General features: G+C 39.9%; 2 long non-coding RNA genes across 5 annotated transcripts; one reads left to right on the top strand and one right to left on the bottom strand.

Moving 5' to 3' along the window:
- The first annotated feature begins 14843 nt into the window (after positions 1 to 14843).
- LOC140697685 (uncharacterized) lies at positions 14844 to 50208 on the top strand. 2 transcript variants are annotated; one of them, XR_012074899.1, is made up of 3 exons: positions 14844 to 15057; positions 37951 to 38020; positions 49899 to 50208. It is a non-coding gene; the product is annotated as an uncharacterized lncRNA (long non-coding RNA). The 2 variants fall into 2 exon arrangements; XR_012074898.1 differs by lacking the exon at positions 14844 to 15057 and adding an exon at positions 34102 to 34215.
- Positions 50209 to 60029: 9821 nt separating this feature from the next.
- Positions 60030 to 65740, bottom strand: LOC140697858 (uncharacterized). Of its 3 annotated transcripts, none has more exons than XR_012075232.1 (5): positions 65602 to 65740; positions 65294 to 65391; positions 64832 to 64952; positions 63205 to 63329; positions 60030 to 60237 (listed from the first exon to the last, which is right to left on the bottom strand). It is a non-coding gene; the product is annotated as an uncharacterized lncRNA (long non-coding RNA). The 3 variants fall into 3 exon arrangements; XR_012075231.1 differs by having other exon boundaries at positions 65522 to 65611; XR_012075233.1 differs by lacking the exon at positions 60030 to 60237 and adding an exon at positions 62479 to 63062 and having other exon boundaries at positions 65522 to 65611.
- Between the last annotated feature and the right edge of the window lie 6349 nt (positions 65741 to 72089).

The raw sequence follows: 72089 nt of genomic DNA, 5'->3' as shown, positions 1-72089 counted from the left end.
TGCCCTAGGTGGAGCTGAGCCCAGGTCTGCCTGGCCTCACAATGTGTAGCCATGGCTTTGTTTGGCCTCCCCGTTGGTCCACCTATATCTGCCTACCCAGAGAGACACCCCCACCTCCCCCAGCTTGTCCTCTCTGCAGTCTTAGAACACTTTCTGCTTGTAGAATTCTCTTGGAAGTTGGCCATGGACAGCTTCACAAGAGCTGCCATCTCTTTCAATCTGTTATTGAATTGTTTTATTTGTATTTAGCCTAATTAAAAGCTTGATCATGATTGAAATGTTTCTTCCCAACTTTACTATAAACTCCTTGAGGGTCAGAAATATTTAACAGATTTTTATCCTTTATGGCCCTGGAGGTACTCACATCATGCCTTGTTCACGGTGGGTGTGTAATATGGAGTTGACTTATTTGAGTCTGTAGAGGACGTGGTCCTGGCAATTCCTTGAAGGAGCTTCATCGTTATCTCAAGTCATAGATGAGATTCTTGTTCTTAATTTCTCCTCTCAGGGTATCTAGGGCTAAAACTTAGACCATTTCTTCTTTTAAATGTGTAGTCTGCCTTATAATACCTCCTTGGAGGGCAAATAAACTGGTCCAAAGTGTTTCATCATAGCTGGCACATTCAGGTCCTCTGTATCCTAAAACAGTCACACTTATGGAAAAGAATTGAATTGCTAGACTTACTATTTAAGCTGGGAATTAAAAAATAAAATACAATAAAACATGCAAAACAAAACAGGACTGGGAATAAATGATTTGCCTTTATAAAATCTTCTTAATGGGGGAAACAGCCCTCCAAACATGAGGCTCAGTGTCCACTGCAAATCTTGCTAACGAGCATCTGGAGGAGCAGGTCATCCTGGGTCTACTTGCATCCGGTCAAGGCTGCTCTTCTACAAGAGGACTCATCTTGCATCCTTACTCACATAAAATATCATTCCATTTCAACACATTTCTTAAGCAAGAACGCAGAGTCAGGCAGCAACTAAGTATATATTTTTAAAAGTATAGCCTTTATGGGTGTGTAAATACTCTGCCTTGCTCTTGTCTACTCAAAACTCACTGGAGCCCAGGAGTTTGAGCAGAGTGATTCTGAAAGGAAATGTTTTCAAAGTTCAATCGTGTCTTATTGCCATGAATGTGATCTTTCTGAGTTGTTATACAGAGGTATCCCGTAATTTGAAGTCTATATTTATATAGAGAGACATAAGAGAGTTTTATTGGAGTTAGTTCAGGATGTGAGGCATCTCCCAAATCTCTGCTGAGCTGACTCCCCACCCTTTTTGACATTTACTTGGTCACTGTATGAGCCACCTCTTATCTCATTTAAATCGCTTGAGAACTGGCAATTAGAAGACATTCTTCTTAGGAGCAATTTCAGCCTCCTTGAGATTGAAGTGCTAGCCTGGCTCTAGAAAAGGGGCATGTATACCATGATTTTGCTGTTTGTACTCATATAACTTGGTGTCTTTGTGCTGGGCATATTGCGGTGATGAGAAAACACAGCGCTCAACTTCTGTGGGTATGCCCAGTGCAGAAGGAGTGGTTCCGGTTCCAGATGTGGCTAATGTCCTGTATGACGTCTCTGAAAACTCAAAATAAATTTGTTGGTGTTGAAGCCTTGGGTGCAAAACAGTCACGTGTTCAAACCATTAGAATTAGGGTGGTAGTGGATGAATGAAAATAGTGAGGGAAATGAGAGAGCAAGTGATTAGATGCTCATGATCAAATTTCAGAGTCAGGAAGATGCGTCGCTCATTCCACAAACATATTTTTTACATATGCCAGGCAATCTGCTAACTTCTTTGAATGGAGAGGTGAAAGACAGTCCCTTTTTAGGGTATTGACAGAGAAGGACAGACAGATAAGGCAACAATCTGTTGACTAGTGTATTAGTTTCCTAGGAATGCTGTAAGAAAACAGCACAAACTGGACAGCTTAAACAACAGAAATTTATTCACAGATCTGGAGGTCAGAAGTCCAAGGTCAAGGTGTCAGCAGGTTTGGTTTCTCCCAAGGCCCCTCTCCTTGGCTGGCAGATGCTGCCATCCTCACACGGTCCTTCTGTGTACTTGTGTCCCTGGTGTCTCTTCTCCTCTTATAAGTACGCCAATCGTGTGGGATAAGGATCCTAACTTAAAGGCCTCATTTTAACTTTATCACCTCTTTAAAGACCTTACCTTCAAATGTGGTTCCATTGTGGGGTACGGAAGGTTGGAACTTCAACACGTAAATATTGAGGATGACACAATTTAGCCCGTAACAGTCTATTAAAAGTGATGATAGAGGTTGCCCGGGATGCTTGGGAAGCACCAAGGAGGGGGGCTGTTAGAGAGACTTCACAGAGCATGAGAAATACCCAGGCATTGTGGGGTATAGAGCAAACCGCCTGGGTACAAACAGTGGGCTCCTCCCACAGCTGGAACAAGGTATGAATTAAGAACTCATGAGTACACGGTGACATTAGGTACTTTCAGAACCACACCTGACATCCAGTCTAAAAGTTCTGCAATAGTGTATGTCCTTACAAAACCAAGGCACAAAACAGGAATATGTACAGGTAGGAAAGATATCTAGAAACAGTCATGGGTGTTAGCGTAGGACGGAAGCAGAGCTTGAATAAATGCAAGGATAGAATGTGTGGGCGTTCCCACCAACCACTTGTTAGGGACCATGCCAGGGCACTGTGGGAGGGCTCCTGGGACCAGCAGCAATTCCGTATTCCAGTCTTTTCTTTTAGGCTTCTGCCACCAGGGACCTCTCTCTGAGGCTCAAACCAATGGGATCCAAACTCCGTTCCTCTGTATGATCTTTCTTGTTTAGCAGATAGATATTTTTCTCCTTAAAAGAGGCTTCTAGAAGCCAAAGCTTTCTGGATTTGCACCATCTGTGGAACCACACTGAAATTTCAGTGAATTAACAAAGTTATAGATTGTGGTAGAAAATTAAAGAACTGAGGACCTTCCTGGCTTGTACTGGTGTGATATCTCTATGAGGCATCACACCAAAACAAAACAAAACAAAACAAAACAAAAAAAACCCTCCATTTTCCCTGCTCAGAATCAGTGACAGTAATAATGGTTAGAATTTAAAACCAAAGTAGGATAATTTGGGGTTTGTGGAATATGAGGAAATTAGAGATTGAATCAAAGAGTTTCTATTCCTCACAATAAGCTGCAGGTGGGTAAAACAATTTATTTGAGTTGGGTTTTGAAGTTTAAAAGCAGGAATTCTCTTTTCGGAGACAGTGAAAGATGTAAGCAGTGTATGATTCAAAGATGTCCACCATATGGATTTGAATGGATCGGTTTTCAGAGAACAGTGACATCAGAGAACATTTCTCAACTTCTGAAGCCCTGTGAGCCCAGGAAGCAGGGGGAGCTTAAAATGCCTTGAAATTAATTTTCTTGCTTTTATGATTTTAGCCAGTGTTTTCATTTTAATATTGATACCCAAAAGCAGTTTCTCAAAGGACACTTAAAATAAAAAACATCAAATAAGCCAATGACACTATTCATTTACTTGAATAACTAGAATACAAATTTCAAATATTGCTGAATTGTATCAAATTCAAATGACTAGAATCAAATTTGCATAAATTCAAGTCAACAAGGGGCTTTATTCAAAAATATTATAACTTTGAAATGTGTGTCTAAAGCTGGAGGAGGAAATGGTGGTAAAATCTGGAATTAAAAATCTGTAAATGTTTTACTTTTTGCCATTTTTGTCTTTGAACTTCTCTGTTCTTTTTGATAATTCTCTGTTTGACTTAGTTTATCCATTTTACCTATTATTATTATATTTATAAGCTTTTTCCACATTCAGCATAATGCCACAATAGTGCAAAGTTCAATTAATTTTTATTTATATGTGAGTTTCAATCACAGTCCCAACAGAAAATTTTTACACTGTCTAGTCCATTTATCTTAGCAAGAAGAAGAAACCTCAAGCATGAAAAGGAAAAAAACATTTCCCAATGACAAAAAATGATATAGTAGCTGAGATAAGCCTCCAGTATGACTCCTGGGTCCTCCATTCCAGCATCTTCTCTCACCCTGCTCTTCGTTCGTCTCTCTGGATGTCTGGGACTTTGTCCTGACCCCTCCTCCAGCTTGGACCTGATCAGCTCAGCAGAGGTTGGAGTTAAGGATGGATGGAAAAGGATCATAGCCACTACTGAGGTGTGGGGTTTGCCACAAATCAAGGCCAAAGTCAGATGAGTTTTGTTTGAATTTTAAGTTGTTTTTCAATTATTCACAGTCCTCCTTCCTTTCACTAAAACAGAAAATGAACAATAAAAACCAGCCATCAGTCTAGATGTTCATACTAGACTATGGAATGAGGACTACCCTCAATGCTTCTCCATCACATTTACAGGTATTATGGGCCTTTTCTTGGTCAAAGTTCTATATGAAAAAGGCTTTTAATTGGCGAGGGCAGGGGAAGGGAGGGGGTGGGGGGTGGAGCAAGTTCCTTCACTTAAAAAATATCCTTATTCATCTCCAATTATATGCATGAAAAATACTGGATGTGGTGAGGATGCAACGTGGTATGGCATGGTTTGTGCCTTCATGAAGCTTATAGTAAAATTTTTAAGATTAAAAAAATACAACTTTTCAACTTAAAAAAATTCCTAGGCTGCCAGTTAGTAATGGTTGCGTGTTCTTCTCTTTGTATTTACTGGAAGGAGAAATTCTAATAGTTTAATGGGAAAAGGCATCCTTGGGGTTTTCCGCTGGCATTCTAGAAGGAAGCATGCACTGTTTCAGACAATACAATAACGTCCTTCCAGCAAGAATGAACTAGCCCAGCGCCTAAAAGTGGTTCAAGGCAAAAGCTCCTGAGAGAAAGTAATTTGGGTGAGCCTTACACAGATTCCTAAGGGACCAGCCTCCCTCGTCATCATAATGCTGATAAGCAAGGAAAGAAAAACAACAAAAGCGTTTCCCCTCTCACTCTTCTCTGGAATGCCCTTGCCAGGTGCCTGTGACTGACAGCTGAAGCACCATTTTCTCTTTGACTCTACCCAAGCTTCTCTTATTTTGGGGAGTGAGGTGACTTCTGCCTCTAGGATTCCTTTAGGTATAATGAAATTATTTGCTGAAAATTTCACTTATGAATATGAGACTCTTTTCGTAACGATAAATGAAATTTTTATTCATGACTATAAGTGTTGACTTATGAATATGTAATACATCATTTTCCACAAACGCCCACCTTCATTTCTTGCTGGTTGTCCACACCCCACCTCCATCCCCCCATCCTCACCACGCGTCCCCCATCTCCTGTCCACCTGTCCCCTTCCCTTTGGGAGACTGGATGCTTTGGTCTCTCTCAACAAAATCATGCCAACAGGAGCCCATTTCCTTCAGGAGTTAGCAACCACCAGACTCCCCTTGGCCAAGCAGAAATCTGGTTTTCAGCCAACTCACCATATTATAAAGGAATAGGAGAGCTAGTGAGGGAGCCTAGGGAGATGCGAGGCTCACTGTTCCTTTCAATAATGAAGAAACATACTCATGAAAATGAGCACAAAATTGAGGACGTTCAAGAGTAGAGTAGCTTTAAATTAAAGAAGGGCTCAAGGGTGTCAATATATTTGTTAAGCTTTGTGGCAACTTTGTGCATAGTTCAAGTTATCTGTACCCCTGGAGTTTTTGCTTGATATCGGATAAGCGTAGTTATTTTTAAATGAAAGGGTTCGTTGGAATGCTTTGGTTCTCTCATGGTGATGTAGCACGTATGTCTCTTTTAGAAAGAAAAGTTTTGATATGTGCCCCTAACAAAGCCTTCCTTTCACACACACAAAATGTAAACAGAACCACTTAACTACAATATAGCCGAGAACCAGCCTTACAAGGGTTTTCAGTGTTTGAAGAGCCTGTTTTTGCTCTGTGCTATGGTCACGATGAGTGGAGAGGGGGCTTTCCTGGAAGCTATGTTGTCAAGAAGTGCCCTGGAGCTGGCCTTCCCCACTCAGAGCGTGTGAGGGCCCCCGGGACGTCCCCATCGCCCAGCTCGGGCGGCAGCAGAAAGCAGCGTCCACGTCAAAATAGTCAAGTCCCGCCCGGAGAAGCTGTCCTGAGGGTGACGGTCACCAGAGTCAGAGGCAGACTTGTGCGTGTCTCTCCTTTCCTTTCCAGGGTCGATCCCTCTTGTTTAAAGTAGGAGAGTCTCAAAGTCAGGAAACTAGTCAGACGTCTGAACTATGCGGTGACGCTGAGGCCCCTGTGAACCGGAAACAGACATTTACAGTATCCCTTTCCAGCTCAGTCAGTTCCAAATATCAACCTCTGATGCTAAGGGGGGCCGGCTGTTGACCCCAAGTCTAACCTGGACAGAGTCAAAGGACAGGTCACCAAGGTCATTTTTATTTTTCATTTTTACTGTTTAAAGAGAGAATTGGGTGTATGATGTTGGCACTTTTACAAGAGGCTGGTAAAGGGAGAGGAAAGAGGAAAAAGTAAGACTGTTTTTAATTCATCAAACTGCTGCTGATTTCGGAATAATAAACACAAGTCTGTTTCCTTGATTATTTTATAAATAGCAAATATTTGGGTAAAGGAATTTGATAAGTGCGCAGACTATAGGAATTGTTTACCAAAACGATGCGTCAGTTAAAAAAAAAAAAAACAAACAACGGGCCCCCAAAAAACTCTTGAGTATGTCTGTGAGATTCTTCCGTCTGGTTCCCAAGGTCCTTAGTCATCATTTCCCTCATCTTTTGAACTTGATCAAAGCAAAAGGGGGGCCTTGGAGGGGAAAGACTGCTTTCATTATGCAAAAGGCAATAAGGTAGTCCCTTCCCAGCAGTTAATAGACAGGAATGCTGTAAAATACTGTGTGGTTTTCAAATACCAAGGCGGAAGTTTTCTGGTTTATAACCTTCCTACTCATCTTGCCTGGCCTCCTGGCTTTCTCATGCATTAGTGACCGATTCCATGCTAAACCAAGCTGGTAGGCTGTGGACCTGCTGTCCCGAGCAGGCCGGCCATCTGCCTGGTGCTAACTAGCATGGCCCCCAGAACCACCAGTCCTGGGCTTCTCCTTCAGACCCCAGCCGAAGTTCTGGGATTTCCACAGTGCTCAGTTACTGTAAGAGCCTCCCAACTTAAATCACTGACCCAAACATGCAGCAAATTGCATTTAAATGAGCAACGCAGGCCCTGAGGAAAATAGGAGGGAAAATATAAACTGTGGTCACTGCATTCTTCTGATATTTAAAAATTAAAATGGAAATATTTTGTCCACTTGGATTTCTGGGAACTTTAGGATGGGAAAATTCTTCTAAAGTTCTTGTAAGTGGGGTATCCACTTTTTGATTGAATAATTACCAAGGGAAGAATAAGGAAACAATATTTTATTTGTTGGTTGGTTGGTTGCACAAATATTTTTTTGAGCATCTATCATGGTCAAGGTCCAGGACAGATGATGATGAGCAGGAAGGGTCTTGCTCATATTCTCATCAAGAATGGAAAACACCCACCATTGGATCATGGTTCTCTCAAGGTGAAGACCTTTCTTACTGTGGAAAGGAACACACAAAGAAACCATGCACCTCCAGGCAGCATAACAAGTCTCCCATTTTGGGGGTCAGGTTTTCAATTTAGAACCTCTGGAAGTTAGAGGTCATCAAAGCCCACCCCACAGCCTTGCTCTATCTGGTAGTTCCAAAGTCCCTGTGCCCCCAAGAGCCCAGCACAGCACTATTTGTAGGTCAGAGGGCGGATTCTCTCTGCTTCTGAAGCATAGCATTCCTGGTGAGGGATCCCGTAGCCCTTCCAGACAGGATTAGGTGGTTTTGGTGTGGTCAGCTTTCTCAGAATATCTCCTTAATCAAGCTTGTGAAGTTTGTCCCCAGTCCTAAATCGAAAAAAATCTGCTTTTAACCACATTGGTCTCAGGGTCTTTGAGTTACCTGATACATCCTTAATCCAAATCATAGGTTGTTCTAGGAGACTCAAGGACTCAGACAACTTAAATGTAGCACTGGAAGGCAAAAGACTCTATCTGTCCTGTTAATAACCAGCCAAAGAGAAGCAGGAGTCGCAGGCAGCCCAGAGGAGGACATGTAATGACAGACGGGATATAAACAGAATGGAAGAGGCTCCCAGGCAATAGTCTTGTTTTCATAATGGAGTCTTTTAACATGATAGGGTCACGTTAAACACAAACTTAACTCATTTGCCCAAGAAAGTAGATTGGATTTAGAAAACATTTTTCTTTTGAGCAGCTCAGAGAAAACATACTACAGCATCTAGGACTAATTATATTGGAGACTCTCTTGATGTGAACCTGACATCATGCTGACTATTTAAGTGGAGGTCAGAACAGCCTTCAAACTTTGTAAACCACGTTATACTTATACAATACCTTTCATTTGAACATTTGTTCTCCCAGTACTTCTACAAGGGTGGAGATAATTTATGGCTTATTTTATGAGTAGAGAAACCAAAATGACTAACCATTAACAGGTTGTATTTTCCCAGTTACCCTGTAGGTAATGAGTAGGTTTAAGAAAACAATCCAAGACAGCAAATTCCCAGTTTCTTGGCCTTTACCCTTAGACCTTTACACCTTAGATGCTCCTAAATGCAATATTATAAGAGCATAAAAAACCTTGTATTAAGGATCCCAGTTGACTATTATCTCATTATCATCATAGGACATTTTGATAGGGACTAAGATAGTTAACTATGTATGAATTCTTTCAAATTTAGTACTGCTTTTAAACTGAGGCAAGAGGGACTCTTACCCTGGTTCCTTAGCTTTACAGGACACCACGTATCACAGACACAACACCTTTATAGACCAGCATGTGGGTTCTCGGTGTGGCACGACACAGACCGTATCCCTGAACATCTGCCCTGATGATTAACCCCGCTCAGGCCCCAGGGAAACACTCTTGGGCTTCTCTCGCTCTGTGTCCTCAGGATGAAAGGACTGTGACCAAATACCGTGAAGGCTTGTGGGCTGTGCCACTGTTGACAACAGAGGTGGGCATGGCTTTGGAATGTGGGGACTATTCAGTAGCAGGAACACTGAGGTATAGAAAACAACAAAGACAAATGAATTAACTTATCAAGTCCTTCCTTTCAGATCACAAAATAGTAGTTCCTAGAAGTGCTGAGCAGCCATTTTCTTGCTCCTCTTCAAGTTCCAGTGGGTGGTTCTCGGGTGTGCAGGAGCTGTTGTGACACTCACCACGGCTGCAGAGGGTGGCTGAGGAAAAGGTTGCAATAGGGGACACTTCATCTTTCTCTTAAGTTTATGCATCTATAGGGCTAAATGTACCATCTGTGAATCGTGATACTGATTTCCAACTTGGACATAAATATTGAAGCATATTATACAGACCTCAATTCATACAGTAGACAAACGCTATATGTGGACCTGTTTAGAGGTCATTGTCGCCTTACTGTGGGGCCTTGGACAGGTCGTAACTTCCCCGGGTCTCTGTTGTTAGAGTGGATATTCTCTAAAGTCTCTTTTAGCTCTAAGAAATTAAGTAATTCTACTTACAAAGTCAAATATTCATAAGCAAATAAAGTTATCCATTTATTTATAGATTTATAAAATGTAACAATGTAAAGTATAATAATATTACATTATTAAATATGATTAATATAAATATGGTAAATGTTAGATTATTTATAAATTAATATACTTATAAATAAGTACTTCTTATAAAACCACATATAACTTTATATAAAACGTACTATAAACCTTTTATAACTCTTACATCCTTCTCATCCTCATTTTGCCTCTCCAGCCTCATTCATTCATTTCTCAGGCATTTATAGGGTCTCAGGTACATGACAGACATGGCGCTCTACTTAGCATAAGAACACTACAATGACTAAGTCACACTTTATGTGCTTCAGCATCAAGAAGACATGTAATTAGATGAACAGGCTACAATAAGGTCAGTGCAATGAGGGCTGGGCCTGCAGAGGGAAGCAGCCCACGGGGCACTGGGACCCTTACCTGCCCTGAGGTCTGGTGGGCTACAGGAGGATCTTCAGAGAAGGTAGTGTGTGAGCTGAACTTGAAGGACGGGCAGCAGTTAGCCCGGCTGAGAGAAGGGTGAGCACAGCTCAGGCAGAGAGGGCAGCACAGCGAAGGCACAGAGGTGGGGAGGAGCGTGGAGCTGGAGGAAGGCAAGCACGTTGGCAGAGTATCCAGCGTGAGCTGGAGTCTGGAGAAGAAGACAGGCACTGAGAGTCTTAGATGGACCTTCAGTGACGGGAAACTCCAAAAGGTTATAAACAGGAGGATGACATAATAGATTTAGGTGGTAGATGGATCACCCCTTGGCAATGGTCTGCAGGGATAAATTAGCCGAGGCCAGATTAGAATCAGAGGAACAAGTTGGAGACAGCAGGCAAAATTCAGAGGAGAGACCCTGAAGGCCCAGGGTGGGGGCAATGATAGGACTGATGGAGAAAAGGGGCGGGATTACAGTCATATTTTGAAGAATGATGTGGAGCTATTTAGATGACAACCAATTCAGAGCATCCATTCCTGTATTGGTCCATTTGATTCTCCCAGCACGAACTGCAGGATGAAAACATTACCTGCTCTGTGTTCACAGATTTGCATCATTAAGATAGTACTTGCCCCTCATTTTACAGGATGATGTGCAAGTTGAAAGAGGGACACTGGCGCCCCACATTCCAAGAGGCTCATTCACTGATACTCATCAGCTTTGGAAGCTCTGAGTAAATTCTTTCCAGTCTCACTCTGTCATCCCTTATGCATTCTAAAAGTGCTTTTGTGGAGAAGTGTGTGCCACCGAACAGAACTCATGCCATTGGCCGCATAGATTTTCAGTTTTCAACAGAAAGAGCTGATTCACAGCCAGGGACAGCAAGCAATCACTTCAGTGCAGGCATCTGCAACTCTCTTGCAAATGAGTCAGAAACCGAGGGCTGAATTTTCCCTTATGAAAGGCAGATGCCTTTCAAGTTCAGAGGGCACATTCATGGCACAGTGAGATTGCCCCCAGTTCTCTGGAACTGAAGGCAGTTGGTAAGATTTGGCCTGCCACGACAGCAAGGGTTCCACCAGAGGACCAGCACTTGCCCTCAGGAATCTCCAGAGAAGCGTGAGGCTGCTGTCCCAGCTAAAGCTCTGAGGTCCGAATGGCATTTACAGGGGTCTGTGATTTATACAGATTTACGTAAGATTGAAAGCACTCTATGAAAACTGCTCCTATAATTACATTTCCTAAGAATTACTAGGGATTAGAATGTCACTATTCTCAGACACTCGGGCACACAGTTTTCTATAAACAGTTTATACAGAAATAAAGGAGCAGGAATGATCAGTTGCCAATTTGTGTTCGCTTTTTCATACAGAGGCTCACTCTGGCCAATTCCGTCTGATTTATGTACCAACTGCCTGTAGCCAGCTGGCCGACAGTCATCCTGACTCCTTAGCACTTTTAGAGCATTTTAAAAGTAAGCCCTAATAAAAGGCTTCCTTTCTGTTATCCCCGTCCTTTGGGATGACGAAAATTCCCCACAGAAATTGTGCACATTTCACAAAATCCATAAATCCTAGGGGTGACGTTTTAATGTCCTGAAGTCAGTGCATGATAAATGTCTCTTGTTGTAAGTTAAAGCCTTTCTGGGATGTGTTGACCTTTGAAGTGTCTCCAACAGATAGGTTTTCTCTCTTATTCAAGAATACTATACATTGGTTTTAATTCTGTTAACCCCAAATTTATGATCAAAATTCTTCTGAAATGTTTGGCTTATTTAATAGCCTGAGATGATGCTCAAATTTAGTGACGTGAATCACTTTTTTCCCCTAACACTGAAGAATTAAAAACCAAATATCACTTTGAGGAGGGGAGTATATTAAAGTGAATACGTTAGAGAAATTATAATGGGCATAAGAATTAAATAACGCACATTGTTTAATATCGATACTTGGCTGTGACAGCCTATACACACACATACTTCTGAGTACTGACACTGGGCAAAGTTTGTACAGCAGTGAGCCCAACAGGTGCGGTCTCTGCCCTGTTTGGGTTTTTGTACTTTCAGGTTAAACACCCTTTAGTCCAACTGAAAGATATTCTTGTACCAAAATTTAAAACGGAGACACGGAACTATGCAGTGCAATTCCACCTATGCAAAAAATATATGCATGAGCGTAAACCAGTGTAGAGAAAAGGGAACCTCCTACATTGTTGGTGGGAATGTAGTTTGGTGCAGCCACTATGGGGAACAGTATAGAGATTCCTTAAAAAACTAAAAATAGACTTAACATATGATCCAACAATCTCACTACTGGGCATATATCCTGAGGGAACCCTAATTCAAAAAGTTACATCCACCCCAATGTTCATAGCAGCACTATATACAATAGCCAAGACGTGGAAGCAACCTAAAAGTCCATCGAGAGATGACTGGGTAAAAAAGTTGTGGTCTGTTTATACAATGGAATACTACTTAGCCATAGAGAAAGCATAAAATAATGCCATTTGCAGCAACATGGATGGACCTGGAGATCATCATTCTAAGTGAAGTAAGCCAGAAAGAGAAAGAAAAATACCATATGAGATCGCTTATATGAGGAATCTAAAAAAAAAAGACACAACTGAACTTATCTACAAAACAGAAACAGACTCACAGACATAGAAAACAAACTTATAGCTACCAGGGGGGAAATGGGATGGGAAGGGATAAATTGGGAGTTCAAGATTTGCAGATACTAACTACTATATATAAAATAGATGAACAAGTTTCTACTGTACAGCACAGGGAACTATATTCAATATCTTATAGTACCCTATAACAAAAAAAAGAATACAAAAAGGAACATATGTATGTATATGTATGACTGAAACATTATGCTATACACCAGAAATTGATACAATATTGTAAACTGACTACACTCCAACTAAAAGAAAAAGTAAACCAGTACACATATGCACACACTTGTATGTGCTTTAAAGACATTCGAAAGACCAGAGGAATACTGTAGGATGAGGAGAGAAGGAAAACATTTTTATTTTCAATGTATATATCTCTGTATTCTGTGCTTTAACTTTACATTTTGTACATCTGTGTACAACTTATCATTTTAAAGAAATCTAGGCTTAAGAACCAAACAAGGAGTCAAGGTATATCTTTATAAACAAACGTGAAAAGGTATATTATTGAATAGAATGAAAAGCAATTTATAAGTGTATCAGGGAAGATTCCATCCTTGGAAAAAACAGATAAATAGAGGATAGATAGAGGGGAAATTGAGGGTATAAAACAAACTGCTATCAAAAGTTGTCGTCCCTCTGGGGATGTGCTGAAAGAGAAGGACTCTCATTTCCTCTGAGACACATTTCTGTGACATTTGACTGTTTTTTCGGTGAGCATGAATTGATAGAAAAATAATTTTTTAATAAGAAAAACATTGTGATATGCCTTATGCCAAGCAACTTCAGGAAATTCTTCATTTAAGTGATAAAAATAACTTAGAGAATATTAAAGCAAAGGAAAAAAGCATACGCGCGCACACACACACACACACACACACCACACACACACACACACACTTTTTTCCCTTTCCAGTAAAGGACTGTAAGCACAAACCTTCACCCAGTACTAGATTTTCCAAACCCTTGTAATTCTCTTTTGCCCTTTAAAGTCCTAAATCAGAGAGGCCTTCCTACAACAATCCAGGTTTGGCCCCTCTGTGGGGGAGTCACAGGGAAAGGCCTGGATGAGATGCTGTTCAGCAGTGCAAATTTAGATTCCTCAGTGCCACCTTTCCACAGCCACGCCACCAGGAAAGGATATTTGGTTTGTCCGAGGGGCAAATTCCTTTCTGTCCTTAACCCTTCAGCTTGACCTTGAGCCCCAAGCCTTTGCTATCAAATGGGCTCATTGAGATGCAGCAAGCTGATTCAGTTTTCGTTTTACTTTCGGGCACTCATTTGAAGGTTTTCATTTTGAATTGGCCCGAATCTGCGTCTCAGACCCACACACAGCCAGCGGCAAGCTCTCGCACGGTGGAGACGGTCTAGGCAGGCCTGTCTGTACTTTCACTTCCCACCCAGATTCCTGAGTACAAACCGATGGGCGATTGCGTCAGCTTCGCCAAGGCAGACCAATTAGACAATCCTGAAATCCCCTTGATGACACAGCACACATGAAAGCCTGTTTGTACCATATCACATGGCTAAATTTAGATGTAGTCTGGCTGTTTCACAGAAAAAGCTCTTGAAAACAGGCAAAGAGATCGATCCAAGGACACAAAAAACCCTGCCTGGGCTGGTTCATCTTCACTTACTTTGTAATGCAGACAGAGGAGGAGCTCATTCCAACCTCAGCCAGCTGCAAAGTAGTCCTTGTTTCTGTGAAGTTACTCTGGAGAAGGAAGTGCCTTCTAGGTGCTGGGAAGCTGGTGTCTGCCAAGCCCACACAAGATGTAATTGGCATCCTGAAAAACAAGGAGTCAGTTACCCAGCACCGAGTTACTGACAGTATCCTGTGCGTGCTGATAACAGGGCAGATAACGAGCACAGGAATAAAATCAGTTATCGCCAAAGGGAGACGAATCCATAGCCAAAGTATTAGTAATACCAAGGGCATCATTCACGTTATTCATTAAGTACTTGGAACACATGCATCATAGGCCTTTTAATCCATGTGAAAACTGGACTTTTAGGACATGCTGTGGCCTGTAAACTGTGGCATTGCCAATGTTTTTAGTCGTTGAAACCAGCAAGAGCAACATTATCCATCTGAGACTACTTGGTGTTTTGGAGGCTGTCATAGGTTCTCTTTTCCACGGAGAGATGCAACAAACTATCTGGGCATGTTAACCAGTGTTAACATGTGTTTTCTTTTAGAAGAGCTTATCTTCTCTAGAGTCTTTTGAAATCTTTTAATTTACAGAATAGAGTCTTTCCACTCCTTCCAAACTATGGGGCTAGAGAGCTACAATCTAAGATGGACTGAAAACTCTTCACGACAGCGCCTTGCAGCTCTTCACCCAGTGATGAGTTGATGGATAAAATCTCGAAGGGGTGAAGAGAAATACAGGTAAGGCTGAGGATAAAGGGGGCAGAGTGGAACACAGGATGGAAATCCAAACAGCTTTGGAAGACAAGGAAGTCCAAGTTGTTCCAAGAGATGACTGGTGACCAGAAATGTATACAAGAAAAAAACCAACAGCAGCAAAAAGAATCCCCCAGTGCTTTGCTGAGGGTGTCGGTTACTGAGGTCCTCTTTCCCGCCCATCATTCAGGAAGGCGCTGGAGCCAGCTGAATTCATGTGCACCGAAACAGAGATTTTGCATTCCAAATCCATAAATTCACTTCAAATTTAGTCTCAAAGCACTGAAGTGAATTACATAAATGGGGGGGGGGGGGGAAATGGAGTCCAAAGAGAAGAAAAAGAAATGAATTAAATAAGGAAGTAAAAAATAGTCATAGAGAAAATTATCATGAAAAATTGGATATAATTATATAGCTTTATGTGTGTGTTATTTTATGTTAATAATAATATTTATGTTGGTTAAACACGGCACTTTTTATCAATATCTCAATTTTCAATACATGACTCTTTTAAAGATCAGTTTATCCCGAAGTCCTGACTTTCAGACCTATCCCGTCTGCGTTGTTCAGATTTGTCTTGTCTACCCTGAAGTTTCTAACAATCAAACTTTCGGGTTCCATTCATAGGTCTGTTGCTTCAGCCATATCTCTAAAATGAGAAGAAACCAGGGAATGGGTGAAAACAATTTGAAAATGAATTTGCCAGTTTAAAATAAAAATGCCATAATTCAAAATACGAGATGAATCAAAGGGAGGCATTGCTCAGAAAGAAAACGCACACACACACACACACACACACTGAAAAGAAAACTGTATAATTAGGCAAGTTTGTTCACTTTCCAACAACAAATGACTCATTCATCAGTTCATATGCCACATATAGTACACAACTTGAATATAAAATGGTATTTACCTTTCAACAACAGCAACAAAAGCCCCTGAGGTCTCGCATTACCTCAGTTTTCCCTTAAGTTTCTCAACGTGCTAAACCAGTCTGTTGCTCATCAGAATAGCTGATCTGCAGCACGTGAATAGACGAGGAAAAGCAACCAATTATTTTTCTGCTTTGCACAAATGACAGCTACAGTCACTCTTCTCGCCCAAGGCACTTCCCCCTGTCCCTTTCACTGGGAGCTGATAGACAGACAGACAGACAGACAGACAAATAGTTCTAAAGAAATAATTATTCAAAAGCTTCCTGCAGAGCTGAGTATGGACCAAGTGTCGACTGAAATTTTAGAAGGAAGGTTCTAGAAGAATGTGGCAAATAATGACTCAACGGTTACTTCAGGAAGAGACCTGCTGCCTCATGTTTGGGGTCTGCTGGTTGGGTCTTATTCTGAGGGGAGAGGCTTGATGATAATTTAAGCTTTTTTTGTCAGAGCTCTTCCCATAGGAGTAGGGGAAGGACTTTGTGTCTCCGGATGGTCTCTGTGACCTCACACTCTCTGGCTTCTGGGTCAAAAATGTCTGGCTTTTATGTTATTAAAGTGCACAAAAGATGAATAAGTGAGGAGATTTCTCAGCTTCATATTTATGCACGAAGCAAAACCAGAACATGTCAATATTGCTCAATGCTATGTTGTGAGTATACTCGTATTTGTTACATTTCTTACTATACCTTTCCATATTTTTTAACTTTTAAAACAAAGACAAATAAATTCATAAAATAAGCTTCATATTTCTACAAAAAAATATTTTACTTCATGAGTCAATGAAATAAACATCCTAATGTTTTTTCATGAGGAAAAGTTTGCCACGAGTATTCCATTTCTAGAACTAAGGCAGAAGTTTCTTGTGTAGAGTAGCTGCCAAACATTTGCTGTTTGAGATCAGGAAATATTAAAGTGTATTTAAAAGTACATAAATAAAATCATACAGGAGGATTAAGAACTTAAATGAAAACTCTCAACCTGAAAAAATGAAAGAAATCTGGATTTTTAGTCTAAGTTCTGCTGCTAACTTACTATTTGAACTTGGCAAATGTCTTAGCTTCAGCTAGGTCTCAGTTTTCTAATTTTAAAAGTGGAGGTGAGGTGATAATGCCTTTTGAACTAACGCACTTGGGTTTTGTGAAGGAGGGATGTGTAAAACTGCTTTTGAAGAACAAAACACTATTTGAATGTTAGGTAGTCTTATGAAAAAAGAGAGTGCTTTCTTCTGATTTCTTTCTCTCACAAATGCCATTAGTAAAAATTGTGGTTAGAGTGAAACTGGCGTTAAAAGAACATTCGTGATCTATGCACTGCCAATTACAGTGTGGCTTCTGGGCATTTAATGAGTTTTATGTGATGGTCATGATCCACCTTGATACACAAAGAGATTCATTCTCTCAAGCCTTGATTGTAGAGTGACTTCCTCTTTCCATGGTGGAATTTTACTGGACCTGACATCCAGATGGAAAAAGGACAAATGTTCCAGAAGTGTTGGATAGATCCGCTCTAACTGTGATTTAAATGTGTGGTGATTAATGTCCCCGATGCACATACTATCTGATTTGTAGTCTTTTGAACTGAAGGTTGCCCTAACCACATTCCACTGGTTTCCCTCTTACGACAAACTCACTCATACTGTTGGGCAAAACCGTTGTTCAAGGGGCATTTTCCGTCACAGATGTGGCAGAGTATCCTCGTTCTCAGCCGAGAACAGCAGCCGGTTCTAACGTCCTGGGAAAATAGTCAACTTAGCCTGTGATTCATGTTGGAATCATGCATTGCTTTCTAGTAAGAGATTCCTTGGAGTTGTGTCTACAGTTTAATAGCAGATGACTTTTACAAGAACATTTTGCTGAACAAAAATTCCCTTTGTAACTTTTAGAAATTGAGTTTGCACAAGAGTGCCTGCATAGCACAGACATTACTGAAGAGTGGCCAAATCCAAGTGCAGTCCTCTCTCATAATTTTCCAACTCTTGAATAATACTATTTGAAACTGAGGTTGAGATGCCACTACTCTCAAATGTGGTTTTTTGTTCTGAGGTGATTTATTTTCCTCCCTGCAGTCTATCACATTTTACATCCTGGGAAGAGAACCACTGACCTCCACTCAGAGAACATTTTTAATGATCTGGGTAGTTCTTGAGATGCTTTATGTCTTATGACTAAGCAACAGACTTGAAAACACAGGCATTGTGGAGATTCCCAGAACTTCCCTTAAGCTGTTACGAAAGTCTCAGTTTTCTCGTGCTGTCCTTACACCTCAGTTTTCTCACCTGGAAAACTGGAGAACAGTGCTCATCAGCAGCACAGAGCTATCCTCTAGCTTTAGGTGGGGAATGTCTACCAGGAGAAAGTGCTACCAGAGAATTCATCAAAGTATTTGATTTTGTGGGGTCAAATATTTGTGTGGTTAGTCCTAGCATTTTGGCAGTTTTATTTAGGAGAAGGTATTTAAGAATGGGAAAATGTGTTCTTTAAAAATTTGTAGAGAAGAAAAGCAAGCCTTTCGGCTGTGTTGAGGTAACCAGTAACTCTGTCGGATGAGGGACCAACCTCCCTGTAGGAAATGGCTGACTCTGGAGACATGTCCACAGGGGCTTGCACCTCACATCACTAACACGGTTTCAGTAGCACATAGATACTTTTGGTGACCTTGGTACCTACAAAATTAAGGCTTGTGGAGGTTTGGGGCTGTGTCTTAGTAGATGGGAAACAGGATAGGAAATAGAATCAGGACCAAGTTTCCATTTTCCTGTGTCTCAGGCTTGTATGGGTATTTCATATCAGGGCTCCAGAAAGCATCTTTTGTAAACCTTGAAAAGAAAGCGTAAGTATTTCCTCAGACACATGTAGTGTGGTCCAGCTCCCTCGTGTCACCATGTCACCATGCAAGGTGGTTGAATTTCTATGGGATGATATACAACCTGGAGTCATTGTAGCTTGTCTCATATGAAATTCTGAAACACTGCTAAACGATCGATGTACAAGAGGCAGGCAAAGCAGACGTGAGAGGAGATCTGGTAGAAGTGAGGCGTGGATTCTTCCCTGACTCTCCTCCTTCATAAGGCTGAGTTAGGAGCCTTTCCTCTGGACGCCGCAGCCCCCTGCACTCCCCTCCGTCCTCTGTACTCACTGCCCTGCTCGGTAGACTTGTTTCCTTTACTAAACCGAGAGAATCTTACCATAAAGCCAGCACACAGTGGAGCGGCAACAACTAGAAGGTCTCCTTTTTCTTCCTTTGTCCTCCTCTCTTATTACTTTAATTCATTCATTCTTTTATCCAACAAATATTTTTGAGCACCTACTGTGTGCCAGCCACATGAATGTATTATCATATTTAATCTTTACAACTCCACCATCACTCCCCTGTTCAAGATAAGGGAATAAGAAGCGAGATCACTTGCTCCAGTTCAGAGAGGAGAAAAAAAAAAAAAAGGAGGAAACCAGGATTTAAAATTAGATCTCTCTGGCATCAAAGTCAGTGCTTTTTCTCTTCCATCAGGCTATTTCCCAGGCCTAAGTGGTTACATAAAAGGCAACGGAAATGGAAGTAATGCTTAAGGAAGAGTATGGATGGGTTCTTTATCTGAAAGGATCTGGGTGGTAATCCAGAGATACCGGACAAGGTGACTGACAAACACAAAATGACATATGTCACAGCACTTCCTAAAGTATTTTGCAAACTTGTAAATAACCAGCATCGCAGTCAGTTCTGTAAAGTGGAGACTAAATACGGCGTAAGGCTTTCAAGGAGACAACACGACAAGGCAGAGCCTGGGGAGGGGACTTCAGTCAGGGCTGGAAACCAGAACACAGTTTCGGGGAAAAGATTTCTAAGTAAAAAAGGCTGATCTCTCCAGCTGGGAGAGGAGAATTCAAGACTCAGAGGAACAGGTACCAATTAACATTTGGCAGGAAGGCAAAAAAAGCCTCAGGAAAATGCCAAGGATTTCATCAGGATCAACTTGTACAAGAATGTTAAGTTCAAGATCACCAGATGGCATTTTCTGAGGTACCTGGTATTATAAACAGAGATTTCCGATACAGGCATTTCCTCAGAGACAAAGGAAAAGTCACAGATTTTTATTTGAGGACTGACAAGTGGCACCGGAGGAGGCCACACACACGTGACCATGCCTTGAGGACATGGAGACATCCAGAGGTAAACCAGACAAGGAGGCGGATTCCCTTCTTCTGCCTGGATTTGTTTTCTTTGGTCTCCTTGAGGCTTACTGGTAATAGCCAAGCTCGAAAAAATAAACTTTTGGTATCTGTTTTAGGAAACACACTTTTCATGTTTCTTTCCAGAAACCATCCTTTTATGAGACTGGAAACGCTGCTATCATTTTGCCTATCAGAGGAGAGAAGATTAAGATTTTCTCTTGGCTAATGTACGGGATAAGCAGAAAGCTTTTGAAGCTCTTTGAGTCATTTGGAAGAAAGCACGAGGGAAATTTATTTTCATTCTTGTTCACAAGCAGGCAACATTTTTCAGGATGCTAAAAGTAGGGCATTTGTTGCTCTGCTGTATACACAAAAGTCTCCTGTATCTGTGTCCCTTCCCTACGCATTTCCTTTGCCGTCCGCCTCCCCAGCCTACCCCCTCAGCCTGCACCAGCCTGGAACATCTTCTTATATCTTCTTTGTTCCCTTTCTAGCTCCCACCGCTCTGCATTCTTCCATATGGCTCCATATGCTTCAAATAAAAGCCCATTGTCCATCTGACAAGTCACTTTTCTCTGTCTTTCATATTCCTCCTTATGAGTCACATCCCCTGGAAGTCCATCTTCCTTTCAGAGTGTCTTTCTTTCTGAACCACTTCCGATCCTGAAATGATGAAGAAAATCACAACAATACGTATTTTCCTGACTTCTTGTCACGTAAACATTCTCAGAAGACTTCCTCTCAGAGATTTTCCATCCTTTTCCTTTTATGATGTCTTTGGAGGGGCTGTAATATGTCCAAGGGGCAGGGAAGCTTCGGGATTTTGCTTTGTACACTTCCTAACATGCTTGTGAGGTTCTTGCAGGTCACTGAGGATATGAGTATGGTAGCCGTAGTAGAAAAAAGTGAGAAAACAGTAGACGTGCAAAAGCACATTTATGTATAAAAGGCATTGAAAAGTTCAAAGGAGCCGATCATATTTCAGAACACACATGCCGTGAGAAAGATCTAGAGGGAGCTGTCTTTCACTGAGAGGAGACAGACTCTGCTGTAGACAAGACCAATCTTCCACTGGCCAAGGCGGGGAGGGGAGGGGAGGGGAGGCAGAAATAAGACACATCTAGGTGTGAATCCCAGCTTCACCCCTTACTAACAGCTTAACCTCTCAAAGCCTCAGACTTGGCTTCTGTAAAATGGGAATAATAATCTAACTCGTGGCCTTGCTGTGAGGTTTAAGTGAGGTAGTGCCTGTGAGTTGTTCTTCGGGGCGACTGCTACAAGCTAAATGCTCAAGAAATGAGAACTGTGATTATTCGATGCCAAAGGGGCATCTAGAAAGCATGGAGATGTTTGGGGAGGCAGACGGCAGCACACAATCCAGCACAAAGTGGCCAGCATTGAACAGATGAGGGCATTTCTTCGTTCTCTGGGAGGACCTCCCCCCAGCCGAGAGGAACTTGGGAACAGCAGGTTACTGAGGGTGGCTCGGGCTCAGAACCTGAGGCAGGGAGCCGCAGGTGGGGACCAGGCCTTACAAACCAGAAGCTCATACATCAGAACAAGGAGTCGAGATCTTGGCTGGACAAACCTTGGGAATGCTTCAGGGCTGAGTTCCCCTCGAGCTCCTTAGGTCCCTCCTGCCTCAGACCAGGGCTGGTGTCAAGACTAGGGAGCCCAGGGGCCCGCTCAGCAGCACCTTTTCTTAAGAAGTCTCACAAAACTATGTCTTTTTCTCACATGGTAAAGAATTACCGTAAAATAAATCACTGAAACAGGGCAGTTTGACTTTTTTCCAAGACAGCTGTGCTCAAAAAGACTCTTCAGAAATACATTCTCAGGTTTCAATTTTCCGTTCTACCCAACAAATTCCAGAACTTTCTTTTGTCTTGTTAGCCTGAACAGCCGTTCTGCAAGTCCTCCCACTGGGTCCATGCTGCTTTTTCCCCTGGCCCCAGAGAGTTTAGGCTGCTCCCTTATATTATCTTCAGATTGAATTCATTAACATACTTTCTGATTCAGAAACACAAAGATGAAAAACTGATACATGTTGTTCCCTCAAGTGTAATTATTTTTATTAATCTGACAGAAAAGCATCATACTTTTAAAAGACATACTTAGTATACCAGGTTTGTAAGAGCTTAGCTTTGGTAACAAATAAATGAACACTAAATCCGATTTGTTTTTCTGATGCTGATATGTGTATAGGTAAATCAAAAGAATATTTCTTTGAACTATCACACCCTGGAAGATACACTGAATTATGGTAAATTAATACATTAATATGAGGTGTTTTAAAGAAGATTTCTTTTGTCATTTCGGTGTGTTAGATGACCACTTTCTAGAACTTAAAACAAATTTTCTTTTCTTGAGTGTTCTGAATCTTGCGATTCATCTTTGGTGGTGGTTATGGGTTTTTTATCATCCCCAAGGACTGTGTTCTACCAGACCCTCCCTGCACACCTGGTCACTCAATAACTACTGTGGACAGATCGACAAAACCCAAACTGAATAGCTACAATAATTTACCTTTTATTTTGTGCATACTTACTGGCAATATTTGGGGGAACTGTCAAGATGACTTTTCAAGCTAAAGGATAAATAGCTATAACCTGTCAACCAGGGAAACCCTGAAAAATCCAGGAAACAGGCAGGGGCTAGGTTAGGGCAGGGACGGAGGGAGAGATTATGCTGAGCAAAGAGGCTTGGGTGTCTCTACGCAAGGGTGCATGTTGGTTGGAGCAGAGGAGTTGTCGGCCACTCTACAGCTGTCCTCTGAAGCATGGAGTAGAAAGTTTGTTTTCAGGAAGTGGCTAGTGGAATTTCCCTACTACAGACAGATAATCTGTTAGGTGGGGCAAGTGGAGAGTTACTAATCGCCTCTGGGTTATGACAGAGAGGATCCACTAATCAGGCCATCCTTCTAAAGGGGGCACACTGTTGTGGGGGATTCATGTTCCTGGACAAGGCTGGAGGGAGTCCAGTGATACCTCCAAAAGAAACTTTAATCCTTAAAACCCCACAGCCCTGTGGTGCTGGAATGAATGGAGAAAGAAATGACTCAGAGTACAATTCAGAAACAGGTCAACAGCGTCTGTAATAATGGAAAGAGGAGAAGGCCTCTTCCAGTATATCTTTATCACCATCTGTATTTTATGTCTTTCCTTTTAATGCTTGGAGGTGAAGGTAAACGAATTTTAAACCCTTGTGTTAAAAAACCAAATTCAGTTGAGTAAGTTTGAAGATCTAATTGGCTTTATTAAACAATTCATGAATTGGGCAGCATGCCATCTAACAAATAGGAAGGTGGTCAGAGGAACTGTACAAAATGGAAGGTTCTTAAAGGCAGAAAGGCGGTGGGATATGGAAATGTTAAAAAAAAATTAGATTATTTCAGGCAAGGTCACCTTCCTTTGGGGGAAGGGAGGAGGTCTAGCACGCAGATCACTGCACTAGTGTTGATCAGGAAATTCCAGACCGGTTGGTTTAAAATTCCACTCCTGGGAGACTGAAACTGCAGCCAGGTTAGGTATCACGTTTCTGTTTGCTGACCTGGGGCTTAACACAGGTGACTCCATTTTGAGCCTGTTGTTCTTTTTTTTTTTTTTTTTTAACTTTGACATAGTCTGTTGAATGGGAAGTGAAGTAGGCTTTAAGTTCTTTTTCAATTCTGTGTATGCGGAGAAGGGGCTGCATCTGGAGAACTTGTTGCTGGTGCTCCAGGGTCCCCAGCGTCCATGGCACCAGCTTCTGGGCTCTCCAGGGCCTCTGCCTGTGGTATCAACAGCAGGAACCACACTTCTTGGGAGAACCCATGCGGAGGCTTCTCATTGGAAGAAAGGCCCCGCAGTATAGGCTGGGAGAGGTATTTAAAATACCGAAATGCTGAAGTCGACAGGACCAAATGAGGTACTTCCTCAGGGAGAGAAGAAAAATAAAATAGAAAAGAAAAATTCTCCTCTTCCAAATAAAACCGCAATTAAAAATGTTTCAGAGGCATCAAGTTTTCATTCCATTGCTCTTTTTCCCAGTCTGTTTTATTTGTACAAGGGGGGAAAATCCATCCATAGAAGAAACTTCACAGAGTAAAAAGATGTGTTAAGATCCATTACCTGAGCAATTCCACACAGGCACCTGAGTCTGCATTTGGAATCTATATGGCATGGAGCATGGAGATCTTTGAATATCGATCTCTAGTGCCTAAAGGTATCAGGTCCTCCAAAAATTTCCTCCCAGGTTAATCTTCTTGGTAGATCTTACTCTGCTTGTAGCACTGAATTTTCTCCTGATCTCTTCCCTCCCATGGAAATGAGAATTACCATCAAAGGGACAATTATCTTATTCGAGAGCAGAGACCTAAAATAAGTCTTGAGAAACCCATCTGTGTGGCTAGGAAATCTCCCAGAATCCTGATCTTGCTCTCTTTGGCTCTAAAGCTTCCCTCTTGGCATTTTCTAGGAAGGCTTCCTGACTGTTCCTTTTGACCCCAGTGAGGTCAAGCTAGTGTGTGTTTCAGTGAAACCTTGCACCTTCCCTACATCCCTCAATGTAACGTACTATTTCATGTTTTGCTCCTGAGTTTGCCTTTTCTCTTCTTCCTTCTTTCTTCCATTATCTCTGGTCCCTTAACCTGTATTCTTGATGCCCCAGGCTTCCCATCTCTCCCCTAAACACTCCCTCTCCATCCCATGCATCTCTCTGTGTAAGTGTAAATCATTAGCCAGTGACAATGAACCACTTAGGCCTTCTCCCCTCGTTTTCCCCATGAGACAACTGAACTGAAGAACATTGTAGGCTCTACTTTATAGAACCAGGAATCCCAAACCTACCTCCTTCAAAAATGTTAATACCAGGTAGAAGCAAAGAATGAGAAGAGAAAGGGTCATTCTCCCTTTCTCTGAGGGAGACAACAGTTATTTCCCCCTCACTGAGGAGATTAAATATATCTACTTTTTAAAAATCTCAAGCTATCTGAACATATGGCAAACTGATATTTTGCAAGATATATATGAGAACTCCTATATCCTCAAGGTTTATACCCTGGAGAAAATCCTCAGTGTCTTCCAAGCTAAACCAAAGAAAACAAAGTTTGATTTGCATCTGCTATTCTAATCTGTTCAATCAAGTTCATCTGTGTGATGTTATAAACACTGAGGGAGGGGCTTTCTAGTATCTCCCCTCTCTTTAGTGATGTAATCTATCTCATATGAACATAACACTTTTGCTTCAGTTATAACCCTTGATTTGAAACTTTCTATTCCTCGGATAGGATGGAAAAAATAATTGGGCAAATCTTGGCTGGTCTTATAAAAATTCACAGATGCTTCTTTGAATAAAACAGTTCATAATGGTTTAAAAGAGGCTTTCTATGCTAACTTTCATCTAACATATGAGGTGGGTGGTGGGGGAGGGAGGAAGTGAATCAATGGCTGAAATCAAGTTTTGATTCCAGCTTTAACCCCAGCCCCACCCACAAACACCATCTAAAGCGGGACCATTTGTCAGCACTTCAGTTATGAGCACTGTAATTAAGATTCCACAGTTCACTTCTGGGATCGAATGTTTGCTATTAATGGAAATAATTTATCTGGCATTTTCTCGGTGGAGACTCAGGAAGGTCCATTTGGACTCGAGACTCTGAACGCTGGTCTGAGTGCCATTCCGTGCCGCAGGGGGGAGAGCCTGCCCACAGCCCCCACTGAAAGGGACGCTGCAGATGTCACGCAGAACTCGGTGCAGTGAAAAACTTCAGCAAGTCAGGAAAGAAAGTGAAGAGGAATGTTTTCCCTCTGACATTTCTCTAACAACTGTGTCTAACCTGAAAATGTGGCTCCAATCCTTTTCAGAACTATTATTTTCTTTACAGCAAAGTTCTGAAAACTTGGTTTCTTTTGATTTCTACCCCCCTGGCAGGAAAATGACACATTTGGGGCCAAGGCATTAAAGCCTGATCTCTTGGGAGAAGGGGGAGGGCTATTGCTTTCCAGCCCACAAACAGTTGCAGGTGCAAAAAATGTGCACACGAAAAGGGAGGTCTGCTAGAGGCCCCTTTTAAACTGCGGCCTTTTAAGTTCAATAAATCTCTTTGCTCTTCCCTTTGTGCGCCGTGTGCTCCCCTCCCACACTCAAATGCACATCCCAGTCCTCAATGTGGCCTCCAGAAGGAATCTTCATGTTTGTTGTGAAGTTTTCCGTAATTACATAATCGGTGAAGTCTGTGAGTTCGTCTTGAGGTGGCTGAAAAATGCAAGCCTGGGGATTACAGTAATATAATTAGATGGCTTCCTGTAAGAGCCAAGTGATTTTTCCCTGGGCCAGACTGATTGGTTGCCCTTGGAGGTCCTCGTCTTGATCAGTGAATCACAGTTGGATGGATACTTCTACTGGCCAACCATCCCAAGGTGTTCCGCGGTGTTTGTTGGTGTCGTGGGTGAACTCTGCATATGCACTCTGCGTCGATTTGATTAAGAAAGCAGGAGCCACAAAACCAGAGGGCTGCGGTTTCTCGAATGCCTTTGTGTCTGTGTGGCAACAGAGCCAGCGCTTAGCTTGTCTGGGCCGTGGTACCTTGACTCATCCGGTGGTGTCTAGAAGCCTGGATTTCTTGCCTTCTGGGGTTTGAGGAGCAGGGGAAAAAAGAAGAAAGACCACAGCTGGATTTTAGGTGTATAATGGAATTTAGTACCTGATATGCATCATTTCTTGTGAATTTTTTCCAAGTCAGCTGGATGTTGACGAGTACATATTAAAAACAAAACAGAACCAGAAATAGCCTTTTATTTATTCACAGTGTTAATCTCTTAGAATCCGCTTTTCCAGTACCTATCAATCCTTTGAAATGATTACTCATGTACTCTTTAAATCCCACCTCCCTCTCTCTGGTTTTCGGTTGTGTGTGTGTGTTTGCTACTTTAGCTTTGACCAGACTCTAGGAATTGTTTAAAAGCACAGGCCAAGACAGGACAGCAGCTGATACATGGCTACCTTGTTATTTAGCTGGTTTCTATGGAAACATCAACTGTCTATCATTGGTCTCCAACCAAGAGAGTAGTTATGAAATATGAAACGATGACTATGAGGAAAATCTCTCCCTTTATTTTTGTTCTGTAATAAAGAACTAGACCCTCAGGGTCTATAATTGATAATTGATGCCAGAATTTAACATTTGATTTTAAAAAATGCAAATGGAAAGACAGGTAAGTCTCAAGTGGAAAGAGTGGACACCTAATTTTCAGGGGCATCAGGACAGGTTCCATTTACTGTATTCAGCAAGCACAAAATCTTCTCTGGAGCAGACGGTTCATCGGAGTTCTGATCCTCAAGTAAAAGTTTTCCGGAGTTCCCTCTTCCAGCATTTGCTCTGAGAGATGCTCTGGCCCTGCTCTCTGGATTTCTCATTTCTGCTACCATCCCACTGCTCATTCATTCTACCAGTTTGCTCTCAGAGTTATTCTAACTTCATAATTTTTATAGGGAAGCATACTCTCTCTCTTTTTCTGTGTTCTCCAAGAGAATAAATGGCATAAATCCATTTCTTAAGTATTTGAAAGAATCTTTTGGAAAGCCAACAGAGCCCTCTGCCTTTTTGAGAGGTGACTCCTTACAACACATCTTACTTTTTGAATAACAACTCTTCTTGATTTTGTCTTTGCCAAATTTGAACTCCAAAGAATAAAATGGTTAATGATGTCTATCTAAAGTATTTGTTCCTTTGCTTCATAAAATGAAAAATAATAAAAATTAAATTTGTTTGGAATTCTCCAAATTTTAATGATTTCAAAATGATTGCAATAGTCTTCCTATTAATCAAACATATAATAAAAGAAACACTTGACAAATCAAACAAGAAGTTCGGCATTCCTGGATTACGTTTAAGTGAAATGTGTTACTATAAATATGATCCAGGTTAAAAAGAGATATATTCATGCTTGTGAACAAAGACTAGTATGATCACTATCAATAGAATAATGAGAGAAAAAAAGACTTTTTTCCCTAGAGGTTTAAATGTCCTTGTCAACTGGTGACATTTATAATACACTTTATGGGTTAAATTAATGATTTGTCGATGTCCTCACTGTCCATAATAAATCCTTATTCCCAGGATAATCAGTGACCAAATTCCTATCAAATTGATTATGTATGAAACTTCAATAGAAAAGGAAAACTTCCCTTCTAATATTGTTACATAAAATTATATAACATAATTATATATAAATAATATAATAATTTTATGATAAAAATTAACTAGAATAATTTCATCTTATCTTATCTATCCATTAGTTACCTATGGCTATGTAACAAGTTATCCCAAAACATAGTGGCTTAAGACAGCAAACATTTTTTATCTCATAGTTTCTGTGGTTCAGGAATCTGGGCATGGCTTTGCTGACTACCTCTGTCTCAAGGCCTCTTACAGGGCTACAGTCAAGGTGTTGGCTGGATCTCAACTTCAAGAGGATCTCCCGTGAACCTACTCACTGGCAGGACTCAGCTCCTTGTAGACTGTAGACTCGCTGGCTCTTGGCCGGAGACATCATTTCTTTGCTAAGTCGGTTTCTCTATTGGAAAGCTTGCAACATAGCAAGTGACTTCCCTCTGCATAGAGCAATAAGAGAATGAGAGAGAGCAGGTAATATGGAAGCCATGTGCTTTTTGTATCCTAATGGTGGAAACGATATCCCATCTCTTTTGTCATAGTTTATTACTTAGAAGCAAGTCACTAGACGCAGTCTGTGCTCAAAGGGAAAAAAAATTACACAATGGCATGAATATCAGGAATCAGTGATCATTAGGGAGCATACTTGTCACCCACAGGGATTTCTGCTTCTTCCTTATAATTACCCAAAGCCCCCGATGATAATCAGAGATTGAGCCTTCTGGGAGGAATAGTACAATATCTCAGTAAAGTTTAGTACTTTAGGTTTCCGCTGGTTCAAGATTCTGAATTGCTAGTAGACACTCCTGTCCAACGGTTATGGTATGTCCAAAACCATTAACCTAGATGATCAGCAGATGTGGGACTAATCCTACAGACACTGGCAAAGATAAACCATTCATGCCCAAATTAAATGAAAAGGCCATTTGATATTAGCTATCTATTGTGTTTGTGGCTGTCTTGATGTTAGTTATGTGCTATTAGTTGTCTATTGTTATGTAACAAATGACCCCAAACTTAATGGCTTAAAACAAACAAACATTTATTTTCTTTCCCACAGAGTTCTGTGGGCTAAGAATTTGGGAGTGGCTTGGCTAGGATGTTCTGGCTGGTGTCTTTCTGGAGGTTGAAGTCAACTCATTGTAGTCATCTAAAGGCTTGACTGGGGCTAGAGGAGCCACTTCCAAGGTGGTCACTCATACGCCTGGCATGTTAATGAAGGCTGTTGGCAGGAAGTCTTAGTTCTTCACCACGTGGGCCTCCACGGGACTGCTTGAGCATCTTCGTGACATGGCAGCTGGTTTCCCCAGAGAGAGAAAGAAATCCATATGAAATATGTTTCAAACTTGAATAATGGCCTTTGTCTTATCGTTTGTTCATGTTGCAAGCACAAAAATTATGATCTCCAGAGTATTAAATTATACTACACAGGAGCTACCTTATCAAATAATTCAAAAAATGTTCATCTCCCAAAAAAAGGACAAGAAGTCCTGTTGTTTATAGAAGTCAAAAAAAAAAAAATCTCCATGAAACTGTGATATCTGATCACCAACTACCAAAGCACAACGCAAACTGGTTGGACCTCTGCCTGTCTCCTACCTTCTGAATCTCTTAGATGTACCACGGGATTGCCAATACACAGACATCAGACAGGAGGAGGAGTTATAGAAAAGTATTGATTATACTTGGCAGAACTTCAAGAGAATGAGTAAGAATATGATCAAATAACCAAAAAGTCCTGGGAGAGTCTATTCATAAGACAAACGAAATGAAACCGAGGCTTGAAGGGCTCAACAAAAGACTTGGAGCTCACATTGGTAGAGACAGTTGGCTTGTCACAGCAGGCAGAGTGGCTTTAATGGGGTAGAGTCTTAGGGCTCTCAGGTATGGCTGTCCACCAGAGTTCAGCTCTACAACAGCAAAAGTCTCTGACCAATCTTGATAGGTCAGATTCGTTAAAATTCATTGTCCAGAGACAACTGGCACAGACCTCTAGTAAAAGAAAAAGAGTTGATTAAGCCTGCTGCAGCAAAAGCCAATACAAAGCAGAAGAGTGAGTCAAAAACAGCACAAACCATGGAGTAAGTCAAAGAGGGGGAGCTTAGGGTTGGGCGTTTGTAGGACCTGGGGGCTGGGATTAGTCATAAGATGGTCTTGGCATGATTGTTCAGAGTTCGTCAACCAGGCAAGTTGCTGGAATAGTCAGCGGTCTCATTTTCAGAACATATGATGTTTGCAGACTTAAGTGTTACGTCATTCTGACTATGGCTCTATCTTGGAACATATGGATTTAAACAAAGGGCTATTATACAGTTTTGCCCTTAGGCCCTTTATCTGTTTTACTAGTCATGGTGCAGACCATTTTGCAAGCTATGGTTTCTGTTTCAACTCTCATCTTCAATCTGTGTAAGGGAATCTGAACGAACCCCTTCCTACTCCTTCATGTTCTCTCCTCCCCATCTTCAGCCTCCACCCCTGACTTGGAGGAAAAAATTATGCCCTCTATGTGTTCCTGGTGCCTAATAGAGTGCTTGGTAGACAGTTGATGCTTACTATTTATTTTCAAACTGCATTGGTTATATTGAATTAATTTGGCAGTAGGTATTATTAAAATACTTTGATATCACTGTTACTTTGGCTCTAAGTTCTCTCTGATTTCCTACTGCACAGTCTGGCATCATTCTCTGACCATTTCATACATATTAGTTTTGTTTTGTTTTTCCTATATTCCGATTATTAACAGATTGTGAGCTCTTAGGGGTAGGGACAATTTCTTTTTTTTTTTTTTTTTTGGCATCCTGCACCCCATTCCCATGCCCCTTCAGCGAACAGACAATTCTCATATTCCCCCAAATATGTTTTGATATATTTGTGTATGTTTTCTCCTGTATTTCCCTTACCCTCCATATTCTCCCAGTCAGGAGGGCAGTTGGCTCCAAACTTCATTGCCTCAGGGAGGAGTTGAGGCCGGATGTGAAGCAAGAATTGAGCATCAGCCTTCATGGGTTTTTCCCCAGAGGCCTAAACCCTTGGGCGAATGGAGAATATTTGGCATGAGAAATGCAGAGGGGGATTCCTGGGTATAGACGGAACAAATGGAGAAGTGGAGAGAGCAGGTGATTGTCGGCTCCCCATATCACAGCCTCCAGCTGAAAAAAAAAAATGATGCAATTGAGAATGTAGAGAGAAGAGAGATGGAGCATTCTGACGGTCCAGGAGCAGTAAGGACTCAGGACCTGCCTGCAGGGTACAATCCCAAGGAGGTGGCAAACCTTATTGCACTTTGTTTTATTTGTTTTCTTCACCAATTGAAGGTTCACAGCAACCCTGCGTGGAGCAAGTCCATTGGTGCCATTTTTCCAACAGCATTTGCTCACTTCCTGACTCCGTATCACATTGTGATAATTCTCACAATATTTCAAGCTTTTTCATCAGTATCATATTTGTTCTGGTGATCTGTGATCAGTGATCTTTCAGATTGCTACTATGACTGGCTTAAGGTTCAGATGATGGCTAACATTTTTTAGCAATAAAGTATTTTTTAATTCAGATGTGTGCTTTTTTTAGACATAATGCTGCTGCACACTTAATAGACTACAGTATAATGTAAATATAACTTTTATATGCCCTGGGACACCACAAAAATCATGTGACTCACTTTATTGCCAATATTTGCTTTATTCCAGTGGTCTGGAACCAAACCTGCAATATCTCCAGGGTATGTATACCTGTATATCTGCTGCATTTGTTTAGCTGATTAATTTGTTATATAAATTTGGCAAAATTATTGCCTATCACATCTAAGAAGGAAAAAAAGTTCATGTCTCATTATGTTAAATGTGAATGTATTATATAAGTTTGGATACTAGCTCTGTCAAGAAATTAGCTGTGGAACTTTGAGAAAATTTGACTTTTTTAAGTCTCAGATGCATTATATATGCGTAAAAGTGTTGGGGTGACATGAAGATAAATTGAGATAATATCTATAAAGTGCTTAGCAAAGGAACCGCAATGGTAGCTATCATATATTATAGATTTTTCCTTATAGATATTTTTAGGACTGAAGAACCTTAATATTCATCTAGCACTTAGTAGTAATCTTAAAACATTCTAATTTTGACAATAAAAATACTCTTTTCCTCCTGTATATTTCTTTCTCTTTCAAAAATTAATTAATATTTCCAAGGAAAAATTCAGCAATATTTATAGAAGAAATGGACAAAAATAGTTTCTCAATTAAAAAAATTCTCAACTAAAAAATATAGAATAGGAAGAAAGTTAAGCATCAGAGACTTTTTGAACTTTAAAAAAGTATAGATAAGATGAAAACACAAATAAGTTATTTGATATTGCATATCGTAATTCAGACTGAACTAAGTTGTATATACTCGTGTATTATACACCCACACCAGAAAAGGAGTCAATATCTACTGCCAGTTTTTTTCTATGTGAATTTATAACCTATCTGTCAATGAAACCTAACTTTTTGCTGATGGATGGAATGCCACATATAGTGATGAGGAATATGTGAAAAGCAAGAGCAGCAAATGGCAATCTCCTGACTTACTGTATGTGTCACTGGGAAGAGTGATTATTTCTCACAAGTCGAGGTGAAGTCAGGGACTATGATCGGCCATACTTAAGTGGTTTTACTCTTTTCTTTTACATCCAGCAACTTGATTAAATAATGATTTGGCTCACAAAAGACTTGAGCTTTGTGGCTCCAAGTTCCTTCCCAGTCAAGTTTGTAAATGTCCCTGGTGTTCCGTTTTAGAGACGTGCCGAGACAAGGAAAGGCTCCCCTAAGTCAGCACCAGACAGGGTTACTGGGGGAGGCAGCCGCCGCAAGGAGAGGCAGCAAGTCACCAGATAGAGAAGGAGACAGAAGGTCTGACAATTCCAAGTCAGCCTTCACGGATATGTCATGTAGCCTTAGGCAAAATTCAGGCTGTTGAGGGGGACGGGGGGCCGTAGAAGCCACCCGCTTGAGGAGGAATGCTTTGAACCCTCTCTGGCTGAGGAAGGAAAATCCAGGACTTGATGGAAGATCCCAGGAGTTTCACAAGATAATCAAGGGAGACAATTCTCTGCTGGTGGTTGTTAGGTCTTCAATGAAAGCCAGGTAAAAAGTATTAGAGTCACATTTCTGTTTTAGCATTTCAGTGAAGAAACTTGAGGAACGGGGTTGTTAGTTCCCCTAACACCTGTGATCTCAGTGGGCATTTTCATTGGTACTGCTTCTGGGCTGGAAATAGATAGCTCTTTACCAGGAGCAGAAAGTCTTAGCACAGCCTAACATTAAAGAACTTCAGAAAAGGTATGTGGTACTGTGATTTATAAGAAATATGTATTTTATCTTTGTCCGTGGTTCTTGGCTCACAGTCCCCTAAACCCGTGAAATTTCCTGAGTGATAAGAGCAATGAGAACCTCTTTTATTATAATATTTGGTTTTGTCCTCAGTTTCTGAAAATGCTCCAAAGCCAGAGAGGTGAAATGGGTGCCTTGTTCTTTCTAACAAGCCCCTTTCCTTCATGTCTGGGTTTCTGTTACTTTTGGAAATGCCCTAAGGATGGGGGCTGGTCGCCAGGAGAGCCAACCAAAATAGAGGTTGGTACTTTCAGTCCCACCCCCTGATTTCCGGGGGGGGGGGTGGTGCTGGAGGTTGAACCAATAACCATTGGCCAATGAGTTAATCAATCATGCCTAGATAACAGAGCCTCTATAAAAACCCGAAAGAGGCAGGCATTCAGACTTCCGGTTGGTGGCCCTGTGGAGCTGTGAGGGGAGTGGCGTCGCTGGAGAGGGCCTGGAAGCTCTGTGCCCTTTCATGTGCTCTCTTCCATCTGGCTGTTCTGGAGTTATAAGCTTTTGTGATAAACTGGTGATCTAGTAAGTAAAATGTTCTCCTGAGTTCTGTGAGCCGCTGTAGCAAATTAACTGAACCCAAAGAGGGGGTTGTGGGAACCTCTGATTTATAGCTGATGGATCCAGAAGTACAGATTATAGCCTGGTTTTGCGATTGGCATCTGAAGCGAGAAGTAGTAGAGAGGGCAGTCTTGTGGGACTGAGCCCTTCACCTGTGGAATCTGATGCTGTGTCCTGGTAAACTACGTTGGAATTAAGTTGAATTGTAAGACACCCAGCTGCGGTCAATAATTGCTTGGTAGTGCGTGGTAACCACCCTACCCCCAAAACACACACACATGGAAATTGGTGGTCAGAATCCCTTTAAGGTGGTTGTCTGAATATCTTTTAAAATTTTTTAAATTTACCATTATAAGCCACAGTTACTGAACTTCTGCATTCAGAGTTACACATTAGGATTCACGAGGTTTAATGTCAGATATTTGTTCAGAATTATAACCTAACTTTCTCTTGCCTGTAAATCAATCTCAGGTATATGGGATATCAGCATGCTTTCTTTTCTGAGAAACTGCTCTGTGTTAAGCACTAAAGTAGTTCTTATTTTTAATGTATTGTCTCATGTAATCATTGTTAAAGTGCCATGTGCTGGGCATGTGCCCCATTTCCAAGTGAAGAAACTGAAACTCAGAAGTTAAGTAATTTGCCCAAATCCCACAGCCTAGTAAATTGAAGAGAAGGAATTTGTAGCCAGATGTAATTTCCATAAATTGTACTCATTCTTCCACAATGGCTACCTCTCATAGAACAAAATAAACGAAAGCCTTTGTGTTGAAGAAAAATCTATGTTCTCATTTGGAAAAATATTTGGGGGTCATTTCTCATTTTGCCTACTTTTATTTATATCTTGATTAGTAAGTAAAAATAAAAAATCTTTTCCCTACCATTAAAATGCTGTGGTTTGACAACATAATGAATTAGGTGCTTCATTTATAACCCGCGCCAATCCCCATGACATGCTATAAATGTTCAGAAGGTGAAATCTTAGGTTAACCTTAGAATTTGTTTCTTAGCAAATCCCTGCTCACAAAGATTTACAGTCTCTCACCAGCTTTTTCCTATTTATTTCAATTTTGTAGACTAGACCCTAAAATGCACTTAGGAAAGAACACAGCTTTCTTTTCACAGTAGGCATTTTGATGCACTGAGAAGAGGAAAGGGGAAAAGACATCTGAGGTAGCTGAGGCATTATAAAATATACAAAAAGCAATTGTACCATTCATGTGTTGATGGACATGTAGGTGGCTTCCATGAAATAGTCAATATTATATAATTTTGCAGTATAATCTATAAAAATATCGAATTACTATGTTGTACATCTGAAATGAAATTGTAAGTCAACTGTACTTCAATAAAAAAGAAACTTACCATATTAAGAACATTTCTAAATGTTTGACTCATCTGTGTGTGAGTACACATTTTTTATCTAAAATTACTTGACATATCTTACAAAGCATAATCCCAGTTTATACATTTGTTTTCTATTATGAAAGAAGTCTTTTTTTCATTATTTTAAAGTGATCTATTGCTGATACATATACACACGTGTATATATATGTGTTATTATAGCTTATCTTTGTCTTTTATATAAATATTACTGAACAATATACACTTTTGATAAATATTAAGGCTTATTCTTATTATAAGGCTTTCTGCACATATATTAATATGGTTTGCAAAAATGACAATTGTCTTGAGGAAAAGAGAAGCAGTCCCTGACATAAGGAGCTGGCCTGGAGCCATTAAGCAGGCCTTGGTGTTCTTCCATTAAATATACATAATTTTACAGAACAGCAACATCAGACAAGGCCACACTGTGACCATCGTGGATCCAGACAAAAACAAAACCATTCTGTAATCATGTCTGAGCACAGACAAATCATGAACAATGGCCAAGCCACAAAACACCAAATATGTCCCTGTTTTGGCTAATATGTGTGTTGTTGCATTTTTACCATCTACAGCTTTAGCTTCGGTCTAGTCTCCCATACCTCTAGAAAAGATTTATTAAGACACCCAGTCACAGACTTATTCCCACTTCGTGACGGCATCCTCTCCAGAGATAATCCTTGCATCCTTAAACCTTCTAAAATCACTTAACAAAAGGCAAATTATATAGTAAGTCCTTTCCAGGACCGTGTTACTGAGACACCCACAATTCTCCATTGGCTTCATTCTCCAGCCAACCTTCTCTCACTGCAAGGAGTAGTTTAACAACTTGTTAACAAATTGTTAACAACAGGTGGGTTCCTTGTGGTCTTCGGAAGACATCGACAGTCTCTTCATATCAAGCTTTTTTTTTCCTATTTCATTTCCATGTCTTATTACATTGACCAGATTCTAAAATAACAGAATAATAATAGTGATAGCATACATTCCTGTTCAAGGAGACTAACATGTTTTGCTGTGGAATTAACACTTGCTTTTCTTTCAATGTGAGTTCCTTTATCAATTAAGAATTGTTCTGTCCTTTTTTTTAAGTTTATTTTGAAATTGACTCAAAATTTTAATAATTCTTTTGTCTGTTATTAGCTTTCCACTTATAAAATGTTGCATGTGTTTCCTCCCATGAATTTCTAGGATAAATCCTTTTTGACTGTGGTAAATTGTTCTTTTAATGAATTCCAGCTTCATTAAAGTATATGAAGTTATATAATAAGTATTTAAAGACTATTTCTTATATGAATATAATATTCTTTAAATATTTACTATATATCAAGTTCTGTCTTAAGTCACAGAGGTATTGCAATTTGAGAAAATCTCAGGAAGGGTGGTGGACTATGGCTATAAAAGCATAGCCCATGAGAAATCCTTATAATGGAAGTGCTCTGTACCTTGACTATGGTGGTGGTCATGAATCTACATGTGATAAAGCTGCATGAAATGACTGACACACACACATGCACACACGAGTAAAATGGGTGAACTCTGAATCAGGTTGGCAGATTCCATTGATGTCAGTCTTCTGATTGTGATACTGCACTATGGTTATTCAAGGGGTTGTCACTGGGGGAAGCTAAGTGGTGTGTACACAGGATCCCTCTTCATTACTTCTTACAACTGCATATGACTCTACTATTAGCTTAAAATAAAAAGGTTTAAAAATATTTAATCCCTGATGAACAGAATACAATCTAGTAATAGAAGTAGATGATAAATAAACACAAAAACCATATAATAACTACTATAAGGTAGTTAGAAAAAAGTATTGGGGGCCATAGGTCATACAATATTGGAATCTGGTCTGTACTCAAGGGTCAAGAAAGACCTCCCTGAGGAAGTAACATTTAAAGCAAAGCCTAAGAATAAGTATGAATTGACCGAAGAGGGAGGAGAAAGACGGAAGGTTTTCACCTTTGAGGGGATAGGGTTTCAGCAGAGAAGAGTGATCATAAGGAAGGCTGACACAAGGTAAAGCTGAAAAATAGTTTGTGGACAGGTCATACTGGACCTTGTGGATAACAGTAACTTTATTATAAGAAAAATGGGAAGCCACTAACATGCTTTAAGCAAGGCAGTGATAACATCAAATTTGTCCTTTTAAACTATTACTTTGATCTGTTTTTTAAAAGTTTTTGTTTTGGGTTTTGGGGGGGAGAGTAATTATGTTTATTTATTTATTTAAATGGAGGTACTGGGGATTGAAACCCACTACCACTGAGCTATACCCTCCCTCTTTTAAACTATTACTTTGATTTTTAGGCAAGAACAGCCTGATTGGAAAAGATCCCCATAAATATGCAGAAAAAAGAAAGCTGTCATAGGAGTTCAGGTAAGTGATGGGGTCCTTGGAATTGGGTGGGGGCTGTGAAGATGGGGGTAGGTGAGGATTCAAAAGATACTGGACCTTGCCCATCAAAAGTGAATGGATAAACAAATTGTGACTCATACTAATGGGACACTACTCGGCAATTAGAAAAAAAAAGGAATGAACTATTGATACAACAGTATGAATGAACCTCAAAATAATTAGGCAGAGTGAAAGAAGATAGACCAAAAATAATGCATGTACTGTATGATTGCATTTACACAAAATTCTAGAAAGTGCACACTAATCTGTAGTGACAGAAAGCAGACCAGAGCTTGCCTGGTAATAGGAATATAACAGGAAAGGGGGAGAGGGGAAGACTGCCAAGGGGCACAAGAAGACTTTTGAGAGTGGTAAGTACTTTCTTAATCTTGATTGTGATGATGGCTTTATGGATGTACACATATATCACAACATAGCAAGTTGTATGCTTTAAATATGTGCATAAAATATTTTATGCCAATTATACTGCAATAAAAATGTTAAAAACAAAAACAACAAACAGAAGACACTGGACAGATTTGGTAATGATTCAAATGTGAGATGTTGACACCAAAGAGTATACCCAGAATTTGTCACGGGCAATGCAGTGGATGGAGAAGCTGTGCTCCCAGACGCGGAGGATGAGAGGAAGTGCAGATCTGAAGCGGGGTAGGGATGGTTTGGTTCAATTTTAAATCTAAGATAAGATGCCAGCGAGACTTCCAAGTAGAGATTTCAAGAAAGCAAGTGGATCTCTACAGCTGGAAGACAGAAAAAGAGGTATGGGCCAAGGATAAAGGTCTTTTTTTTTTTAATCTTTGGCATATAGATGATATTTAAAGTCCAGGTTGATCATTATGGTCAGGAAGGGAGAATGAAAAGAAAGAAAAGTGGCCTAGAGGAAATTGCTGATGAATTTTAACATTTAAGTGAAAACCCAAGAGTGATGTTAGGGAAGCAGAGGGAAGAGTATTTCTAGAAAGAAATAGTAAACCCTGTTGTAAATGCTCTGCTGAGAAATCAAGTCAGACAAGGCATGGAAACGACCACTGGATTTAGCACCGTGAGCATCAGTTGTAACGGGTGAAGAAAGGGAGAAGGAATACCAATGCAGGGAGCCTCGCAAACTTGGCTGGAGGACATAAAGGAGCTGAAGCCAGGTGATGACGATTTTTTCCGACAAAAGTGTATAGACACTGGGAAAGATTTGAGGAGGATGAGGAAAGTTTAAGATGGTTGTTGCAAGAGGACACTGAGTAGACTAGAAAAACATTTCCAGTACTGAGAGAAATATTTTTAAAGTTTAAATAAATGGAGACTATCCAGATTTTCCCTTGGGTAAGACTCAATATTGCAATGATGTGAAGCCTCTTAATCTCTATCATTATTCTTGATGTAATCATAATTATTATTAAAATTGCACATGTACTTCACACTTACATGTGGCTTACTATGTGTCAGGCACTGGCCTAGTCAAAATCACAAGTTCAGGGGAATCTGAAAAATGGCTAAAGTTTATCTGAAAAATAAACATGCAAGGATAGCAAAGAAAATTCTGGGAATGAAAGTAGGGAGTGTGGATTAACCAACTGTAATTGTGGTTTGCAACAATAGAGAGCTCAGTGGAAAGAACTCAAACAATCACAAGTTTATGACAGAGTGACTTTGATAAAATTGGGTTTTCCAATCAGTGGGGAAAAAAAAAAACAGGTTTATAATAAAAAGGTTGAGACACCTAGATGGCTGTTTGGGAAATAACAAGGCTAGATTTCTACATAGTTCCATAACCCCAAATTAGATGGATCAAAGATGTGAATGTAAAAAAATTTAAAAGAACTAAACACAACCTTTCAAAATACAGAATAATATTTACCATGGACTTGGCAAAAACAAGCACACTTGCAGACACACAAACAATATCAAAAGATAAATGTTAAACTGGGGAAAACGTCAATTTTCAGGACAACAGATTGAGCTTTCATAGATGAATTAAAAATATGACAAGCCCATTTTTAATAAAATGGGCAAAGGACAGAGAGTTCAGAGGAAAAGAAATACACATGGCTAATAAACATGTGAAAGGATGCCCAAGTTGTGTCACAAATTTAAAAACAAAAATTTTAACAGGAAACTGAGATGACTTTTTACTTATCAGATGAATTTAATTACCATTATTTTTGAGCACCTCCTGTAAGCTAGGTGTTTTTAGTATTTTTTATGAGGATACATTTTTCTTTGTGAGATATTTTCCATAGAAACTACCAGTTTTTAATAACATGATCAGTTATTTGAATGGAAACAGATGCCTCTAAAGAGCTTGATAATCCTTGAAAGGTGATTTTTTTTTTCTTAAGTCACTCAAACTTTTAGCAATCTTGTTTATACGCTTAATTTAACTATGTGTTCTGTACAAAAGAATGTGTTAATCTTCAAAAGAAATCTATTTTTTAATGCTCACAAAATTATTTCCCTCCCACAAAATTATGTTTTATTGAATTGACAGTATTTCTGAGACTGCAAAGTTAACACTGGGGTGTTGAAGGCAAATCAAACCAGAAATCATAGCCACTGACTCACCTGTCAGCAGGAGGTGAGAAGAACAGTTAAGGATGCTAGTATTTCTTCATCTCTTCATTCTTTTATTCAACAAATTGTTTATTGAATCTCTACTCTGTGCCAGCCACACAGCTAGGTCCTGGGGATGCTGTAATGGACAAGAGAGAATCCCTGCCCTCGGATTCTACCATCTAACTGGGGCTACAGAAGTGAAGCTGGGTTGATAACACTTTCGTTGTAAGAATTTGCATTTAAGTACCTGAATTCTCCCCTTGCCTCCATTCTTTCAATCCAGGAACCCTGTAGTGCTACCCAGGGTGACATGTGACTTCTGTGAATACACTAGATACTCATTTGGGGGTGATGGAGGCAGCATATTTAAAATGTCTTTCTAAATAACGTGCGACACCTAAATGCAGCTAGGTCACCAACTTCCTTCAAACTAATAAGACTAAACTTTCTGGCAGCATGGAGGAGATAGTCCAGATCTAAATGAATCATTGGAAATGAGTAAATCATAAACATAACAAATGCTCTAATTAAAAAGATAAAGATATATGTTTAGAAGCATCATAAATCTCAGAATAACCCCCAAGTGTGTCTGTTTGTCTCTGTCAAAAAAATACTGGAAAGAACCAAAAGAAATAGTCAAAAGTAATTCCAAATAGTTTATATTTTTAAAAACCCACTAAGCTAGTAAATACTTTCTTAGGGGGAAAAAACAACCTCATGGTATAAACTGAAGAATTTAAAGAGTTTCATAGGATACTTTATAGAGTTCCTAAATTATATTAGATTGAATCATTTGAAATTGCCAACGTTTACTATTTTTTACCTATAAAATTGGCAGTTTCACGTGGTTCACCCTAATAGCATGACATTATTTCAATTCCTAAGAGGAAATCCTTTAGTTATGAGTAATTTATGGAGCCCTCACTGTGAGCCACACACTGTTCTAAGCCCTGTCTGACATCAGTCCAAGGTCTTTACCTGGAGCCCTGCCTCCTAAAAGTCCAGGCTAGAACTGAGGTTGATCTTTGAACTCGGTTAAAAAATCTGTGTGTTTGTTTTCAGTAACTTTTGACTGGAAATTAGCATTGCTTTCTTTGTTGTTGTTGTTGTTGTTGTTGAAGTACAGTCAATTACAACATGTCAATCTCTGGTGTACAGTGCAATGTCCCAGTCATGCATAGATGCAAGCAGCAAACTTTGATGACATTAGCGATATCTTTGTTTTTGTCAGCAGTAGAAATCACAGATATTTTCATATTACGTTGCAGTTGTTACAGCTAAATCAAAATTACATTTACACTTTTCACAAACTTGAAATTTCCTGTTGATTTTAGACCTACTTTTAGATATTACTAAATGTACTTATTACTAATCACAAATTTGTTTTTAAAAATATTGGAAAACTGTAAAATACTTGGTTTGCTTTACAGTATATCTTCTGTGTAAAATACATTGTTCTGAGAAGAGTTTCCAAGGGCCTCCCCAGACTGTCAAATGGGTCCCTGCACAGAAAGTTAAGAACCCCTAGTACCACTTGATTGTTGTAGCCACTCTGCATAGTAGGTGCTATTACCATCCCCAATTTACAGAGAAGGATCGGGTCACTTGCTGAAGGTACACAGCTAATAGCACAACCAGGTTTCACAATGAATCCAACTCCAAAGCCCAGGCTCTTAACCAGGACCTACGCCTCCTCTGGAAGTTTCCAGGTGACGAATAGAGGTCATAATCGTCAAGATACTGATGATCATTAAATAATGTTTGTGTGAACCTGAAGATAGTTCCCTTGTGCTGCAGCAAGGACCATACTATGACCCACTTGAAAAGTGTTGTCCAAGGCAATCACAGGATTACAGTACGAACAGAGGACATTAACTGTGTAATGAGAGTGGGCTCTGGGTAATAGCAGTGCTGTGAGGGGGTGAAGGCCTGAGAGACCCAGAGAAGGACATGTCGGAGAGGGCAGACACCTGGCTCGTGGAGGTGTGACAAGGCTGTAGCTGGTGAAATTTGTTTTTTACACAGCTGGTGACCTCGGCCTTCTTTCCCTACATCTATGTTTATTTCTCTTTCTCTCTTCTGTCTCCATTCAGTTTCTAATTTAGACTTCTATCCCACTTCTCCACACACTAGGCAATATTCAGCTTGAAATAGAGGGAAATATGCCAGGCTATAGTAGATGAAATTCAGGCTTATACATTTACCCATTTATTTGGGACTCTTTTTGATTAAGGTTTACTTGACATATAACATATTAGTTTCAGGTGTATAACAATGATTTGATATTCATATATATTGCAAAGTGATCACTGTAATAAGTCTAGTTGACATCCAACACCAATGATAGTTATAAAAATTTTTTCTTATGAGAACTTTTAAGATCTACTCTCTTAGCAAATTTCAAAATATGCAATATGGTATTATTAACTATATTCCTCACTGTGCTGTACATTACATCCCCATGAACTTATTCTTTTAACTGAAAGTTGATACCATTTGATCCCACCCTCAACCCCTTGCTTTTGGCAACCACCAATCTGTTCTCTGTTGAGAATAGGCTCAATTTTTTTTTTTTAGATACTACACATCAGTGATATCATACAGTATTTGTCTTTCTCTTTCTGACTTATTTTATTTGCAAAAGGGTCATCAGGGTCCATCCAAATTATCGCAAATGGCAAGGTTTCCTTCATTTTATGGCTGAATAATATTCCTTTGTATGTTTAGACCACACTTTCTTTATTCATTCATTATCAATTAGGTTAGATTGCTTCCATGTTTTGGCTATTATAAATAATGCTGTAATGAACATGGGGGTGCAGATATCTCTTTAAGACGGTGATTTCATTTCCTTTGGATGAATACCCAGAAGTAGAATTGCTGGGTCATATGATAGTTGTATTATAAACTTTTTGAGGAATTGCCATACTGTTTTTTTTAACATTTTTTATTGATTTATAATCATTTTACAATGTTGTGTCAAATTCCAGTGTTCAGCACAATTTTTCAGTCATTCATGGACATATACACACTCATTGTCACATTTTTTCCTCTGTGAGTTATCATAACATTTTGTGTATATTTCCCTGTGCTATACAGTGTAATCTTGTTTATCTATTCTACAATTTTAAAAGCCATACTGTTTTTTATAGTAGCTGCACCGATTTAGATTCCCACCAAGTACAAGGGAACCAATTTAGATTTCCACCAACATTGTACGAGGGTTCCCTTTTCTCCACGTCCTTGTTAATCCTTGCTAGTTCTTGTCTTTTTAATAATATTTGTTCTGACAGGTGTGGGGTGATACCTCATTGTGGTTTTGATCTGCATTTCCCTGATGATTAATGATGTTGAGCAATTTTTTCATGTTGGCATTTGTGTATCTTTGGAAAAATGTTTATTCAGATCCTCTGCCCATTTTTTAATCATATTGTTTGTTTTTACATGTGATCGAAGGAGATGATTCAAAGTAACGCAAAGATTCCCCACCTAACCAAGAAAAGCAATAGAGATTCCACACATACCATTTATTTCATATTTAATACAGTTAACCATTATTACATCATGAGTCAGGTTCTAGGGATTCCTGTGTGCCTTTCAGTCTTACTGGGATAAACAGATATTTGCAAATATCACCCTCCCAAATCCTATTCTTTTTATTTATGTAGTAATAGATGTAGATATGATAGCCACCTTCACTTTCCTTAAAGGATAATGAGGATCCCCAGGGAACCTCACCACTACAGGGACATCCCTGCTGGGAGATGGCCCACTAGGCAAGCATGTTGGTGACCCCCAGCCCCACCCCCTGTAGCTGTTCCTTATCTTGATTCACAGCTGTCAGGCTCCCAACAGTGTGGTGGTTTACAGATTGTGGTTCTGCATTCAGATGACCTACTTTTATATCTATACATCTATATAGATATATAGATAAATTTTTTATTGAAGTATTGTCAGTTTACTGTGTTGTGTCAATTTCTGGTGTACAGCACAATGCTTCACTCATACATGAACATATGTATATATTCATTTCCATATTCTTTTTCACATAAGTTACTACTAGGTATGGACTATAGTTCCCGGTGCTATACAGTATAAACTTGTTTATCTATTTTACATATAGTAGTTAGTATCTGCTAATCTTGAACTCCCAGTTTATCCCTTCCCACCCCCTTCCCCCCCTGGTAACTGTAAGTTTGTTTTCTATGCCTGTGAGTCTGTTTCTGTTCTATAAATAAGTTTGTGTGTTTGTGTGTGTGTGTTTTTTTTTAGATTCCACATATAAGTGATATCATATGATATTTTTCTTTACCTTTCTGTCTTGCTTAGAGTGATAGTCTCCAGGTCCATCCATGTTGCTGCAAATGGCATCATTTTATTATTTTTATGGCTGAGTAGTATTCCATTTTGTAAATATACCACAACTTCTTTATCCAGTCATCTGTCGATGGAAACTTAGGTTGTTTCCTTGTCTTGGCTATTGTAAATAGTGCTGCTATCAGATGACCTGCTTTTAAATTCTCACCTCAATATTCCTAGAGAGATGTCTTTGGACAAGTTAGTTAACCTCTTTTTGCCTTAATTTCTTGATCTGTAAATGAAGTTGATAATATTCCTTTCTTCATAAGGATGTCGTGGGGATTAAAAGAGATGTTTCCAAAGTATTTGGCATATAGCTTAATAAATGTTTATCACTTGTCATGGCTGATAGTAATACCACTACTTTCTCTGTACACCTGTCTTTCCTCTTCAATCTCCATGACACAAATGAATCTCACTTCAGTGAGGAAAGGAAGGGTTCAGGGATTGAGGAAGCTGTTATTTCTCCTGTCAATGATAGGTTTGCTGTGGCAGAAGAAATTATGAGGCAAATATCCCCAGCTATTTGGTTGGACAGAAGTGAAAGGCCTAGAAGGGTTGACTCTCTCAGCAATAGAAATGCGATTCCAGAAAGAGTCACCTTCTAAAGTGACAATTTTTTTTTTTTGGTTTTGACTTTCAGTTGTTTTTTTTTTAACATTTTTTATTGATTTATGATCATTTTACAATGTTGTGTCAAATTCCAGTGTTCAGCACAATTTTTCAGTCATTCATGGACATATACACACTCATTGTCACATTTTTTTCTCTGTGATTTATCATAACATTTTGTGTATATTTCCCTGTGCTATACAGTGTAATCTTGTTTATCTATTCTACAATTTTGAAATCCCAGTCTATCCCTTCCCACCCTCTACCCCCCTGGTAACCACAAGTCTGTATTCTCTGTCCATGAGTCTATTTCTGTCCTGTATTTATGCTTTTTGTTTGTTTGTTTTTGTTTTTTAGATTCCACATATGAGCGATCTCATATGGTATTTTTCTTTCTCTTTCTGGCTTACTTCACTTAGAATGACATTCTCTAGGAGCATCCATGTTGCTGCAAATGGCATTATGTTGTCGGTTTTTATGACTGAGTAGTATTCCATTGTATAAATATACCACAGCTTCTTTACCCAGTCACCTGTTGATGGACATTTAGGCTGTTTCCATGTTTTGGCTATTGTAAATAGTGCTGCTATGAACATTGGGGTGCAGGTGCCATCCTGAAGTAGATTTCCTTCTGGATGCAAGCCAAGGAGTGGGATTCCTGGGTCATATGTTAAGTCTATTCCTAGTCTTTTGAGGAATCTCCACACTGTTTTCCACAGTGGCTGCACCAAACTGCAGTGTAGGAGGGATCCCCTTTCTCCACAGCCTCTCCAGCATTTGTCATTTGTGGATTTTTGAATGACGGCCATTCTGACTGGTGTGAGATGATACCTCATTGTAGTTTTGATTTGCATTTCTCTGATTATTAGTGATATTGAGCATTTTTTCGTGTGCTTTTTGATCATTTGTATGTCTTCCTTGGAGAATTGCTTGTTTAGGTCTTCTGCCCATTTTTGGATTGGGTTGTTTATTTTTTTCTTATTGAGTCGTATGAGCTGCTTATATATTTTGGAGATTAAGCCTTTGTCGGTTTCACTTGCAAAAATTTTCTCCCATTCCGTAGGTTTTCTTCTTGTTTTACTTCTGGTTTCCTTTGCTGTGCAGAAGCTTGTAAGTTTCATTAGGTCCCATTTGTTTATTCTTGCTTTTATTTCTTCTAGGAGAAAATTTTTGAAATGTATGTCAGATAATGTTTTGCCTATGTTTTCCTCTAGGAGGTTTATTGTATCTTGTCTTATGTTTAAGTCTTTAATCCATTTTGAGTTGATTTTTGTATATGGTGTAAGGGAGTGTTCTAGCTCCATTGTTTTACATGCTGCTGTCCAGTTTTCCCAACACCATTTGCTGAAGAGACTGTCTTTATTCCATTATATATTCTTGCCTCCTTTGTCAAAGATGAGTTGACCAAAAGTTTGTGGGTTCATTTCTGGGCTCTCTATTCTGTTCCATTGGTCTATATGTGTGTTTTTGTACCAATACCATGCTGTCTTGATGACTGTAGCTCTATAGTATTGTCTGAAGTCTGGGAGAGTTATTCCTCCAGGCTCTTCCTTTCTCTTCAGGAATGCTTTAGCAATTCTAGGTCTTTGATGGTTCCATATAAATTTTATTATGATTTGTTCTAGTTCTGTGAACTATGTCCTGGGTAATTGGATAGGAGTTGCATTAAATCTGTAGATTGCCTTGGGCAGTGTGACCATTTTAACAATATTGATTCTTCCAATCCAGGAGCATGAAATATCTTTCCATTTTTTAAAGTCTTCTTTAATTTCCTTCATCAATGGTTTATAGTTTTCTGTGTATAATTCTTTCACCTCCTTGGTTAGAGTTATTCCCAGGTATTTTATTACTTTGGGTGCTATTTTAAAGGGGACTGTTTCTTTACTTTCTTTTTCTGTTGATTTATCGTTAGTGTAAAGAAATGCCACTGATTTTTGAACGTTAATTTTGTAACCTGCTACCTTGCTGAATTCGTCAATCAGCTCTAGTAGCTTTTGTGTGGACCTCTCAGGGTTTTCTATATATAGTAACATGTCATCAGCATATAATGACACTTTTACCTCTTCTTTCCCAATTTCAATCCCTTTTATTTCTTTCTCTTGCCTAACTGCTGTGGCTAGGACTTCCAGGACTATGTTGAATAGGAGGGGTGATAGTGGGCATCCTTCTCTTGTCCCAGATTTTAGTGGGAAGCTTTTGAGTTTTTCACTGTTGAGAACTATGCTGGCTGTAGGTTTGTCATATATAGCTATTATTATGTTGAGATATGTTCCCTCTATACCCACTTTGGCGAGAGTTTTTATCATAAATGGGTGTTGAATTTTATCAAATGCTTTTTCTGCATCGATTGAGATGATCATGTGGTTTTTGTCATTTCTCTTGTTGATGTGATGTATTACATTGATTGATTTGCGTATGTTGAACCAGCCTTGTGTCCCTGGGATGAACCCCACTTGGTCATGATGTATAATCTTTTTTACGTGTTGTTGGATTCTATTTGCTAAAGTGACAACTTTTGTTTCCATGAAATTGTGTTTTCACAATCATGTTAACATAAATAATTAACCCATTTTAAAGCTATGGAAATTTGAACTTTATTCTCATGCTGTTCTCAAAGATTTTGGTCCAGGATCAGTGTGTAGTTGAAACCATATGATAATCATGAACTTTTTATAATTGAAGCCCCTTTCATGGACTCAAGACAGAGAGATCGGAAAACCAGCTCGTGTTGAGCACTGTGTATCCAGCACTGTGTTTTCCACATTATCTCATTGGTCATCAGGACAGCTCAGTGAAGTAGGAATCGTGGCTCTGCTTTAATAGATGAGAAAATGGAATTCAACAAAACTGAGTCGTTTGTCAAAGGTAAACTCAGCCAGAAAGGGGCAGGGTCGGGATTTGAATACTGATTGGTTGTCAGTGCAGTGCCCACGTTCTACCACATGTGCCACAGTCTACCCAATGTGTTCAATATGCTGCTCCCGTGGGAGCTGCGGGATTTTAGCTTCACATGTGAAAACTGCCTCCCCCACCTCCAGATCACAAAGTCATTTAGACATTTGGCCCTTGAGCAACAAGGGTTTGAACTTCGCAGTTCCACTTATACATGGATTTTTAAAAATAAATACAGTACTGAAGTACTGTGCAAGCCTTATAAGTTAACTCCCCGGATGCCCAACTGCAGATACTGAAGAGCTGCCCATATGCCAGGCAAACTACAAGTCATATGCAGGTTTTCGACTGCACAAGGGTTTGGCACCCCTAATCCCCACCAACCCATCCATGTTATTCAAAGCTCAACTGTATTCATTGTTAACTGAACCTCACAAACCCACACAAGATTAAAATCATTATTAATTTTAACCTTATAATACTGTAATCTTTGCTAAAACTGCCAGTGGCCGAAAAACATGATGCTATGACAAAGGTTAAGCAAAAATTAAAAAGTGAGTGATTTAACTAAAAGAACATGCTGACTCTTAGATTTCTTAGGATGAGAATAAAATGGTTCCAGTAGATTCAGAACTTGTCGTTTGTCAAAGTCCACTGGAGGGAAGGTGTTATCTTTTTCTGCTGAACTCCATGTTCACCAGACAAGGCATATTGCAGAAAAAGAAAGTCAAGAGGTTATCTCCCACAAACATTAAGAGACTCTCAATAGGCCAGGAATGGTGCTTTGGATGAAATTCTCAAAGATCTTATCATTGGGCTAATGGTTTTAAAAGTGAACTTTTTCCTTCTATTTGGCATTCATGAAACATACCATAAATGACTGCCCTGAGTTGTTGATAACTGGGTATTAAACATTTCATAGCTCTATATGTATATATGTTTACCCATGAATCACCTTTTCTAGAAACTGATTTTGCATATTATGCTGAGCTTCGGAAAGTGCCTTGGGCTCATTCAATAGAGCTAATCCCATACAGATGAATATGCATGACCTACAGTATTTATTTTCATTGCTGATACATAGTGTTTTCTTTTTTTATTGATTTATTGTTTATTGAAGTATAGTCAATTACAATATGTCGATTTCTGGTGTACAATACAATGTCCCAGTCATGCATATACATACATATATTCATTTTCATATTTTTTATTAAGGGTTATTACAAGATATTGAACATGGTTCCCTGTGCTATACAGAAGAAACTTTTTTAAAATCTATTTTTATATATAGTGGCTAACATTTGTAAATCTCAAACTCCCAAATTTATCCCTTCCCACCCCCTTTCCCTGGTAACCATAAGATTGTTTATCATGTCTGCGAGTCTGTTTCTGTTTTGTAGATGAGTTCATAGTGTTCTTTTTTTTTTAGATTCCACATATGAGTGATATCAGTGATATCATGTGGTATTTTCTTTCTCTTTCTGGCTTCCCTCCGGATATATACCCAGAAGTGGGATTGCTGGATCATACGGTAAGTCTATTTTTAGTTTTTTGAGAATCTCCATACTGTTTTCCATAACGGCCGCACCAAACTACATGCCCACCAACAGTGTAGAAGGGTTCCCTTTTCTCCACACCCTCTCCAGCTTTTATCATTCGTGAACTTTTGAATGACGGCCATTCTGACTGGTGTGAGGTGATACCTCATTGTAGCTTTGATTTTCATTTCTCTGATAATTAGTGATATTGAGCATTTTTTCACATGCCTGTTGGCTATTTGTATGTCTTCATTGGAGAATTGCTTGTTTAGGTCCTCTGCCCATTTTTGGATTGGATTGTTTGCTTTTTTGTTATTAAGTTGTATGAGCTGTTTATATATTCTAGAAATTAGGCCTTTGTCAGTTGCTTCATTTGCAAATATTTTCTCCCATTCTGTAGGTTGTCGTTTTGTTTTGATTGTGGTTTCCATTGCTGTGCAAAAGCTTATAAGTTTAATCAGGTCCCACTTGTTTATTTTTGCTCTTATTTCCATTGCCTGGGTAGACTGCCCTAGGAGAAAGTTGCTAAGATTTATATCCGAGAATGTTTTGCCTATGTTTTCTTCTAGGAGATTTATTGTGTCTTGTCTTATATTTAAGTCTTTAAGCCATTTTGAGTATATTTTTGTGTATGGAGTGAAGGAGTGTTATAACTTATATGTTTTCTGATCTAAGGTTTATACCTGATACTTGGCTTCTAAGAAAGCAGGTTCTATGATGACATTCATTCATTTTTCATTCAATAGCCTGTTGTTTTCTGGCAAAGCCAGGGTGGTAGGGATTTAACATCACAGCTCCATGGTGACCACCATGCTGGCTAACAACACTCAAAATAAGCTTGACTGGTGAATGAAGTTCCTGCAGAATGGTTCAGCTGTGAAGCTGAAAACCCTGGGCACCTTTCTTTTGGAAGGTGAGTGTAAGCAGATAAAGTAAATCACCATTTTAATTAAAAAGTAACCAAATATCCAAAATAAAAGTCTTCCCAACATAGATAACCAGGAAAAAGCCAACTTGCTCACCTGTCTAGGGTCAGTTTGCCTTTCTAAATCCTCGGACTAGAATGTCATGCCTCTAAGGGGTACCATGGGCTGGTACTGATTCTGCCGGGGCTAAGCTAATCCCAGAGAAATTTGGAGACTTTACAAATAGATAAAATGAGAAAAGAAAATTGTTAAAGATCTGAGAGAAGTTAGAATTTATTCCATCTCTCTAGACCTTCTTTTAGGGGCCTGTTCACTCTTGCCCTCCAACTGGGATTAGAGATAGCACAAACATCAGAGAGAAAGGCCAAGTGAGCAAGTGAGTGTCATGCAGCAGGCGCGGCACTCACAAAAGTCAAAATCATACATATTTACCAATTTTTTTAATCTACTGGACTCTGCATACAAATACAGTTTGTGCATACAAATACGGTTTATCAAATCATGGTTTTAAAAAAAGAAATACACCGAATTTTGTCTATTAAAAGGCAAGAGTAACAGAATTTTTTGTGTATAATCACTCTATCTTCATTCTACTTTCAACATTTTTTTTTGACATAGTGCAGATCAGAGAACACAAACATAACCCACATCAATCCTCCAAGGAACTTTGAAGCAAGAAGAGATCATAGTCTCTAACTCATGTGATAATCAACATAGACCAATTCTTCAACCATTATTTCAAAGTCTTCACCCAGTTTTGAAATCCTAAGGGGTTACATTTGTCCTTGGCCCAAGCATACCATTCACATTAATATGAGTGGGATATATTCTTACAGGCAAAGGGCAGTTTGTAGCTCCAATTCTGCAAGAAAAAAACATGACTTGTGTTGACATTATCTTAGGTCCTGGCTTCTCATAAGCTAACTTATCTTATCTATCATGCACCTTGACAAGTTTTCTGCTTCCACCAGTCTGTGTAGTGCTTTGTCTAAAATCCTGCAATGATAAGAGCTTTCCTTCGCATAAGCTTTTTTGTTTAACGCCTTAATTCAATATCAGGTAAATCCAGATGGAATATTATTAGAAAATGGTTGAGCAAATGGTTGAATGTTTTTGGAGTGCCCAGCTCAGGAAAATAACTGTCTGCCCTGAGTGTATCAGGAAGCTGGAACTGTGATTCACCTCCTCGTGGCCAGGGGTGGGGGGGGTTACTTCCACTAATGTTTCCCTAAATTCTCCATTCAAGGACATCCCACCAACTGGCTAAAACTGGTGCCCTAAGGGAAAGGAGTAGTAAATGGTGCAGGGGAGGGGCTATTTTAAAAAGATGATCCTTCACTCATAATGATAAAGTGGAGGAAAGAAAAGTATGAACCACACATCCCAGCAAATACGGTAAGGCATCTGCTGTAAAGATGTCTACATTAGTAAGTACAGCTTGCAATGTGACTTTAAGTCTATTTCCAGAAGATGGGAGGAAGGCATGGCAAGGAAGAAAGGGGGCTAGGCTTTCTAGGTAAGAGCTGCTCTGGTGGCAGCTCCCAAGGAGGAGGAGGAGGAGTCAGAGTAAAGCCAAGACTGTCAGTTTGTCAGAGTGAATACGGCAAATAGCGAAGCCCAGTAACTGTTGAATCTCCAGAGTTCACATGAACTTTCACAACATTGTTTGAATGCCCAGTACAAGATGAAGTATGAATCAGCGGCTATTTGTTTCCATCTCGTTGATGAAAATCCTGAGACCGGAAGAATTAGGACCTTGGTCCTAGTGGCATGGCTAATATTTCAAACCCAGCTCTTTTAATTCCACATCCTATGTTCTTTCCACAGGACCACAGTTGTTGCAATAACCAATTTTGTGATCTGGTCTAAGGTATAGCATGGACATGTAAAGAATTCTAGTGGGAATTGTGAATCTAGAATCTAAGACAGGTAAAGGGGAGGAAGTAGGCGTTAGGTGAGCTCTCCAGTCTTCTAACAGCATGAATGTGATATTCTTATCCTAGTCCCCTTAGAGATGAAATAGAGGAGGACGAGCTACTCACAGCCCTAATCCCATGGTCTGCCTGGCCCAGCTGCAGATAAGAATATTGGAGGACTGAATATTGAGCTAGCATGAATCAACACATGTAGGCAGGGGGTGTGTGTATAAGAAAGAGAAAGAGAGAAATTGAGTTGAGATGGTAAGGGAGAGTGCAATTTATGTGTTTTCTGCTTCCTAGTTTCTTCAGTGTGCTCAAAGAGAAAGAGACAGACTCAGGAATGGGTCATTTTAATATTCAAATCATACCTCATGACTAAGAAGACTGTTCTCTAAACGCAGATGTCTAAGTTTTACTAAACCTTTGTCCCCTTCTCCTTCCACAACTTTTCTCGTAATCTGAGCAGCAACGGAAAGTATAGTGGTGAATCCTGACTGACCACATGTTGATTTCCTTCTTATTTCAGTGTACTCATCTTTTCTGTGTCTGGGGGAAAATGCCCAGATAGATGAGCCGAGGCTGTACTCAGCAGCACGCAGTCGGGAAAGGGTAATGATTGTGGCGCTGCAGCACGCGTCAGCTGACTTGTAAAATTTCCTGACAGCACACGCTTGCATGTCGTAAAACCCTTGGACATGTACTTGGGGAAAGCTCTTTCAGCCACAATAACACTCTATGTGCCCAAAAGTTCTTTCCAGCCAAGTTAGTGGCATCAGTGGTAGAGTGAATTTACTTCTCGGGAAAACTTACGCAAGTAAATGCCAGTAAAATCAAGTGCACGTTGAAGAACCACGTTTTTTAAACAGATATTTACTACCGGTAACATTGCTCATTGATATCAAAATTACCTCCTCAAGGGCCCCCTGTAAGTGACTTTTCTAGCAACGGGGATTAGCTTGGATTGTCCTTGATGCTCATATTTAGAGAAATGGTCTGCACATGCTGCCTCTGTTTTCTTCCTTTCATTTCTGCTTTAAACCAGTGCACTCCTATTTTCCACCTCTCCTCCCTTCTACTCCCTGAAACAGCGTCTCAGAGACCAGCAGGAATCTTCCCTTGCTGAGCACGGCGTCCTTTTCTTAGTTCACATTACAGGCTTCCTTCTCCCCTTGGCACTGCAGACCCTCCATTCTAAAACCCTTCTCCAATCTTCTCAGTGTGCTCTTCTGACTCCTCTTCATTCTCCAACATGTAATTTGATGATTCTTTACTTTCAAGTTCATGGACCCTTAAGAATCTGATGGTGTTTGGACCCTTTTCCCAGATAAGTGCACATATTCCAACACACCCCAAAAAATTAACCACAAGGATATCACCCACACCTAATGGATAATAATAATAACAACAATGACAAGACCAAGTGCTGACAAGCATGCAGAGCAATAGAATTCTCATTCACTACCGGCGAAAATGCAAAATGGTACAGCCACTTTGGAAAACAACTTGGCAGTTTCTTATAAATATACACCTGCCATACTATCCAGCAGTCCTACTCTTAAGTATTAACCCCACCCCCCCAAAAAAAGAAAACTATGCTTCCATAAACATCTGTATGCAAATGTTTATAGTAGCTTCATTCATAATCAACAAACTGGGAGCAACCCAGTTGTACATCAACTGGTGAATGGATAAACAAACTGTGCGATATCACAAAGAGAATGCTGCTCACCAGTCAAAGGAATGAACTACTGATGCTCATAACAACTTGAGTGAATCTCAAGTGCATTACACTTTAGTAAAGGAAGCCAAACTCAGAAGGTTACATGTTAGTATGATTCCATCCATAGGACATTCTAGAAAAACGAAAATACAGGGTTAGAAAACTGACTAGTTGTTTCCCAGGGGCTGGGGTAGGGGGAGATGTTAACTATTAAAGGGCATACGGGAATTTTTGAAGAGGAATGGAAATGTTCTAGATCTTGATTCTGGTGATGGGTGCACAACTGTATGTAACCACTGAAACTCATAGGACTGTACACATTAACAGGGGAATTTTACTACATAAATTCTTATTTTAAAAACCTGACTAAAGAAAAAATTTTTTTCCTCTGGATTTCAGGGATATTGTGGTGCAGAGATGCCAGGGTCAATTTACTACCATGAAACCCCTCTCCCTTTTTTCCCTTCCTTTCCTCTGACTCTACTTTCTTCCTGGTCTCGCCTCCTCTCTTGTGGCTTCAAGCACAGTCTCCACACTGAGACTCCAAGTTTTACCTCTCCTGAGCTCTGATTCTAAATCCTTACTGGGAATTCCAAATCACTATGTCCTAAACCTACACTCTACTGAAGAGCTTTTTTCCAGAACTGCACCTTCTATGTTTCCTGCATACTTCATTTAAACCTCCCTGCTCCCCGGACACTTTTATTGGACTTATCTTTAACGCCATTCTACACTCATATCTCATCAGTCACTAAATCTTGTTGATTCTACTTTTTAATTATCTCTCAAACAACTTTATCTCTCCTTCTGTTTCCCAAGCTACCTTCCAAATCCATGCTGTCGTAATCTCTCCATTAGATCTCTGTAATAGCTCCCTTTACAACTAAACCCTTATCTCTTCAACCCACACCTCATTACCATGTCACAAAGGTTGGGTTACATGTTTCTTTTGCTCACAAACCTGTAACATTTCTCACATCCTGCAGGATAAAGCCGCTCTTCTTAGCCCAGTGCTTAAGGCTCTGAGTGATTGCATTTGAACACCTTTTTAAGTCACATCTCCTACCATGTCTTCCCCTTCCACACAGCTCCTAGAAACATCAAAATACTAGTAAGGCCATGTAGAGACCACAGTGCTTAAATTCTCTTGGCTTGTGTGAGGTCTCTTCCCCAAATACCCTTCCCCTAAAATTGTTTGGCTAGTGACAAAATTTCCATTCATGGAGATGTGGCCCAAATATCACAATCTCTAATGAAGCCATCCCCAGTCATTCCTCTCAGAATTAATCTTCTTCCTTGGCACACCTTTGGCATGTATGTGTACATGTACATGTGTGTGTGTGTGTGTGTGTATCTTAATAGACCTAGTCACCAGATTGAAGTTACTTATGTAATTGCTTGACTCTACTAGAGAGTCAGTCACTTCGGGATAGGAACTGCATCTTACTCATTTCTGTACACCCCACAACTGATTAGTAAGGGTGTCTCCCAGAAGAGACATTCAATAAATACTTGCTGGACTAAATTTAATTTAGACCATCATCCAAAATTTTTTTTAAAAATTGAATTCCACACAATTAAAATTAATGTCCATGTATACTTTAAACAAGACTTGTATATCGTATCTACTGTGCACTCCATTCCAAGTTGTGTACACTCTCCATTCCAAGTTGTCATTCAAAGTATATGGAAAAGCCCTTGTCCCAAAATACCTCCCCTATGTGTGTTAAATTCCACCACCTGTAATCAGAGCAACAGTATCGGACACAGCAGAAGAAAGGCCTCTGGTGCACGTGCTAGCTGGGACTGGCCTTCTTTAAGAGCAAAAATAAGGTTATTAGACATTTTGGATTTAAATCACTTCTAGGCTTCTGTATAACAGCCACTTTGTAAAAATAAAACATCTGTCTGACATTAAATTTTAAAGTTTTCTCTGTTTCATGTAGGGATGAGAGATTAGTTCCCTAGCATAAGTCCTCTAAGTGTTAAATAGAATAAAATAAAAATAAAATAAAAACCTCATCAGTATTTCAAGCCTGTGGTCAATCAATAGGGATCCACTGAGGATTTTCTATGACACTAGCATTGTTCAAGATGGTCTAGGGGGTGTGGGCACTGAGACAGTCTCTTTATTCTCAAGGAGTTTAGAACCCACAGCCAAGAGAAGGGGGAGAACTCGTGTGTGAAATTATTAGAAACATCCCTCATGGTGGAGCATGATAAAGAGCTACCACATCTAGAGAAGGAAGAGACCTCCAGGCTCCTCTAGGGCAAGGTCCACATGTCTTATCTGAGAAAAGAAGTTTAATGAAACAGTCAGGGTGTTAGTTTCCTAGGGCGAGCGAATGACCACAAACTGGATGGCTTACAGCAACAGACATTTCTTCTCTCACTGTTCTGCAAACAAGAAGGCTAAAATTAAGGTGTCTGATCCATTTGTCTTCCAGCTTCTGGTGGCCCCAGGCACTCCTTGGCTTTGGCTACATCATCCCAATCTATGGTCCCACTGCCTCCTTCTCATCTCTGTGTATCTGTCTTATAAGGATTGATTGCATTTTGGGACTGAGAGCCCACCTGGATGGTCCAGCATGGACTTCTCCTCTCAAGATCCTTGACTTAATCACATCTTTTGCCATAATTGGTAACATTTACTCTTTTGCCAATAAGGTAATATTTATTCATTTGCCATATAAGGTAATAGTCACAGGTTCCAGAGACTAGGACATGGACATACCATTTGGGAGCAGGGGGGCCCACCATTCAGCCCACTGTATCCAGCTACATAATTTGCAGGTCCCAGAGCAAAATGAAAATGCCAGACCCCATTTTCAAAAACCAGGAAAACTGTGCCATAAAAAGTACTAAAAAGCTTTTTGATTTCTTCGGTGATCTCTCACTCTCTCGACTTGTCATGGCTTTTTGTTTGCTATTTAACGTTCTAAGAAAAGAAAATTTAAATTGTGTGAATTTTGTCATTCTTCTTTCTTCTGTGCAATGACAGTTTTAAATGCAAATATAATAGCATTTAACTCATATGCAGACTCACCAAAATTACACAATTTGTATTTCATAAGTAATCCATGCTTATGTATTTCACTCTTACCAGAACATCAGATATACTACACAAAACTAAATCATCTATTTGTATTACATTTCTTGACACACTTTCTTCCGACACTCATTCTCTGCCCCAGTAATGATTAAGGACAGACTGACAAGAAAAGGCACTCTGGATTGCCCTATCTTTTCTTTTCCTTCTATGTCGTCATTTTCAGCATAAGTGGTTGGCTAATACAGGGAAGTGATATGAGTAAGAAAGGATATGATAAGGCTACTCAGTAATTTGTATTTCTTAGAATGTCATTGCCTTGATTCTCATTTGAAGCACGTTCAGGTTTAGATTGAAAGCATGGCCTCTCCAGGCTGTCAGCAGCCCCGCTTACTCAGTCATGAACATAGCACACTTACCAAGTACTCACTTTGAGTCTCACTGAATTCCTGCCCAATGTGGATTTACCAGAACTCTGTGCTCACAGGGCATCGTGAATGAGGTATGTGAATGAGGAGCAAGGACCAGCAGACATACAGATTGCACCTCTCTCTCCTCAAGTTCATCCTCCATTGGGATCATTGGACTTCACTTCCAAAATATAATTTCAAAGATTAAATTAGCATTAAGAGTTTCAGATGACAACATGAGAGCGTTAAAACAAGAGCCACCTCTGAGCATGGAGCCCTTCACAACTGCATAGGCTGCGTGAGACAGCCCTGCAATGAACGACCCTGTGGCATAGCTTTTCAAAGTGTGGTCATAGCCCATTCGTGAATTGTGATCCACTGGTTGGGAAAGCAATTTAGATGTAGGTGGTAACCAGGTTGAATACACACACACAACTTTAAAACAGAAGTGGCTTACATATAATGAGGATAAGCATTAATTAGTAAAACAATTTGAATATGAATAACTGTGTATCTATTTCTTTTGTGGGTCATTGAAACCACTGTTCAAAAGGCCATCCCCTAAGCTTTGGACTCAGAACATAGGGATTTCAATCCCATTTCCTTCTATTATTGTCAACGACCTTAAAGGACATCACTTAAATTTTTGAGCCCACGTTCCTTTACATGCATGGTGTTCACATGGGGTAAGTGAAAGTGCTGGACAAGCATTAGCTACTCATGAAGTTAAGCCTAACCTGCTGCTTTGCTCTAATCATTTCGTAAAATGACTGAGTAAAACTGACATTGAAGGTTCTCAATCTTATCATCAAAGATGGAGTGAGGTTTTTTTTTAATTTTAATAGAGTATTATTTCCTGGTTTGCTAAAGTGCTTTGAGAGATGTAATCTTTTTAAAGTCAATGCAAAAAAAAAAAAGTCAATGCAGTTCTTTTTCTTGAATAGCTGATTAACATACAAGCCTTTGAAGATAAATTTTAGCTTAATATTTATCTATAACAAACATCACCCACAGATATCTGCCTCACCACACTACTCATAGTGGTTTATCAAGAGGATGGATGTGCACAGTATTATGCAGATCAGATTCTCCCTCTGAGAACATACACCTTTACTTAGGGTTCCCTCAAATGGTTAGAAAAGTACTTCATCATTTAAAGAGTCATAAAGGCTAATTAAATATCCAGGTTCACATATTAATCAGTGTGAAGCTGATGGATCTAGCTACTTTCATTAAATTGCTATAGGATGTTTCCTAAATGCTCTATATTTGAAAAAATGGAATGAACCAACTGAGAATAAAAAATAAATACTGAACCATCAGTAACCCTCCCACAGCCTAGCATTGAAATAGAGAAATTGTTGCTACAAGGATTTACAGAACATTCTTTGGAAAACGTTAATCATTGTGGCTGCCCTCTTCCACATGATCCTTAACACTGAAAATGGTGTAACTAGGCCATGCCATTTTGAGAAGTCACCTCCGCTTGGAGGAGGAAGACCACTGATTGTGGTTTTATCTTATTTATATTATGTGACATATTTAGTTCTGGCTCAGTAAAGCAAGAGGTTTATTGTGAGATACGTATTTTGGACTCTTCATATTCTTCTTATAATGACTGCTTTAAACGATGTTTTTTAATATATCAGAGCATCTAGGTTTGATGCCAATAAAAGTGTCATTAAGTCTAAAGTATTTGTGAAACTTGAGTGCTTTTGCTCTTAAAAACTCTGTGGGCTTTCCTTTTTATATTTGCTGCATTTTGTGTTACTTTCACAGAAGAACCGTGCTAATAGCTACCTCATTCATCAGACAAAGACACAGTTTCACTGATTACCAGAGGGTTTGTGGTTTTAGCTACAGACCGTTTGACAAAAGGAAACCCCAGTCTCTGGGTGGGATGAGAACGTGAAATATGGGTGGATCTAAAGTGAATCGTTTCATTACCCTCCCTCCAAACGTATGGACTCAGGAAACATATTTCAAACATCCCCACCGTCAGGTTGCAGATTTTATGAACAAAGAGAAAGTGGGATGCCTGAAAACACAAAGTAATTCAGACACATCTTTGGCTGCCAGAACAATACTTCAGACGAAAGGTTACAGGCAGCAAGAAAGCAGGAATGGTGTTCCCCGAGAACCAGATGCTGTAGTGAAAATGCATCTTGGGCAGATTTTACTCCAGACATCAGTGTACTCACTGAACCTTTGGGGAGGTGAGAGAAAAAAATAGGAATTAATAATTTCCAGATTGAAGGCTTCGGGGCACACGCTGGTCCGCTGGCGATTAGTCAGTCTTTATTTTCTCTTCCTGTTCTGTGTCTGTGCTAAATTGTGTTTGTAAGATTTGTTTAAAGCCGCTGGTGTTCTTCCCCATTATTCTTTCGAGATTGACTCCTTCTCTGTGGTGGTAAATTGAGCGTTTCTTCTGAATTTGGGCTGAATTGGAGGGATAACAATTTGAAGGGCTTTGGGTTAAATTTGGAGTCAACACTATAGAAAATAAACACCGTGTCTAACGAGTCTTAGTAAGTACACAGAGCAACAATTTACCCACAGGGGCTCTCAATTACTTTGTATTGTTCTTTCATTTATTGTTTATTACAATCACAAGGGTTCCTGGGAATTCAGTATGCTAAATGGCCCCGTCAGTCCGGTAATGAAAACCACTTTTCAGCTATTAGCATTTTTATTATCTTAGTTAACAGCACTCTCATCAGCAAACATTTTGTGGTACTTATTTTTACCATAGTCAGGAGGAAGCAACTGACCGCCAATCTTTGTGTTTGTGTTTTAGAAGGAGGGCAGTCTATGTTGTCTTATTGTCCAAAATGTTAAGAGAGAAACTAAGAATCCTCAGATGAAAGCTACTCAACAGCTATATTCTGTCAGGCTAGGATCATGATCTTCAATGAACTTAAACGTCTTTAGGCAGAGCACGTACTCCCGAGTTTGCCAAAGACCTGCCACTTCCTGTTATTTTTTTATTTCAGAGGTTCTGTTACCTTCCTGGCCAAACTGAGTTTACTGCCCCTCCCCAGACTGTCATGAGACTTAATAATAAGAAAGATAAGTGATTACTATAAGCTAGTGAGGATGTGGCGGGTCTGTTGATTAAAGGCTGCTGTGGTAACATAGAACATTTATGCACTGACACTGATGAATGGAAGATTTTTAGAATAGAATGATCATAGCTGTGATACAAGACACTTTCACAAAAATGAAGTAGAAAATTATTCTAGAAGCCTAGGAGCTGGGTCTGAGGTAATATATGAGTAAAGGGATGTGTAGGACTATCTTTTAAAACTTTCTCCTTGGGCATGTGCCTAACAGGACGCCATATACGTAGTTAGCACTTAGTAATGTGCTGTCTAAATAAACATTTTAAAATACAGTTTTTGGAAAAATTACAGATCAGGTATTTTGTTTTTCAAATATAAAAAAATTTCCTATGACTAATTTAGGATAACAAAGGGTGGAAGTATTCAGTTTGTATACTTCTGATTATTACTGGCCATTCAAATGCACTTGCTCTACACTGAGAAGCAAATAGCTGAAATTTTAAATCTTGCAGTATCAAGTCACTGGCATCTTAATTGAAAATTATAAACAGAGAAGAGAAGTATCAACATAATAATAAAAAGAGAATTAACGCTTTATTGGCACTGCCAAAGAGGGTCCATTTCCATGCTAGGGTTTAGACCAGTTCCTATTATGCGTGGGGGGAAGGGGGCAGAGCAGTATTAGGGAATTTTCAGAAAGCCCTAAAACCATTTTTATTTTCCTTCAAGTTTTGTTTCTTGAAACCTCAAGTTTTCCAAAACATTTCCCCCGTAACTTAAGCCTTTGTTTTTCAAAGGAAATTTAATTTAAAAAACATGTTTTTTCTAACTAAGTTCAAACTTGTATTATACAAATAAGGCAGATTTTTGTTTGAAATTAATTCTTGTTTGCTTCTAGAACTATGAGGGAAATCAAATTCAAAAGGCTCAGCTAATGCATTTTCAGAGTCAAATACAACATAAACTAAAACATTTCAAATTCTCTTCTCACTTCAGATTTTAAATCATTTTATTTCTTTGTTGTTGTTGTTATTATTTATTTGATTTCCAGGATCTGAGTTAAAAAAACATACCAATAAATAACAATCTGGAAAGGATATAGTGAAAACTTTGTTCAAGGTCACGCTAGGAAGGTATAAGTTGGCAAAATCTGTTGGTAAAATTTCTGTTGGAGGTTTAATTTGGGAGACTCTGTTGGCAAAATCTCTGCTAGTTTCTAGAGTTTCTCATTGGAGAAGGAACAGAAGTAACTGTAAATCCCTCAATGTTAGGAAACCTCTGATGAGATGCAAACACAGGTCCCAGTGAGTCCTGCATTTCTGGAAGAGCAAGTGCATACCCATCGACCTCTGTTTGTTGACCACTATTTTACTACGTACCGTGGTTGTGATGAAAATAAGGCACAGTCATGGATCATAGTAGAATGGCTCTGACGAAACCTTCTCAAACTGAAAGCCTTTGAAGTTACTTAATAACATCTCCTGTCCCTGCCTCACCCTCAAAATCAAGACATGCACAATGTTTTTGATTCATCCGTCTGCTAATTCATCCAACATTCGCTGAGCATCCAAATGTGCCAGATACCATCCTAGGCACTGAAAACACTATGGTAAACGAGATATCCTCTAACTTCCAGATAGCGACAACCGTGTAAGTGAGGTAGGTGGACACGTAAAGAGTTATCACAAGGAAATGACTCATAGTCATTAGGACATGAAAGTCAGCCCATCGTGGAGTAGGCTTATCTCAGAGACACAGGCTTCTTAGTGCTGTTTCAAAAGCGCATGGGTCAGGGGTAGACTCTGGTAATCAAGATGTCCCGTGAGTTTCCCAGGTGCAGGTACCAGGACTGACTGGGCTCTGCTCCTCCTCTGCGGTGCCATCAGCAGAGACCCTCACCCCTCAGCATGCCTGCTCCTGTGCCCCACTCAGCATCAAAGAACCACCAAACACAGCTTCTTTGCCTCTGCTGATAGAGGAAGATAAACGGATTCACCTCAAGGACAAACTGCAGCACAGAAGTTTGTCTTTGGCTTTCCAGCTTACTATTTCTGCTGCTTTTCACTCTATCAGAATCAGATTTCTGGGTCCCTTTAGAACCCAGTACATACCTTTTCCCCAATCCTGTCTTTATACAAAAACAGGAAAGAATCCACGTTTGCTGCATGGTGGTTTGTTGGTTGCCACCTGTAGTGTCTAGTTTTCAGTTTTGGCTGCCCAGCGACTGAAGACTTTCCTGTGTTGGGAAAACATGGAATTTTGTGAATCTTGGGGGAGGGTAAGGGAGGGGGAAGGGGCCCAATGCTCTCTCGCTCCACACCCTGATGTCAAGGAGCTGGCATGAGGCAGGGATGCTGTGAGGCAGAGACATCTTCAGGGGCCACCAGAGCCAACAGAAGCAGCATCAAGTATCCGGTGGCTGAGGTGCCACAGTGGTACCTAACCATCTGATGGCCATGGTGTGAGTTGAATTTTGCACTGTTATCAGTTGAATTGGGTCCCCTAAAAGATCTTGACGCCTAACCCCCCATACCTGTGAATGAGACTTTGTAATTAGGGTCTTTGCAGATGATCAGGTTAAGGTAAGGTCATTAGGATGGGTCCTATTCAATATGACTGTGTCCTTATAAATAGGGGAAATTTGGGCACAGAGACAGGCGTGCACACACAGAGAACATGGTGTGAGCATGAAGGCAGAGATCAGGGTGGTTCATTTACAAGCCAAGGAACTCCACAGATTACCAGCAAACCACCAGAAGCTGGGAGGGAGGCATGGAGCCAGTTCACACTCACAGCCCTCAGAAGGAACCAGCCCTGCTGACACCTTCATTTCAGACTTCTAGCCTCAAGAACTTTGAGACAAGAAGGGTTTCTTGTTTGTTTTGTTTTGTTCAAGCTGCAAGTTTACGGTATTTTGTTGATGTGCCTCAGCAAATTAGTATGTGCACTTTTCCCAGCTTGGTTTGCCAGCTTTTCTGATAGTTTGTTGAGCTACTTAGTGCCTTTTAATCAGTTCCTTTCCTTAACAAGAGTTGATTTCTTGTTTGCATCTTAGGACCCTTATTGATAGGTTTCAGTATCCATTCTTCCCTTCCTCCGTCCTCCTTCCTCCTTCCCAATAGCTCCAATTTCCATTTTAGAATTCATATGGTTCTGGGAAAACAGGCATTACCCCAGGATCCAGGGTCAAGCACATGACCTCTTAGTCAATCAACAAAATGATTGGTTCCTGAGTGGGCAGGTCCTGAAGATGATCCATTCACAGGAAAGTGCCAGACATTTTCTAGAATGCTGAGGCAAGATATTCTCTTCCCTGCTGCACATAAATAAATATGTTTGTAGCCTAGCAACTCTGGCAGGCTTGCCTCAGACAGAAGCCAACCTCAAAAGGCAAGAAAGAAGGGAAGATAGAAATGCCATTCCTTAGTGATATCATTGAGGCACTTGACCAAGCCACACCTGAAGTCAGTTCTCCCTATGGACTTCTTATCACATGAGCCAAACAGTTCCCGTTATTGTTTAAGCCAGTTGGAGATTGATTTTCTCCTATTTCAGCCCAAAGCATCTGAACTGATCCAACCCATTTATACTTTAAATATTCACAGGATTTTGCTAAGCCTCTAAATTATGTGCTGTTTAGAAAGTTGTGTCTAATTTTATGGTGAAATCCCTTAAAAAAAAACAATGTCAATCAATTGTGAGCAGGTGGATGACATTTTAAGTGAGCTGAAAAGTTACCATGCAGCTGCTGAGGTGATCCCCTGGAGGAAATAGTAACAGTAGTGACAATAATGGTGGTGGTAGAAATGGCGATCTCTTCTCAAGTGCCCACTGTGTGTAGTGAATTTCAGGAAAGCTTCTGTAGAGCAGAAACATGACATGAATAGGACATTGGAGTTTGCCAGCACTTCAGGCTCTTGGGGACAACAGGACTGTCTAAAGTCTAGATCAAACTCCTACCTTCCTTTCCTATGTTTATACCTGCCTGTTCCTGAGTCATGCAACACAGGTACAAATGGTCCTGTAATCATAGTCCTGCCCATTAACTGGAGTGAAAGAAAACTCAGAACTCCATCCGCCCTGTGGGGGCTGGGGCTGGCGCCAGTTTCCTCTTTCCGGTGGGTTTATGGTGTATCTGGCTGCTCGTGTGTGTGCATTGCATCACAGTCCCCTCCCTCACCTTCTAACACAGCCCCTTACCTTGTGTGGTTGGAGGTGTATTCTGGTTTCTAATTTGCACTTCAGTCCTGTGTTGTGACTGAAGATCTCTGAACCTTTGGCCATTCAGGAGGGTCCCTCTAAATACAGAAAGACCTCCTTGAATCTGACTATATCATTGCTGGAAAATAAGCACAGCCCCCACCCAGAGAGTTCCTCAGCCTTGCCCTTCCTAATTGCTAAACCTGACTTTCAGCCACTGGTTCTAACCTGCCGCAGGTCTGAGTTGACTCCACGGCCACCCTTCTTAGGGGATGGCCCCACAGCTGGCAGGCTCTTCCTCCCAGTACCTGCTCTTGTAGCTGTGCTTTAGTCCCGCCTCCAGCTGGGACTCCAGCAAATGTGATGTCCAGAGGCATACAGATTATGACACATCTTCCACCAGCAAGACTCTCATAATTTTAGCCCTTATTATATCTGCTCCTGGGGGTCCAGTGTTCCTCTTCTTAACTCCTTTCCATTTCCCTTTCTTTGTGACATCACCACTTACCTGGGCCTCCTGTTTCAGAATAGTCATCAAACAGTCCCCTCTGCCACCTCTATCATGCAAAGGCCCCAGTTTCTTTTGCCTTATGTTCTTTAAAACTCAACTGTTTACCACTGAATTAAAGGATAGGAGTCATTAGGTATTTGGAATCAAAGGACAAACCAAATAAAAAATGAGGCTTGGATAAAATACTTAGAGTAGTGACAGCAGAGGGATTCATAATAAGGAGAACCCCACCCAGATGTTATGGGGAAGATACTTAACTTATGTAACAATTACAATGTATGAAAATGACCATGACAGTTAAATAGTACATGGTAGCAGGAAAGATCAGCAGCAGAAATGCTTGTTATAGACACTGGGAACCAATAAGATAAAAAGAAAAAATAATTTGTGCCATTTTCATGTTAATTATATTTATTTATGTAAATCACTTTACATTAACAATATTACTAAATTTCTATATTCAGCATAAGCTTCATTATTTATACAAGTTTAGTATGATTTATGCGAGTTATTGTATGATCAAATGCTCACAAATTTGAAAAATATAAGGGATTTGGAAAGTTGGATTCCATTGATAAGGAATGATTTGAGGTGTTGCAGAGGTAACTAAGGACATCTTCCTGGAGCTCTGAAGTGTGAGTACACATGTGACAGTCATATAAGGCAGAATATGGGTACGTATCTGAGCATATGAAGTGCTGGAGGTGACATCTAGGTGAGTCTTGAGAGCAATTGATGTTTGAGATTAGAATTTAGACAGCAGAATTGGGAAAAGGAAATGGCATCACGTAAGTTTCACAGTAAATGTGGATTTTTATGCCATTTTAGTTTTCCCTCACTTTTTTCTGTTTGCCTACTATTAGTCCATTTTGGAATAGAATAGAAAAAAATGTTGGAGAACATTCTCAACACAAGACTTAGGAACTCGGCGGAGACTAATACTGACCATGTTTGGCCAACTTTCAACGTATTCTTTTCCCATATTAAACATGCAGAATAAAATAAATGTTTATTGTTCACAGAGCCCCCCGTTCACTGGATTCGTTTGTATAAACATTGTCTGACTTGTGTTCTTCCTGCGTTTGGAAAACTGGCAAGTCCGTGTTTTTCTTCATTGGAAGCATCTTGGTTGGGAAGTCATTCCAGCTTTATTACAAAACAAAGGGACATTTCCCAGCAAGATCGAATTTATTCTGACCATTCCGAGCATTGCTACCTTAGCAGGATATATCATTCTGGTTTTGCAATACCCATGTCTGTATCAGGGTTTGGACTCTGGGGTCCCACACCAGGGGAAACTCAGGACTTGCAGATTCTGGCTCTCCTTGTGCTGAATCAGGAAACAAAAATGTCCCTTTTTGTAACTTGGGGTTTATCCTATTCTCTCCTAACCAGATGCACATATTGAAAAAGACTCTCTTCTTTTTGAACAACCATGAATGTGAAGACAATGGCTTGCCTAAATGATATTAAATGGAGAATATTGAGTCTATTATGGGCATCCCTTGATGTGGTATGACTTCCTGATGAATGATCACTAATGAAGAAACTGCAGTAGGAAAACTTATAATACTGGGAAAGTTTCTTGTTGAAAAATCTGTTTGGGTTAGGGGATACTTCTGAACCCAGCGTTTGTGTGGTTATAGGTGGAGTCATTCTTGAGAAGTTTGTCTTTTGCTTCCCTGACTTAGACTTAGAAATGGAAATCACTTTGTTGTGCTTTGCTTTCCATAAAGATACTTGCCAAGTTTAATCAGTACTAAACTCGTCCTAGGTTCATTTAGCAAACTGGCTACGACTGACCAAAAGCTTACTTTGAATTGCAAAACTTTCAACAAGCTGTGTATAAGAGTTAAGCTTTGAATGACATAATATTGGTGGAAAAAATTACTTTTTGGCATTTCATGATAAAGAGTTGGCCCAGTACAAGTTTTGTGACCTTGTGTGACATTTTCTCTCATCTTTGGCAGATTAACTGTGTCTTGTATGCGTGTAAGTATCAGGCTTTTAGAAGATAATACAAAAACTAGAGATTTCAACATTCATTAAAAAATGTTTTTTAAGAGCCAACTGCGGGTAAGGCTTGGTGCTGGAGGTACGGTGGTGAAAAGACAGACATGGTGCCTCCCTTGTGGCACTCACAGAGAGAGGGGGAGCCAGGCAAGTGAGTGAGCAGAAACAGTCATGTGTGGGAGGTTTTGTTCATTATCCACAAAATAAGTCGAGGCACAGTGTCAGTTATCAAGAAAAGCAGAAGAACTTAAAATGTTAATTCTCTTGGAACAAAATCTTCACAAAGACTTGTTTTTATTCTGTTTGACGGTTTATAACCTGTCTTTTCACTGGTTTGATTAGCAAGCCGCTAAGTTTTTATACTATGGTCAGAATGGTAAAGAAAAAATCTGAACAATTCAGTCAGTGGTTGGGATCCTGTAGAAGAGAGTGTAGCTGACCACTGACAGACAATTTAAGTGTGTCGGTTAGGAATTGGGCCTGGGAAGAAACATTTCATTTGTTTCTGTCAGAAAAGAACCTGTTAAGTATAGAAATTAACAAAACTAACACCAGAAGACGAAATAAAGCATGCTTTAATCATATAGCAAGTTTGAAATAACTCCTACAAGCAGGGTGAAATTTAAAAATTAGAGCTCAGCTTATGTACTGAGTTTTGTTTTATTCAGAACTGCTAGGAGCACTGGAGTGAGAGATATAAGATCCAGGCCTCCTCTTCAGCCCTTCCTCTTCAAGCAGGTAAGACAAGTTGGCAACCCCGATGCACCCTGCCAAGCTGGGGAGAAGACACTCCACAGTCAGTGAAGAGTATGCGTCCAGTACAGTTGTTGGAAGGGCATGGCTGGTTCATGAAACTACAGTGAATCCAAGTTGGCAGAGCAGAGGGTATGTGTGAGCTGGAAAACCAACTGGAGAGACAATAAGAAAGAGGTGTACTAGCAAGTCAGGACAAAGAGTTTAGATTTCAACATGAAGTGAAGCAAAAAGCTTTGCAGCATTGGGAAGGAAGTGGTGGGATGACTTTGTTAGATACGATTTTTTTTTCTTAGAAAAATCTTTCTGGTTGCATATTGGAAAATTGATCAGAAAGAACAGACTGGAATAGACCTTTACAGTAATTCAAGGGAGAAATGACCAAGTCCTGAACCTTGATAATGAAACAGAGAGGAAAGGGTGGGCCGGGTAATTGATCAGAAGAGAGGAATGAGAGGATGCTTCCAGATTAAGTTGGATGATTGAGTAGATGGTGAGACATTTGCCAAGAGAGAAATTATGGGAAGAGAAGTAGGTTTGGGTGGAAGATAAAGAGTTGGATTCTAAATGTTTGCATGTAAAAAGATGCCTGTGGGTAGAGAATTCTGGAAGGCAACTGGAAACATTGGCCTGGAGCTTCAGAGAAGAGATCTAGACTTGAGATAAAAGTTGTGAGAGGGAAAAAACTGAGTAAGAGCATGTAAGGAAAAAAGAGGGTCAAGGACACAGGCCTGGTAAACATAGTCATGTAAGAGCTGGCAGACAATGAGGAATTCTAATAGATGACCAAGACGTAGAGAAAATAAGCAACAGAAGATATTGGTGTCATGGGATCTTAGGGTAGGGAGAATTTTCAGGAAGCAAAATATGGTGTTCATTGCTGTGGAGAGCGAATGAGGTGTGTCTACTGGCAAGGAGAGTTCCACTGGGAGGGTGGGATCAGAAGTCAGCTTGATGTAGGGTGAGGAATTGATCAGAGGTGAGGAAACATAAAGAAGTGTAGACTTGTATGAGGCTCTGTCTTTAGCAAAGGAAAGAGGGGTTAGGAAGTGTACAGGCCTGTGTGTTTATGTTTTGGACTAAAGTAGCCCTCAGCCCTACACATATGCCAAAAGAAAATGCTGTCAATTGCTTTATCATCTTGATCTGGCTTAAGAGAGATAGAATAATGGCATGTAAAATACTAACAACAGACATCCTAAAATTTCCAATCTTTTCTGCCTTTTGTAATCCAAGAAGAGATAACAAATTATTTTTAAAGAGCAGGAAGAAATACAGTAATCCAAGGAAATTAGGTATAAGCGCAAAATTTTGGAAACCAGTAACTAAAGCATAAGGTAACAGCCATCATACTAATTGGTAATCCCAAATCCAAATACTTTTGTTTACTTCATTTTGAGAAGATTTTGCCTTTTAAATGAAGGCCCAACTTTTTGAAAAGGAACAGAAATCTTTCAGTTATCTTCTGAAGACACTATATAGAAGTTAGTGAATCAGAAGGGTAGGGGAACATTCATGTTTATATGAAGAAAGGTCTAAAATGCTCTTTAAAAGTAGTAGTTTTGTGTTGATTATCTCAGCAATGGAAGGAACTTTAGAATCCATTAACTTATTTTACAGATGGGTAGACTGAGGGCCAGAGAGGTCATGTGACTTGTCTAATGATAGGACTAGGACAAAAATCTTTATCTCTAATATCCACCTAACCACTACCATCCTCAAAAGATTTCTTCTTCCTTAACCAATGCAAGCTACTCTTGGTTATAAAAGGACTATAATAATTCTATTTAACTCCTAAAATTTTCTTGCCAGTAATCAAAAGGGTTTATAAAGTGCACTGAGCTCTAGGAAAACAAACTGTGGTCATGGAAGGCATTTGTCTTCTATTAATTCTACACCGTTGTATTTACATTTACATCTTCCTATTTTCTTGTTGCTATCTGTATTTTATTCCACATCTGTCATCTAATTTCCAGTCGTTCTTTTCCCCAGAGTTACACACACACACTTTGGTCTCATGAACTTACTCATCTTTTCATAAAGCTGTCTTTGCCTCTGCCAATTGAGTGCTTGGGCTCTACCTGGTCACCATGTGGCATGTGTGTTCATGCACACAGGTGGCCTGAGCCTCTTGACTTAGCGACAGTCCCTGTTCTGAAGTCTTGTTCCCACAATTGGTACAAAGGCCAACCTCAAAGGACCACCACATAAGTGTCCTCTGTGGGATTAGAAACAGGAGTTTTTACCACATGTTTTCTGTACTGGTTCTATTTCTGAGAGCCCCTTGCACATGGCATTAGAATTGGAGATACTTAAGAAAAGAAAGAGAGGTGGGGGGGAAGTACACCCTTAAAGTTAATTCTGCTGTTGACACAAAGCAGAATTAGGCTTTGGAAAATGTCCATTCCTTAATATCTCATATTGCTCTCATTTGTAGTGTAAAATGATGTAACTTACATTGTACTTTGTCCAGTAGTGCACTTAATCCCCACGAAAGAAAGAAATGAATCACTGCAGCAAGACTCTTGTCTTCCAAATGACTCTTTCTCAAATTAGAAATGAGTAATTATTAGAGGGATAAATAACTATGAGTTTCTCAGAATAGATAAATTTCCTCAAGTCATGGGACAGCACTCACAGGATTCCCCCATCCCGAATCCTGGAAATGCTAAGCCCCTGACATCCCCCCCATTCTTGCGTTCAGGAACTGAGACATTTAAATGGGCATGAGTGGAAAAATCCACATTGGCTCACAGGATATGAATACGGTTTCCTTACTTCAAGTGGCATCTGAGTGGGAATTGTGTTTCGCACTCCAATTAAGAGGCCAAGCCCCAGAGAAAGCCTCTAACTTTCAATAGCTGTGTATAAATAGAGTGGGGGAGTGAACAGTCGCCTCGCTGCTTTCCCAGGCCAGCCGTCAAGGGCATCGGACTGCAGAACCAGTCGCATGAGAAACACCACTTGCGTGTATTGCCATGGTGGTTTCCATCTTAAAAGCTGGTATTTACCGTCCAGTCAAGAGTGTACTATAGCCAAAAAAAGAACAATTATTATTTATCGTGATAAAGCGAGTCCAAGGCAAATGCCAACTTTTTGGAGAAAACACACTCTAAAGCAATTCAGATGTCTTCAGAAGAGAAGTCATTTATCTTGCCTCTTGTTACACAAGTTTATTGTCTCTCTTCCAAGCTTCAGGTGTTTCTAGTCTCTAGGAAATGTCTTGCAAACTAGGCTAATTTCAGTAAATAAACAGGCTAACATCAAACAAATGGCTTCTCCAAGCTCTTGTCATGATCCATGGACAGGAATGAACAGCGTATCTCTCTGTCATGCATTGTTCTCTTTAGCCCCAGCGTGATGAGTAAGAAGCTGAGTTACGGTTTCTTAGCTGAGGTCAGCTGTCTCCAGGAACACGGGTAACTGTCTCCAACCCAGTGTGTGTACAGACAGTAGAAGGACCTTAGGTAGCCCAGAATTGAGCAAAACACAAGACTGTCCAACCATCCAGCGGCAAAA

This window comes from Vicugna pacos, chromosome 8, assembly GCF_048564905.1.
Source record: "Vicugna pacos chromosome 8, VicPac4, whole genome shotgun sequence".
In the NCBI taxonomy this organism is placed as follows: domain Eukaryota; kingdom Metazoa; phylum Chordata; class Mammalia; order Artiodactyla; family Camelidae; genus Vicugna; species Vicugna pacos.
The sequence above is the reverse complement of the archived record's forward strand: the minus strand, read 5'-3'. Positions and strand labels throughout refer to the sequence as shown.